This window comes from Calonectris borealis, chromosome W (assembly GCF_964195595.1).
Source record: "Calonectris borealis chromosome W, bCalBor7.hap1.2, whole genome shotgun sequence".
NCBI classification, from domain to species: domain Eukaryota; kingdom Metazoa; phylum Chordata; class Aves; order Procellariiformes; family Procellariidae; genus Calonectris; species Calonectris borealis.
Window position 1 is genome coordinate 38,082,655 of NC_134351.1, and position 72,089 is coordinate 38,154,743.

The 72,089-nt window shown below is 39.9% G+C and overlaps 2 protein-coding genes and 1 non-coding gene across 6 annotated transcripts in view; 1 reads left to right on the forward strand and 2 right to left on the reverse strand.

Moving 5' to 3' along the window:
• Positions 1 to 4,755: 4,755 nt before the first annotated feature.
• Positions 4,756 to 55,530, reverse strand: LOC142075049 (zinc finger RNA-binding protein-like). Of its 3 annotated transcripts, none has more exons than XM_075136043.1 (20): positions 55,304 to 55,530; positions 54,937 to 55,021; positions 37,797 to 38,079; positions 35,204 to 35,348; positions 34,190 to 34,408; positions 30,529 to 30,776; positions 29,333 to 29,524; positions 26,868 to 27,156; positions 25,746 to 25,939; positions 23,762 to 23,881; positions 22,636 to 22,781; positions 22,079 to 22,241; positions 20,193 to 20,398; positions 19,795 to 19,945; positions 18,131 to 18,272; positions 12,957 to 13,054; positions 12,042 to 12,137; positions 8,898 to 9,002; positions 8,682 to 8,786; positions 4,756 to 7,952 (listed from the first exon to the last, which is right to left on the reverse strand). In XM_075136043.1, the coding sequence occupies exons 1-20, from the start codon at positions 55,527 to 55,529 to the stop codon at positions 7,773 to 7,775; spliced, it is 3,393 nt and encodes a 1,130-aa protein (XP_074992144.1). In that variant the 5' UTR covers position 55,530; the 3' UTR covers positions 4,756 to 7,772. The 3 variants fall into 3 exon arrangements, with proteins under 3 accessions (XP_074992144.1, XP_074992142.1, XP_074992143.1); XM_075136041.1 differs by having other exon boundaries at positions 26,856 to 27,156; XM_075136042.1 differs by lacking the exons at positions 4,756 to 7,952; positions 8,682 to 8,786; positions 8,898 to 9,002; positions 12,957 to 13,054 and having other exon boundaries at positions 12,049 to 12,137; positions 26,856 to 27,156.
• On the reverse strand, positions 40,353 to 40,489 carry LOC142075140 (small nucleolar RNA SNORA66). The gene has a single exon (XR_012670798.1). It is a non-coding gene; the product is annotated as a small nucleolar RNA SNORA66 (small nucleolar RNA).
• An 8,022-nt stretch (positions 55,531 to 63,552) lies between the features above and the next one.
• Positions 63,553 to 72,089, forward strand: part of LOC142074662 (activated RNA polymerase II transcriptional coactivator p15-like) — a 24,632-nt gene continuing 16,095 nt past the window's right edge. For both annotated transcript variants that reach the window (XR_012670662.1, XM_075135433.1), the window contains exons 1-3: positions 63,553 to 63,617; positions 65,532 to 65,604; positions 67,335 to 67,454. Coding sequence is in view for 1 of the 2 variants with exons in the window: in XM_075135433.1 (XP_074991534.1) it covers positions 65,533 to 65,604; positions 67,335 to 67,454 (192 nt within the window). In the remaining variant the exon portion in view is untranslated. The remainder of the gene's footprint in view (positions 63,618 to 65,531; positions 65,605 to 67,334; positions 67,455 to 72,089) is intronic.

A 72,089-nucleotide genomic window follows, 5' to 3' on the forward strand; every position in this document is an offset into this window, starting at 1 on the left:
CCTTTGGCGGCAGAGTGCAGGCCACAGTTTGCTTTTACTTGGAGGGGCGTCCAGTACACCTGGAACCGACTGCCCCAGGGGTGGAAACACAGCCCTACCATTTGCCATGGACTGATCCACACTGCACTGGAACAGGGTGAGGCTCTGGAACACCTGCAATACATTGATGACATCATTGTATGGGGCAACACAGCAGAAGTAGTTTTTGACAAAGGGGAGAGAATAGTCCAAATCCTTCTGAAGGCCGGCTTTGCCATAAAACAAAGTAAGGTCAAGGGACCTGCACAGGAGATCCAGTTTTTAGGAATAAAGTGGCAAGATGGACGTCGTCAGATCCCAACGGATGTGATCAACAAAATAACAGCCATGGCCTCACCAACTAGCAAATAGGAAACACAAGCTTTCTTAGGCGTTGTGGGTTTTTGGAGAATGCATATTCCAGATTACAGCCTGATTATAAGCCCTCTCTATCAAGTGACCAGGAAGAAAAACGATTTCAAATGGGGCCCTGAGCAACAACAAGCCTTTGAACAAATTAAACGGGAGATAGTTCAGGCAGTAGCCCTTGGGCCAGTCCGGGCGGGACAAGATGTGAAGAATGTGGTCTACACCGCAGCCGGGGAGAATGGCCCTACCTGGAGCCTCTGGCAGAAAGCACCAGGGGAGACTCGAGGTCGACCCTTAGGGTTCTGGAGTCGGGGATACAGAGGATCCGAGGCCCGCTACACTCCAACTGAGAAGGAGATATTGGCAGCATATGAAGGGGTTCAAGCTGCTTCGGAAGTGGTTGGCACTGAAGCACAGCTCCTCCTGGCACCCCGACTGCCGGTGCTGGGCTGGATGTTCAAAGGGAGGGTCCCCTCTACACATCATGCAACCGATGCTACGTGGAGTAAGTGGGTCGCACTGATCAAACAACGGGCCTGAATAGGAAACCCCAGTCGCCCAGGAATCTTGGAGGTGATCATGAACTGGCCAGAAGGCAAAGATTTTGGAATATCCCCAGAGGAGGAGGTGACGCGTGCTGAAAGAGGCCCCATTGTATAACAAACTACCAGAAAACGAGAAGCAATATGCCCTGTTCACTGATGGGTCCTGTCGTCTTGTGGGGAAACATCGGAGATGGAAATCTGCGGTATGGAGTCCTATACGCCAAGTCGCAGAAACTGCTGAAGGAGAAGGTGAATCGAGTCAGTTTGCAGAGGTGAAAGCCATCCAGCTGGCCTTGGACATTGCCGAACGAGAAAAATGGCCAGTACTTTATCTCTATACTGACTCATGGATGGTGGCAAATGCCCTGTGGGGGTGGCTGCAGCAGTGGAAGCAGAACAACTGGCAGCGCAGAGGTAAACCCATCTGGGCTGCCGCACTGTGGCAAGATATTGCTGCCCGAGTAGAGAACCTGGCTGTAAAAGTACGTCACGTAGATGCTCACGTACCCAAGAGTCGGGCCACTGAAGAACACCAAAACAACCAGCAGGTGGACCAGGCTGCTAAGATTGAAGTGGCTCAGGTGGATCTGGACTGGTAACATAAAGGTGAATTATTTATAGCTTGGTGGGCCCATGACACCTCGGGCCATGAAGGAAGAGATGCAACATCTAGATGGGCTCATGATCGAGGGGTGGACTTAACCATGGACACTATTGCACAGGTTATCCATGAATGTGAAACATGCGCTGCAATCAAACAAGCCAAGCGAGTAAAGCCTCTTTGGTATGGAGGATGATGGTTGAAGTATAAATATGGGGAGGCCTGGCAGATTGATTATATCACACTCCCACAAACCCGCCAAGGCAAGCGCTATGGGCTCACCATGGTGGAAGCAACCACAGGATGGCTGGAAACATATCCTGTGCCCCATGCCACTGCCCGGAACACCATCCTGGGCCTTGAAAAGCAAGTCCTATGGCTACATGGCACCCCAGGAAGAATTGAGTCAGACAACAGGACTCATTTCCGAAACACCCTCATAGACACCTGGGCCAACGAGCATGGCATTGAGTGGGTCTATCACATCCCCTACCATGCACCAGCCTCCGGAAAAATTGAACGATACAACTGACTGCTAAAGACAACACTGAGGGCAATGGGTGGTGGGACATTCAAGCATTGGGAGACACATTTAGCAAAGGCCACCTGGTTAGTCAACACTAGGGGATCTGTCACTCGAGCTGGCCCTGCCCAATCCAAACCCTTACGTACTGTAGAGGGGGATAAAGTCCCTGTCGTGCATACGAGAAATATGCTGGGGAACAGTCTGGGTTACTCCTGCCTCTGGCAAGGGAAAACCCATCCGTGGGATTGCTTTTGCTCAAGGACCTGGGTGCACTTGGTGGGTGATGCGAAAGGATGGGGAGGTCCGGTGTGTACCTCAAGGGGATTTGATTTTGGGTGAAAATAGCCAATGAACTGGATTGTGTGATGGTAGTTACTATATAATACTGTATGTCATCACTTCTATGGTTACTATATGCCATATTAACAGTATTACAGTAAGAATCACCCAGATTAATGTAGGATGAACTCCGATGAAACTGAGCAAGGTGCAACAATGATAGAATCAGACAAGCGCCCATAACTGGCCTCAGCATGCAAGAAACCAACACCACAGACCACCTCTCCTGCCCTGAAAGACTGTTATGACAGATGGAGCCCAAAGTCATGGACTAAATGAACTCAACGGCCATTTTAGAGGGATGGCCCATGGACTAAGGGAACGAGATCTCTGTGTGCGTATATATCAAAAGGCAGGAAAAGTGGTGATGACTAGTTGGAACGTATTGGAAAATGTGAGACCTGGGCATGATGTAGATGGTATGGTATAAGGGGTGGATACTGTCCTGGTTCCGGCTGGGACAGAGTTAACTGTCTTCCCAGTAGCTTGGGGGGTGTACTGTGTTTTGGGTTCGGTGTGAAAGGAGCGTTGATGGCCCATTGATGCTTTGGTTGTTGGGGGGTGGTGCTTGCACCAGGGGGAGCACAGCCAGGGTGGTGGACTCCGTTGGCCAATGGGGTATTCTATACCATGTGACATCATGCTCAGTATAAAATCCAGGGGTGGGGGGGGGGGGGCTCGCCCCCTGTTCGTGACACACGGTCAGCAGTGGGTGAGCAGTTGCATTGTGTATCATCTGCTTTGTGTATTCTGTTATTGTTCTTGTTCTCGTTGTTATTTTTACTGTTCTACTTCGTTTTATTTCAATTATTACACTGTTTTTCTCTCACCCCGATTCTCTCCCCTATCCCACCGCAGCGAGCAGCTGCGTGGGGTTTATTTGCTAGCTGTGGTTAAACCACGACACTTGTATTACCAGCAAATTACTGACAAATCTAAATGTATGCCATAAGTTAAATCTGTGATAAGGGTGTCTTACATATTCTGGACAGAACTTTTCCTAATCATATGCATACATATACGCATACAATTACTACGAACATGATGCAGCATGCAGAAAAGGAAAGAAAAAAGCTTACGTAAGGAGCAAGGTTTGTGATTCTCATGTAGAGGCTTTTTGTCTCCCTTTTAATGATTAAGTAACCTTTTACTGTAGTAAGTGTGATTTATTTTCTGTTGGTCAGCTATTCCATTCTGAAATCTTAGATTTTTAAATATAGGAAAGTTCAAAAATCCATAGAGGTTTCTTGATATCATTCTGTGTTTCTTTGGATTTAGGATATCAACCTGAAATAGGATTGATGTAGAATATATGCGAAAGTATTTAAGCTAGGCTGAGCCTCTAAAAGCTGATAGGCTTTAAACTATCCTGCAATAAACAAATCACTGGCTTCAGAATAAATATTAACAGCCTTGGCTTTGCAAAATAGTTTAAGGAAACACATGTATTAAAGACAATGACCCTTAATGAGGGCCCTTGCTAATGCAGATATGTTAAGGCTACATTAAGTGGGAAAGTGCGCACTGTGAAGGATAAAAATCCCCAGCAATAACTGCCAACCAGGTATCCATGAAAAACAATGAACTTTACCCTGTTTGGAACTTTACACTTGCCACATATTATTAGGGCAGCATTTCTTAAAATGCAAACTCTAAAACATCAGAAAGCAGTCCAATAACTATAAATTTTCTCAGTACTAGGAAAAAAAAAATATATATACACACACTTGCACATTTTCATAAATCCAAATGAGAAAGTGGAACAAAATGGGAGGAAGTGGAACAAAATGGGAGGAAGTGGAACAAAATGGGAGGAAGTGGAACAAAATGGGAGAATACAAATTAACAGATATTAACAGAATTAAGCCTGATTTTTATTTGGATGTAAATCAAAACCATTGTGATAACACTGTAGATGACACTCCTTGGATTTTTTTTCCTCCCCAAAAGACTAGGTGTCTGTTTCATTTTAAAAAGGCTGAGAAATACCACACTGCAGGAAAAGAGAACTCTTGAGAAGATTTATAAAAGAATCTCTCAGAAGAAATTTAATTTGCTAGCCTTTTTGGCTAGGAAAGCTCTTTGGTTTACAGCTTTCAGAGAAGAAAAAAACAACAAAAACAAAAAACCCACACCAGAAGGAAAACAGATGTTTTGGTTGAATCCATCACTGTACTTTGTAAACCTACAATGTAAGTGGGAAAAAAACAGATTGCAAATTATGCCTCCTAATTTCTTTTTTTTTTCCTATTACTAGTGCTATGCTGAGAGCATCTATTTGGGTAGTCCAAACAAGTCTTAATTGTTTAATAAAGAATACTTAACAGACTAATCATCGTCAGATATTCAACAAGCAACAAGAATGTTAAATATGCATACACATTGTTGTAGGAATATTTAAAGTTGATTCCAACTCTCAGAAAGTTGCTAGGTACAGTAATTTGAAGTACTATTAAATCACTTCTGAGTAGTGAAATAGGTCTAAAAAATAGAAGCAGCAAATGAACCCATCACATTCAACAGCTCTAAGATTAACAGTTCATATAGAATTTTATAATAGGGCAAGAAGTTGATGGACTGTGTCCAACAGACTTGCATTTCTACCAATGCCTCTATACAGGAACCCATGTGAAAACACACTGCTCACAGACAGGACATACTTAAAAACTAGGCAGACAAGTCAAAGCTTGAAAAAGCTTCAAAACAGAACAGCTCTCATTTTACCAAATTGTTCCTCTAAAGTGAGCACTGAGGGGAAGATTCTTGCTGTGTACATTTCTCTTTTGTGTATTATGACTATAGCGTCTGGCACTTTGAGATTTAACACACAGCATTGCTGAATAAAAAAGGCAAACACTGCTTATTAGTAAACCGCTAGCATTATCAAAACATAGGATATTAAAATGATTACTTGTTTGTAAATTGATTACTTGGTCTTAGTTTTGTCTTCCTAAGCACACAATGTAATATTTAAAATCAAAGCTAGCTCTGTACTTTTTAAAACCTTGTTTTTCCATTCTTCTTAGCTTAACAAGAGTCAGAAGTTACGTAGTTAAAATAGCCCATTAAAATGGGCAGGAAAAACAGAAACAAACTGCAAATTCACTCTTCATCACACAGCGCAAAAATCATGGTCACAGCTTCACATTTAATGTGGAATCACTTTAAGTATACAGTAGTTCAAAAGATCCAGAAACTGGTTAAGATTTAAGAGCCAGTAGAACAAAAATACAGAAAATCCAAAATACATCTTTGACCTTTTTAATCCTAAATTTTAAGGTCACATGCCTGAATAGACAAGTTTGCTTTATGAGGAAAGAAACTTTGGTATGGAGTTGAACTAGCCACATGAATAGCACCTGTAGCTTTCAAAATAAATAGTAATGGCTAACTAGACACCATGGCAGCAAGATATCCTCTTAAAAAAAAAGACTAAGAACAAGCACATGCTTGGAGCTACACATCAAGGCTGGACAACAGAAACTAGTGAAATTTTTTTTAAATTAATTTTAAAGCACATGTTAATTATTGTATTTCTGATGCTGAAATTGGTAAGAAATCTTTCCTACAATGAGAAAGCTTTCCTTTTATTTGCTAACCACTAATAACCGCTCCTTTTAAAATTGCACTCTGATGCTTGAAGAACACTGTATTAAAATTTTTCTTTAAGACTCCCTCTATTTTTCTAAAATACTGTATTTTTATTTCACAGGCCCATGCTGTTAGCAGTAGGTGTTGCAAACAAAAACATCCCCCTACTCCAAGAGCTATTTATTAAAAAGGTCAAAGATAAATTCGACCTCAAAATGGAACAAAAGGGTTTTATTAATAAATTGTACCAGAAATAATAAATGATCTTTGTAATGTGTGATACTCTCCTACAGCCATCGATAAAGTAGTTACCAGAATGTTAGTCTATGTTAATATGTGCGTTTTATGGGTTTGCAACAAAGCAGAATACACATTGAACAGAATGAGTGAAACTTCAGTTTCCAGTGTATAATGAATTTTAGTCATTTAATACATTTTAGTTTTTATTTGCATATTCCACTGTAGTGCTGTGACAACAAATCACACCTATGTACCAGAGCATACATCAACAGTATGATGTAACTTTACTACACTACTGCTATATTTAGCTTTTTGAAAGAGACATAAGCATACACTATGGCCACATCAAATAATTTTCTGGGTTTTTTGTGGGTTTTTTTTGTTTGGTTTTGGTGGGGTTTTTTTTTGTTTGTTTGTTTTCTTTCTTTGATAACCTTCACTTTTTCAGTAATACTTCACTTTTTAAAATTTGAATTATTGAAAAAAATCACAGAAAGTTTATACAGGAATAACCTCACAGGCACTGATATGACAAACATTTATTTTAAGGGCTGAGAGGCATTAATATCATATCGACAAAGTTGACTGAAAAGAATGACTAACTTTGTCTAAATGGGAAATGCCCGCTTCTGCTTGTACGTTGAGAAAAGAAATTCAGAAAGTTATTTTTTGGCCTTGCTATGTCACAAAGTCAATCATACAAAGACCTACGCATTTAACCTAAAATGATAGTTTTAAAAGCCCTTCTGTTAAAAACATCATGCAAAACTTTGATGAATTACGCAGCTGCTTTAAAACTGTTTCAAGACCATACTGTATATATTAGCTTTTATACTGCTAATGCACAACAAACAGCAAAATTGATTAGATTAACACAAATTTGTCTTAATTACACTGTTATTATCACACTAAAGAGACAAATGCCACAAGATTGGCAAAAACATTTAATTCTGAGCACTCAAATGGCACGATAATTGTGTTGTAACCCCTTCACATTTAGAAAAAAAAAACCACACAACATAATCCTGCAGTCTCACTTTACAAAATAAAGTTCTGTAAAATATTAATTGGGAGGGGAACAGTTTATACTATCTAACAAAGTAACTTATACAACTAGTGTCAAAGGCAAACAAAAAAACTTCTAAATAAAAAGTCAAAATACACATAGCAACAGAAGCACAAATGCTGCATTAAATACAGTCAAGATAAGATGACAATGCACTTGTTAATAAAAAAGACAAAAAAAAAGACAAAAAAAGAAGAACAGTTACTAAAGTTAGCAACACATTTAAAGAAAATGCAATGAGGAAAAAACCTCAACTATTTTTTCCAATGACAACAGTTTCCATTTGCAGTCTTTCCATCCATAATTTGTCTGATACAGTACATCCATTAAAATATTCAGAATCTCACAGAAGAGCTAGGTTGTTCTCTTCCAAATCGAATTACCAAGTTGGTTTTGGATGTTTTAAACAGACATTATTATGTCTGTTTAAATGCAAGGCAACAAACGGACTTTTTAATCACCTTCGATCAAACATTTTTAAAAGTTATCATAATCTTTTTTGTCTTTTTTTCCCTCTGCTTCAAATCCATCAACCCCATCACTGTCCCTTCTCCTTTTACGATTATTATGGATGTTGAAGCGTTGATTCATCTGTGGTAACGGATCCATTCCTAAAACTTTGTGTATTTGACGGAATGCAAGGAGTCTCAGTGCAAACTAGAAAAAGGGTAGAAAGAAGATATTTCTGTTAGAAAAAAATATCAATTTCAAGTACTTTGTCGAACAATTAATAAAGAACATTAGTGGTGTATGATATTACCCTTAGCTCTTATTATCCCCTCTTCCTTCCCCCAAAGTCAACACAATAAAATGTATATGTCACATTTGCTGCTTTTGTACATGTGTTTTAGCTGCTGGACTTGCACTGAAGCAGCCAAGGCTTGTTACGTGTCCCATTACACATTAGTAATCTTTAGCAAGAGGATCAAATGAAGAGGTAGGGGCAGTAACCTCTTAAGCTGCAAGCATGAATGGTCAATAGTGTAAGTGGATACAATAAATATTAAAAATTAAACTTACACAGATTTATTTATAAAATATTAAATGCCAATGTAATTTTAAATCTAATAACATACTGCTGTAGAGCGAGCATCTTTATGGAGAGAGAGAGAGAGAGAGAGAGAGAGATGGGAGGGCTTCAAACTTTTCAGGAAAACATGTTAATTTTAGTGCAAAAATGAACACTATTATGCATCCTCTGTTGTGATTTTCATTGCCTAGCTTAAGACTGATTATCTGAAAGAACAGACTATATTCTAAGAAAGGAAAATTCATGTCCACCATATAGCTCCATTTAAAAAAAACAACAACAAAAAACACCCCAAAACAACCCCACCCAAAAAAACAGCCATCAAATTTAGTTACTTCACACATACTTTTCCTTACCTGCGCACTCGAAGTAATATCCTCTCGCTGCTGTTCCGTCATTACAGCAAGTGTATCAAAAGGATCTTTCTCACAAGGGTCCAGAAGGCCAGGACCACCTACAACGTTTAGGCCTAATTAGTAGCACATCTCTACTTTATTTCAACCAAGATTACAGATTTTACATTAGTTAAGCATAAGTATACAGACACTGATCAAATGCAACTTGCCTTTAAGGATGATTCCTGAAGATATACACTCAAAAACTCTTCTCAGTGCATCCCCAGGACTCTGTGGTCCAGTAGCACTGCTAATTGCTTTTTCCACAAGCAACTCCATAGCCTAGACCAACAATAAGAAAATCCATCCAATTTAGAAGATTGATTAAAATAGAAAAAAGCTACTACTGTTGTTCAATACAGAACTTTTGATACTGGAAATTTGAAGAACATTACACATCACAGAACGCTTTCAGTTAAAATGGAAAAAAATCAGATATTTTATAAAGATGAATAAACAGAAAGCTGCTGCAAGATTAACATTGAGTACTGATACTGATATGCTGCTTCTCATCACAAGTTGTCCAAAAGTTTTGTAGAAATTTATACAGTAGTAGCCTACATATGCAGGTAGACAATTTGTCCAGACATGTTTTGAGAGAGCATGAAATATGGTGGGTCACCGGAATCTGTCAGACACATGAATAAACAGCACACAGTATGAAATGATGGATTTGATTCATCTAATGAAATTAACAGAATGCTACAGAGAAATTATTTTTTTCTACAAGAATACAGAAACTTAAAGCATTAAAAATGTAATGACTTAACGTTTAAGTGGTTACTAGTTCTTCAGTTTAGCAAAACTGAAGTTCATAGCAAGTTTTTTCCTGGATATAGGCTAACACTAACTCAGATGTTAAACAAGTGTAAAAAAACCTTGATGATAAACAGGTTTTCTAAAATTTACACATTATTTGAGAATAGTTAAAATGGTTTAAATTATTAGCTGTATTTTAAATAGTTTTTTCTGTGAATATTTCCATTGTTTACTTTTATTAGACTTTTTTTTTCCAGAAAAACCTATAAAAGATACTTGCAAAAGTAAAGAATAGCTTTCCTTAGCTTTTTCAGCATTAAATAGATGTTTCAATACCACCTCTTTGGCAAGTTTCATTTTCAAACAACGTGTCTCTCTTGTTTTTTGGTTCCTCTCTCGAGTTTACAGTTGTTCAAATGTTGCCTTTTATTTTCCAAGAGTAAATGCCTATTCTAATGCATGCAAGTAACTACAGGCAGTGTTGATTACAATCCTTCACTAAGGGTGCCCATTCCTTTCCATTTTAGCTCAATTTAACTGACAAATTTCAATTCTTGAGTATGGTATTTCCATACTCCCACTGTATCACTCAGGATGAAGCTTTTGAGTTTTAGCAACAGTAATTTAGTTGTTTTCAAGTATGAAGCAAAATACAGGAGGAAAGAAAAAAAGCAGATCATATTATTGCATTTATTCAAGTCTAGTTCTTTTGGATCCTCATACAATACACTAAAGTCCACAACTTAATCCTAGGAAAATGTGAATTACGTTGCCTTATGTTTATGTGCATGAAAGGCTAGATTTCAAGTTGGGGGGTGGGGGGAATCAACCTTGAATATTGGTTCCTTTTAACTTGTAGGAACTTGACAAAATTATTCTAATTTAGTTTTTATTTTAGGTATATAAAGAGGCTGATACTAATGTCTGTGTTTAGACTTCCTAATATTTTCTATTACAACTACTTAGGCTCTTTTTGAAAAGCTCTGGCATCTTTTTGGCTTGTAACAGGCTTCTAGCATACGGGTCAGGAGAAGTTCTGTATCCAGAAAAATATATTTCTTAGATCTACGAAATTTCATCTGTGACTGTCAGAAATTACATATATTTAAAATCACCATTTTTATTTTGTCATTGTTTTTGTCAGTAAGACTTTGCCAACAGGCCAAAAGAACAACTGACTACACAGACTTCAATGTTGATTTATGTCACTGGCAATGCATCAGGTACCAGGAGCAAGCCAGGAAGCACTTTTGGAGAGAACTGAGACACAGCTAGGCCTGACACACTGCTTCATACCTCTCTTCCCTTCTGGTTGTGCCTTAGAACAGATATTATGAGAAATAAGAAACAACATTCCTTGTTCTTCATCTATGTGCCTGCTGTGTGTTGCAATAGTTCTAAGGATGCTTTTCTAAAAGTATGCCAGGGTTTATTCTTTGGCGACTCTGTATCATAGTGATAGAGGGCACTTACATACTTCTTAGCTTCTTTTAAGCTATATTTGTACAGTATATCTTTCATGAAGTGTAGCATGGAAACTGGAACTTTTTTTTTTTTTTACTTTAAATATTTAAAAAACAGAAATAACTGCTCCACATTTTTCCAGAAGCAATAAATATTATCAGAAGTAATTTAATAAAATTGTCTGCAAGCTTAGTACAGTTGTAAAACATTTCTCATTGAAATAATGCCAACTAACTGTAACTGTCTTGACAATGTTAGCGCTCTTCCTGCCAAAACTGAAAAGTCTACATTAGGAAGCAGCACAGTGCAACAGGATTTGGTCTATGAAACAAAACAGTCAGAGCTGAGTTTACCTCCACATATACACGTTTCAGAGATTTTGTTTCAGACTAACTTTGTCCAGCCCACAGATTGAACATCTGTTAATATTTGGAGCACAAGTTTCACTCCTGGAGAGCATCATTTAAGATAGTCAATGTAAAAGGAATGCTCCAAGAACACTCGGCTGCAAGAACTGAGAGGGGTAACTGGGTACAACCTAGAGATCTGTTTCTAAGTGGCACTGATTAAAATGCTAATGGTGACACATCCACAGACTAGTACTGTGGTATTTCATCTTGCAGAAAGGATATATTAATGATCGCAGGAATTACTGTGATTTATTCTTTCAAGTAGCCTTTCTGTTATCACAGAGCTATCTGGGCATAGCTGACATTATTTTCAATCAGTTTCAGTAAAGCCCAAGCAATTCAAAATAGGTGGTTAGAAAAAAAAAATATTCTTTTATACAAAGTAAAGGAAAAAATGCTAAAATCTAGAATGAGAATGCTACCCACAAAGAATTCAAAAGAACAAGAAAATTCCTTTTGAAAAAAAATTCCAGCTCCAAATGACAAAACCTCAGAAAATTAAATTTTTAGAGGGAATCTGGATCATTTGTTGGGGGAAGAAAACCTCAAAAAACAAGAAACCCAAACAAAACCCTACATTACTCCTTGAAAAAGTCTACATTTTAAAACCGTAGTAACGCTTTCCTATGCTTTACTTACAGTACCATGTGCATTAAAAAAAAGACTCATTCAAAAGAACATTACTCACCCAGCTTGGAAAATCAGACCAAGTTGGAACCCGTTGACAGAGGTCACGAAGAATACGTATGATAACCACACAGGACTGCAGACCATTAGCTCTAGCCTTGAGAGCAATACAAAATCAAATTAATTAATCCCAGCACCTACAGCAAATAGGACTTGTTGAAAGACTAAAACACCACTGTTCAATGGAAGCTCAGATACAAGATTGAAACAAATCATTCTACAACTTTATTCCATGAGCTGCCATTTACAGCAGTATTTTATACAGGGTTAGTAATTTAAGGTGGTAGAAGTCAAAGTGCACAGGTTATACAAGAATAATATTTCTTGATCCCCTGTACAATTTGACCTATGTTCATTTGTAACAATAAACACAGTATCTTTCTATATTAGAAATAAAAAGGATAAAGTAAATGTCTAAGAAATAGGTATAGAGACTGAAAGGTCAAGGGAATCTGTTTGGTTTCTTTTTTGTGCCTTTGCCAGAATGCAAAGTCACTAAACCAAACAGTTGCTTCTCGCCTTTCATTCCCTACACTTAATACACTTAAAGAAATAGGAAAAAAAGTCTTAAATCTAAACACACAGCTTTAAACACATATTCCATTATTTAAAGCAAAGTTACTCTGCAGCCTTATGGAATATATCACAAATATACAACATATGATCACCCCAAGCGAGTCAAGCTTTCAACATCGCCTTCTCAATGACCAGAAAAAAAATCATGTTAAATGAGCAATAACTGCATAAAGCAGTTCCTCCATACTCAACCTTCTACATTTAAATTTAGGGACCAGAAAAATATTAAGTATTATTAGCATGAACAACGCTGAGTGTTTTCACACAGTTAAACATTTATATTGCAACTGAACTAATCTCTCATAAGGCTACAAGAAGAAAGTAAAATGATGTTCCGAACCTGGAACCACTTAGCGTGGCGTAGAGCAGCCAGAGCGTCAAGGCATTTTTGCCTGTCCAAGACGTCCGGTGGGTCTTTCACCATACCCGAGGTTACATCTAAAATGGATTGAATTGGCAAAATGCAGTGAGGAATGGGTGTTTGACCAGGTGAGCAAGACACTTCCTTAAAGTAGCTTCAATGTCACACATGCCATTTAAAGTTTAAACACTTGAACAACAAATATAAATGTTCAATAAAAGCCATTCAATTAGGATTAGGGCATCAACCCAGTATGAAGATCAAGAGCATATTATACTTTAGCTCTCAGGTTATTTTTGAATGCATTGCAGATTATGCAATGCGTAGTACTTCTTTATTTAAGCTAACACTGGAAAAACACATATCCCCTAAAATTAAATACTGAAGGAAGGATGGTTGGACACAGTGCACCAGCACAGAGAACACAAGACAGAAGGAACACAAAAATCCACTTTAACCAAGTAGAAACATTCAAACTTAAGTTTCTTGTAAATTTTAATGGTCATGTGTTATTTGGGACCTACTCTTTAAAAGAACAACTAATTATATTAAAAAAAAAAAAAAAATCTTAAAATCACTAGGTGTTTAGTAATGATGTTATTTTTATCATACCTTAAACTTAAAATGGAAATGATTTTGCTTTAAAAAACCTGACTAAAGGAATGTGAAATGCTCTTCAGTATTACAGAGTTCAATTGCTTTCTAGTACCCCCTCTCTTACTCATATAAATAAATTCCTCAGCCCATGATATACGTGCTCCAATATCATTTAGGATGCAAGGAAGGATCTGAAAAGGGACTGCTTTACTTAAGATTCAGCATGAAAAAGAAAAGCAAGGAATAATTTAAAAAACAAAGCAGAATGTCTGCAAGATAAAGAAAATATAGTAGATCTTGTATATTTAAATGTTCAGAAAAAGATTAATGAAATTACCAAGCTGATTGCTTTGTTACCAAAAAGGAGACGACCACAAGGCCCTTTTGGAAGTGGTTTAATCAATGAAACTGGAACCACTGAACAATATGAAATGGTATCTTCGGGTTACTTAAGAATTGTAGGGATATAATGCAATGATCAGCTTTAAAAGTTCTTTGTTTTACTAATTATGAAAATGGCTATTGTGACTAGTGACAAAGTATATTGGTAGCATAACTGGTGACACACCAGATAAGATGAAAGAAAAAGCCCTCACTTCACAGGAGCTGGCTGTATGGAACAATATTGTTTACTCCAGCAATATATAAATTTAGGTAAGTCTGAGAATAAAATCTTTTTTTATATATATATATATATATTTTTTTTTTTTTTTTTTTTTTTTTTTTTTGAGTCTCACGAAACATGCCAGCAAGGAGAAGCTTCTAGGGATGCTGCAGAGAGACAGCTCTGAAACCACCTATTTATACACAAATGTAAAATAAATAGTAGGATACTTTACTATACAGAGAACTAAAAAGCCATGAATGAACATGGTGCTACAACTTTGCAATATAATCATTAATCTAAAGTACTACATTCAGATTTGGGCATTTTTTAAATAGGATAGTCCTATTGCTCTGCACAGGGCTAAAAGGGGGAGGAGGATTTCAAAATAAGAACGAAGCTGAGAAGAACATAGGTATCTTCTCACACAGATATTCAAACTTATGGACTATATGTTAAAGTGGAAAGAAGAAAAACTGCACTAACAAGGCATTTACAGAGCAAATGAAGACATTTAAAGCGGTATTTCATTTAAAACAAACAAAAAAAAAAAAAAACAAAAAACCCCCAAACCTATACAAGAGAGGTGCCAGGTAAGATAACTGATGAAACGAGTACAACTTGGATATAAAAGACAAGGAGTACATTTAGAGAAAACCCACAGCAGGGAAAAAAAGAGGCAAAGTAAGGTTGAGAAATTAAAAATAAAAATATGGGTCTGTTGGGTGTAGTAGCCTAATCAGTCAGTTATTTACATTCTTCTAAAACTAATATGCAAATAGGTGACACTGTGCAAACTTTTATCACAATAATTCACTACATAATTTGAAACTCCAATTACTTCTAGCTCTGAAAAACTTCAATTTGGAAAATAATTTTACTAAAAAGAATTACAGTTTAAGTGCACAGAAAAGAATCTTACTCAGTGCTGGAAATGTCGATCTAAAATGTGCTACTAATAGATATCATATGAATACCCTTGAAACTTAAAAAGACTAAGTCAGAAGTTGCAAGGCACCTATTGCACTGAGAATACATTGACTGAAAAATGTATCAAGGAAACTCTCGTAATACTTAATCTGTGGATTTTTGCATCTGTTTCACATTACAGGATTAACCCCTTAAAGACTATTTAACTAAATTCAGATGCCCAATCTACCACCCTGTTAAGCTAAGACAAAACACTGAATTAATTTACAAAACACAAGCACAAATTCTTACCCTATATAACTTAATTTATTACTAACCTAAATATAAGGGGTTAATCTTCAGTTAGACATGCTGTGTCCACACTACCTCTTCATTAAAAGTTAACAGGTATATCAATTTTGGTAAGTTTTATTATGTGAAATACATTTTACCCAGTCAACTATTTCAAGACTAGTGTGAACACTGCTTAATTCTAGGAGAGACACAAAAAGAAAAAAAAAAAAAACACACAAAGTAACAGTAGATGCTAGGACTATGCATCCAAATCCCCTCCTTTGTAAAGCATGGCAGGTGTGACACTGAGCTTTAGAAAACCTTGGTCAAAAATCCTTCCGATGTCTTTGGCAGCAACCCCTGACAGGAATCAAGTCCCTCTGCTAGAAGGCTTTGGATCGGGGTTGTTAGCTAAGGATAAAAAAAAAAAGACACATGCGCACACATATACGCGTTTATAAGTATGTACACTTTTTTTGCTGAAGGAAAGATTCCACAGCAGGGGTTAGAGCACTTTGAATATATCAGATTCGGTAAACTGTCAAACGCACAATACTGTAAGGAACAGTAGCTATGCGGTTAACAATTTTATTTCACACTGTATTTTTTTTAGCCTTTTATCATGTAATGGGATTATTACACATCAAACATGATTCTACTCCACGTGCAAGTCTCAGTCTCATCTTTACTCAAACTGGTTCTTCTGGTAAAGCCTTCCTTATCACCTGAACTAGCTCCCCAAGCAGGCTAAAAAAAAAACATAATGAAAACTTTAAACCGTTGTAAGACACAGAGCATGAGAAGCTGCAGTAAGAAAAAACACAAACACATACTATTACTCTGCAGCAAATAAGCAGCGGTCTTCATAATAAGGCCTTCTTTGCTGCAATAATTTGCAATTCAGTCTTCTATTCGCTCTAGTTTCAAAAGTGAACTTTTCTGCACATCCATTTTATACTGCTCAGTGTCTTGAAGAGAAATCTAACTTGATTTTGCTTGCCTAGAGGCAGTACTGCATTCAGCAGTGAATAAACTCACAGTGACCATTTTAACTCAAGTGTGGGTCAGACAAAAATACAGATTTGTTTCCTTTAGGTGGCATAAATTAAGGGATTGATGATAGTAATTTGAAATTTATTTTCTTTTTAGTCTACATCACAGAATTTTAGGCCAGAAAATTGAAATTGAGTATTGTGGCAAGAATCAATATTGCACTTTTGCACAGTACATTAAGAAATAAACATGGTGTTTAAGGTTAACTTCATTTAACGGTTAACGTAATTTAATAATCAAATCTTTTAAGTTAAAGTATTCTTTATGAACTTAATATGTGAAGTCTGATTCAGCACAGACAAACCAAGAGTCATGTTACACTTAGATTGTCAAAAAACAAGTAGAATTGGTTGGGTGTGACAGTACATGTACACAGCCTTTATAGCTAGGAATAATATGCACAGCTTAAAAATCATGTACAAAGCACTCTTAAAGACTCTTCAGAAGTCATCCAAACTAGAGAATGTATCTTGAAATTTTTCTTTCTGATTACATAGGATGACTTTGTTAACATAGCTTGCTTACAATGCACTAGTCATAGCTACAGAACATTTACTAATGCAATATAAAAACTTCAAATATTTTAGAGGACATGTAATGATGAGATGAAATAAAAAAGCCTCTGTGGCTTATATAAATACGTATATACACAAGCACATGTATACATACACACATACAATTTTTTCAACCTGCACATGAGAAGTGTTAAGATAGCCTCAGATTTCCTATCTGCAGGTTCACTGTCAAACACCAGAACCCTGTTTGCCATGATCTCTTTCAATTATGAAAATACAGGATTAAAAGGAAACAAAAGTTAATTTTATCTGACCCGTAAACAAAAAGAACCAATGTACTGCAGACATTAATCATGCTTGTTGGCTTAAAAGCTTTTGGAGCTTTGAAAGCGTTACAGAACAGACCCTAAAGCAACACTGCTGGCACCAGAGAAACTGTGAACTTCAGAAACATAATTTGATTTACAAGCTCCACCTTCTGCTTCAGCTCAACGACAAAGCCATTTCTTATTGTACTAGTCTGGGTTTGCCAGTTGGATAGAAGACTGATTGTAATACCAGGAGCCTAAATATACTCAAAAAGCACTCCAGACCAAAAAGCAACCTCAGAGAGCTGGAAAAAAATCACATCGTCTTTTAAAGTTAAAAGCACTGTTACCATCAAAAGTATTATAAAAGTGCATTTTAAGTGGCACTGCTATTTGGAATGTGTAAGTTATGGTAATACTGATCCAGTTTAAACCCAAAAACCTGTGATTTTTCTAAAACCATACAATCTTTCTCTTAGGGCAAGACTGCTCTAGAAAGCCAGTTTATAGCCACTTGTTATAAAATACTTAGTTTTGCTATAAAATACTTAGTTTTCCATGTAATTTTATGGGGGGGGGGGGGGGGGGGGGGGGGGGGGGGGTGTGTGTCAAGAGTCAAGTTTGTACCTTTTCCAGAAAGCTGAGGTTGGACATAAAGTTAGAATTTTAAAAAATTAAACAAACACATCATATAAGCATTTATTTTAACCAACTGTTCTCTACCGAGATTGGTTGTTGAAAAACAAGGTTTCGATCAAATATATTAGTTGTGCCAGCATGTTGCCTTCTAGGACCTTAATGCCATCTTAAGCAGAATAGATAAACATATAAAAACAGGTGAGAAAGAAGTAACATCTTTAACAACTTCCCAACCTCCATCCCTCATGTTCTCCTCCCGAATGACTGGAGATGTCAGTGTGATAGTAACTTGCATTTTGGGTTCCACACATGAATTTAAAATTATTGCTGCTTCTGGGACTGCACACTTGATATCGTATTTCTCAGGACTTATCACCTAAATATCGAGAAACAGAAATTTCTATCAGCATGTGGCCAAGAAAAGTATGGGGAAGAAAACGGATTTCAACATAGTCTTTTTAATAGAAAGACAGAAACACAATATAAATATATGAAGCAGATACATCCGTATTCAAAGAAACAACAGTATACACAATTAAGAGATATATATATGGACTTGCATACTGTTTCCAAATCATTAATGAAAATACACAGCAGTCACCAAGCATACAAAAGAAAAAAACTACCCATAAAGGAAATTCATATACTATGTAAATTACATAACAAGAATCTTGACAGTGTTTGAGATAAAGAAAAGCTTCGGTGCCACTCAAAATGCCAGTTGGATATGTTTCTCATTGGAACATAGGAGCCTTTAAAAAGCACAAAAATGCAGCGGTGGTTCTTCGAGCTCGCAGTTACAGGATGGGTACTGCTAGGCACATTCTATACTTGGCTGTCACAACAACCTCTGATGAGAGCAAAGGGCAAGATAAACACCAGGGAAGAAAAAAAAAAAAAAGTAAGAGTAACAAGGTGGTTATTCAGAATTGCTTCTTGCAACTAGATTTAATAATTCTAAATACCCCCAAAAGGAAGCTACAGGCACCTCTATGATCTTCTTCCACAAACTAGAGGGACAAGTGACTTCTCCACAAAGCCAGACCAAGATGCGTAGTTTTTAAATTTTCTTCTGTTCTGTTATTTCAAACAAGAGCAAACCCAAGATTTGATTAATCTGATCCTGCTAATGCTTCTACCATGCCACTGATCCTGCTGAGCATTTTACCAGACTGCATTGAAATACTAATGCTGTGACAAGCATTCTATAATGATGGTGGACAGACTTTGTTCAGTAGAGAGCACTGAAGCTAAAGACTTTATTCTGTACTTTCATTTCTTGTAGAAATACAGCAAATGGTTTATATGAATTCCGCTGAATGGTCTAAGACTGCATGTACTTTTTACTTTTGGTGGGGTTTTTTGGGGTGTTGGGTTTTTTTGGATGTGGTGGTTTTTTTTTTTTTTTTAAAGTGCCAAATTAAAAAAAAAACCACAAGACTGACTTAGTTAACTAATTGTGGGACTACAAAGCACTGACACATACAAATTGGAAACAAGACATAAGTACAAACAGACTGGCATTAATGGAGAACTTTGACCTTCAGGCAGCACAAGCTTCCTGTAACACTGCACAAATTACCTCTATTGCTGCTGGTAACTGGATAATAGTCTTTCTTCTGCTCATTTCTATTTCCCAGTTAAATGAAATCTATTAAAATGATGATTGATACTACACCGCTAGCATAAACACCTAGACACTTGTATGAACACAATATACAGAAAGCAAAACATGCAGCATAGTCCCTGAATTCAGACAGAAACACTCAGAAAATGAAAAGAAACTGAACCTAAGTTATGAAATGCAGCACAGTCAGCCCTGCAGACATTTGACTCGAGGACAGTTTTTTACAGTATCTTTACAAAAACTCAAATCCAAAAATCTAAATTCTACTTACTGCAAGTTGTTTGGGAAGACTTTCAGCAATACGACTGAGTAACATCTTTGAAGGCTTCTCAGCACATAACAAAACAAGATTGACGTTTCGGTCTCCACGGAGTAGCAAACCTTTAGCCAAAACGCCTACCCGTAAAACTCCTTTCAAAGCTCTGTGAATTATAGTTAAAAATTGCATTTAAAATAATATAAAAACCATAAAACTAATCCTGAAGATAGAAAAGTGAAATAAAATAGGAGTATTCCATATAGTCTTGAGGCCATAATGACATATGCCGTATCAAAACCCAAAGAGAACAGAATCCCTGGAAGCACTGATAACAGTGCAAGGAAAAACATAAAATGACTTCAGAAACAAGTGATGAAATTCTTAAAAAAAAAAAAAAATTTTAAAAATACCTGTCTTTACTGCCGTCTTTTTTGTCATCTCCCTCTTTGCTCTTGCTTTTTTCATGGTCAGTCATATTGTCAGAAACAAGTTTCAAAGCACGCTCAGTAATAGAAACAATTTTTTGGACTGCTTGAAGTTCCTCCTCTGTTGGATATATAGCTGCATGTTTGGTCATCACATAGCGGTCATCAGAGGAGTCAGGGCGGCGTAGAGGCTAAACAGACAAAAAAGCACATTTCTGAAATTTGGGTACACTTTCAAGTTCACAGATGATATGTGACCAAAATCCAAACATGTGGCTAAACAACAGAATATTCAAACCTCAAATCATTGAAATGTAACAAAACATGAACTGAAGTGTCCTTAACAACTTACACTGGTCACAATCAATCATGTCTGAAAAAACATGAAATATATCAAAAATAAACAAATTATGAAATCCCAGGATCAAAAGTACCTCTCCAACATAAATATCTATTGTCTTTCTGTTAACTGGGAAATACTTGCATACTGCTGCAAAATAAAGTATCCATGATTGTTTTCATAGAATCACAGAAGAATTCAAATAGGAAGGGACCTCAGGAGGTCCTCTAGAGTCCAACCTCCTGGGCAAACCATGGTCAGCTATAAGACCATATCATGTTGCTCAGGGCTTTATCCAGCCGGTTCTTGAAAACCACCAAAAGATGGAAGCTGCACAACATCTGTGTGAAGAAGAAAAAAAAAAAATTTCCCGTATTCAGTCTGAACCTCTCTTGTCTCAGCTTAAGCTGGTTGTATCACGCCCCCTCACGACTGTAAAGAGCATGGCTACATTGTCTTTATAATGCACAGGTATTAGAAGGCTATTATGTCCCACTGAAGCTCTCTCTTCTCCAGGCTGAACAAGCCCAGATCCCTCAAGTCTCTCCTCACAGGGCACACACTCCAGACCCCGACCATCCCGGTAGCCCCACACTGAACCTGCTATGGTTTATCAGTATCTTTCTTGTACTGGAAAGCCCAAAACTGAATACAGTATTGCAGTTTGGGTCTAATGAAAGCTGATCACTTTCCTTTATCTGCTGATTATGCTCCTGTTAATATCACCCAGGATGCTGTTGGCCTTCCTTGCTGCCAGGGCACACAGTTGGCTCATGTTCAGCTTGCTATCTGCCAAGAACCCCAGGTCCCTTTCAGCAGGGCTGCTACCCAGTCTGTCACTCCCCAGCCCCTCAGTGCAAGGGGTTATACCTTCTTAAGTGCAGCATTAGGCATTTGTCCTTGCAGAATTCCATAAAGTTCCTGTTGGTCCATTCCTCCAGTCTGCCTAGGTCCCTCTGGATGGCAGCCCTGCCCTCAAAGGTATCAACTGTTCTCCCCACCCGGAGCCGATTCAGTTTTGTGTCAGATGCAAACCTGATGAGTGTGCACTCACTCCATCACCTTTCAAATCATTGATAAGGTGCTAATGAGACAAATCCCAGGATAAACCCATGTGGTACTGCACTTGTTACTGACCTCCAGGTAAAGTACGACCCACCACTAACCATTATCCTCTGGGACTGATGATCCAACCACTTTTTATCATGGATTTGTCCACAATTAGATAAATAAAATATAATGCAATTAAATAAAATTAAAAGTAGTACACAAATCCAGAGTGACTTGTATATTTCAGAATAAACAATATTTGTCTTCAAGGCATCCTTTCGTCATATAAGCGGACTTATTTTGGAAGACAGGTCCATCTACACAGTTTCATTAGTATATAATTTTTTCTTCACTTTTCCAAATCCTTTATTAAGAAACACTGGAGACAGCTGAAGTAGCACTGAATAATTTATAGTTCTTAACTGTGCCTCCTGGTAAGTATGATTTCTTTTTTTTTTTTCTCTCAAGTTAAGAGACTCACAGCTGGTCCTTGGGGCTGAGGAGGCATTCCTGGTCTAACTCCCAGCAGGCCTAGAGGTCCCGGAGGACCATGAGGATATCCTCCATCTGGTATTCTGCGACGGTCATCCCAGTGATGCTGCTCTTCCTCCATTCTCCTCCAGTACATGTCCTCTTCATATCGCCTGAAGTGCATCAATCAAAGTGTTCTCTTCATATAGCAGTTAATACTTCCAACCATTCTAAATAAATTCTTGGATGTTCTCACTAACTCATTTCTAGTATTCATGAGCAAATACCAGTGAACTCCAGACAGTAACTAAAACGAATGGTTATTTTGAAAGTGGGCCTGAATTTATAGCAAATAATTCTAGTAAGTCTACATTCCTCAGAGGGATTGAACACTAACAAACAAAACCAAATAAAAAACCCAGAGGGATAGTGACAACTTAATTTAAAAAAAGACAGTACAGAGTTCCCAAAACAAGTATTCAAAATAAGTAACTACAGAAGCAGAGTTAGTTTTAGATAATCTGACTGCAGCTTTGTCTCATTCATTGATAAAACAGAATGCATTACCTCATTTCCATCCTCCAGCGTTCTTCCTCTTCTCGCCTTCTCCAGTATTCTTCTTTCTGCATCTGTTTCCTCATCTTCTCTTCTTGAATTTTTCTTGCTCGAATACTGGGCTTTACTTCTACTTGTAAGTCTGGGTTTACTTTTTTCTAGTTCAGAAAAATAACGAATGAAATGTTGGTTTGCCTCTTGTCATCTCAAGGTTACAGAGTTCTTCTGACATGTTTAACACATGCTACTGGTCTACAATAAAATCAAGGGGAGTAAAATGCAGTTTTAGAACTGCACCGAATGAATAGTTGAAGAAGAAAAATCTGCATCCAGTATTTTAAAGGAAAGAAATAGCAACATATTACAAATAGCATTAATTCCCTCTTCAACTATATGAGAAAAAAGCAATTTAAGTATTTCGTGTAACATTTTAATCTAAGTAATTTGCTGTTCATTCTGTAGCAGGATGACTACTCTACAGCCTGAAAAAAAAACATTTCATCTTAACTACAGTGTGCTTCCTGATGCCCTGTTCCTAAAGGGTCCCCTCATACAGGGACATAATCATGAGTTACTAAATACATTTTTCTGGCAATTTTTTATCTTCTTTCATCCCTTTCATGATTATGCAGGCCCACTGTATCTCCTGTGACCACAGTAGATTTTTCCTATATAATCTTATAACAATCAAAACGCACACCATATGTCAGTATAGGTGTGTCTCCATTCGTGACTAAAAGTCTGCAACGCTTGTTTCTCAAATGTCTCCACAAAGGGTTTATGTGGTTTATCCTGCCAAAAACATTGAGCACTACTATTTTACACTATTTGAAATTCATGGTAAATGGCATAAAGCACCTACTGTTGCTTGCATATGTTGTACAATATTTTAATGTTGCAGAGGTTGCCTGAAAGCAATGTTCAAAATGTTTTAAAAAAACCCAAACCAAAAAGCAGTTTCACAGTCTGCATTACTACTTTAAAGACTATACTCCTTAAGAAATATATTTCTCTAGCTTTTTTATATGCTGTTTACTCAGAGTACCTACTTTTGACTAGTCTTTAAATGTAAGAACATGTAATCAGTCAGCTGAAATCTGGTGGATTTTCAGATAGAAGCATTCGCATTTCTACTAACCTTATACTGAAGTCTGTGCCGCCTCCCTTTTAAGTGCATCTCCTTGGCATTAGGATCATTAAAACTGCATTCACAAAGTTTACAGTGAAAGCGGATCACCTTTCCTTCATCATTTCTTACCTGGAAAATAAAGTTATAACACATTTGGCTTTTTTTTTTTTAAAAAAAAAAAAAACAAAGCTGATGTAAAAATTAATCTAATTCAGTGATACTGGATAATGTCTACCCATCTCAAAACATGCCAAGAAGCTCACACAGTAACTGAAAGAAGGCAAAATAGAACTTTCAATTCTGACAGTGTGTTTGATAATGAACAAAGAACAAAGTTCTTCCATTCCAAAGAGTACACAGCTTTAAACTCGAGCCTGAACATATTGAGTTGAATAATTACAAACCTGCAAATGATGAAAAATTTACACCAGACTTCATCCACATATCTCATGCCACCCACATGAAGAATGCCCCACTGAGCATAAAAGAAACATGCACAATACAAAAACATAAACATATGCACAAGCCTTTGCAGGTTCAACGCCTTGTCACTCTTATCTTCAAGGAGGACCCAGGGAACTACAGGCCAGTCAGCCTCACCTCGATCCCTGGGAAGGTGATGGAGCAGCTAATCCTGGAAACCATTTCCAGGCACATTAAGGACAAGAAAATAATCATCAGTAGTCAGCATGGCTTCACCAAGGGGAAGTCATGCTTGATCAACTTGATAAACTTCTGCAATGAAATGACTGGCCTGGTAGATGAGGGGAGAGCAGTTGATATTGTCTACCTGGACTTCAGGAAGGCCTTTGACACATATCCTCAAAGACAAGCTGTTGATGTATGGGCTGGATAAGCATACAATGAAGTGGACTGAAAGCTGGCTGAATGGCAAGGCCCAGAGGGTGGTGATCAGTAGAACGAAACCTAGTTGGAGGCTAGTAACTAGCAGTGTACCCCAGGGGACAATACTGGGTCCAGTCCTGTTTAACATCTTCATTAATGATCTGGATGATGGGGCAGAGTGTACCCTCAGCAAGTTTGCTGATGACACAAAACTGGGAGCAGTGGCTGATGTGCCAGAGGGTTGCGCTGCCATCCAGAGAGATCTCATTGGGCTGGAGAAATGGGCTGACAGGAACCTCGTGAAGTTCAACAGGGGGAAGTGCAAAGTCCAGCACCTGGGGAGGAACAACCCCACGCACCAATATATGCTGGGGGCCACCCAGCTGGAAAGCAGCTTGGCAGAAAAGGACCTGGGGGGTCCTGGCGAACACCAAGTTGAACTTGAGCCTACAACGTGCCCTTGCAGCAAAGAAGGCAAATGGCATCCTGGGCTGCGTTAGACAAAGTATTGCCAGCAGGCCGAGGGAGCTGATCCTTCCTCTCTAACCCAGCACTGGTGAGGCCACACCTGGAGTCCTGTGTCCAGTTCTGGGCTCCCCAGTGCAAGAGAGACATGGACATACTGGAGAGAGTCCAATGAAAGGCCGCAAAGATGATGGAAGGACTGGAGCCTTCTCCTATGAGGAAAGGCTGAGAGAGCTGGGACTGTTTAGCCTAGAGATGAGAAGGCTCAGGGGGGATCTTATTAATGTATATAAATCCCTGAAGGAAGGGTGCAGAGAGGACAGAGCCAGGCTCTTTTCAGTGGTGCCCAGTGACAGGACCAGAGGCAATGGGCACAAACCGAAACACAGGAGGTTCCCTCTGAACATCAGGAAACTTTTTTTTTTTTTTTTTTACTGTGAGGGTGACTGAGCACTGGCACAGGTTGTCCAGGGAACTTGTGGAGTCTCCCTCCTTGAGATATTCAAAAGCTGTCTGGACATGGTCCTGGGCAGCCTGCTCTAGGTGGCCCTGCTTGAGCGGGATTGGACCCCCAGATGACCTCCAGAGGTCCCTTCCAACCTCAGCCATTCTGTGATTGTTTCATGTTGAATAAATTTTCACTAAAATAGTTAAAAAATAATCCACATTTTCATATCAATACCTCCTCCACATAGTCATGGCCCACTGGCTGGACATCACTTTGCAAGGCAGCAAGAGTCGTAGGAGTCACTGGTTCAGCTGCTGTGTCTGGTTTTACTTCCTGTGTTTGCACTGTAGCAGCAGTTGTTGTTTTAACACTTTCAGCTGATTTCATTTCTTCCAGTTTACTTCCTGTTGTCTGAAGCTTATTACCACCTACAAATCAAGAAAGTTAAATCGTTAACTTTCATAAAATGAGAATACAATTACACATGATGTGCAAACTGAAGACTTTATTTGCAAGTATCAATGTTCTGGCCAAAGCATTATCAGTCTTTTAAAATTAGTTAAAACTTAAACATATTTTAAATACAATTAAAGTTTTTTTAAAAATGTTTAACAACAAGTTATTTAAACACTTAGTTTTTTATTTTAGCAAGAAAAACTTTTGCTTTATATAGTTGCAATTTTCATCATTCATTTTCATGCTTTTTCAAAAGAGATAGGACCTAATGGGAACAACTCAGCAAATATATTTTAATCATCTCTTTTTGTTTTTATCATCAGATTTTTTTTTTGTAAATGGATCCAAAAAAGTACTTCAAAACCTTATAATGTTTGTACTAACAAAGGTAGTATACTCTCAGTGTTGCAACTGCATAGGTCTTTCCTTCAAGAGCAGGATAGTTTATTGTTGAACAACTGCTTCCTATCTCTAAATATGTCATGCTTATTTCAAAAGTTTCCACTGTTACAAGGATGTTTCAATTGCCCAGTTATCAACTGCCAACCTACTGCAGGTTGCCTTAACAGCCCAGGCTGTAAACTGAAATTAGGACCAACTGGACTATAAACTGCAATACTCCAACAGCTACTACATAAGAAACTAAAGGTGGGAGGCTTCTTATGAAGGTGGGAGAAGCCTCCAAGAGAGGTCAGGTGGAGACAACAGGGCAGAAAACACCATAAATTGTGAAGCAAAACTTTTATATACATTCTTATTTTCACCTATCAGTAATTCTCTTAAACACAACAGTTACTCATGCATAAAGTTAACTAAATACATTTGTATTTGTTGTACTAAGTTCTTTAAAAAATATAGAATAGGTTAGGTTTCAAAATAAAGACTGACTTCTGTACTTGCCAACAAAGTTTATTTTCGGTGTAGATATTTTCTTTACAGCTATATTAGCAGTGGTTGAAGATGTTTTGTTGTTGGACACCATGTTAAGTGGTGCGTTTGCCGTGGGAGTAAGAATTTTCACTGCAGAGGATGCAACAGAGGAGTTCACAGAACTGCTGCTAGTTGCTATAGTTGAAGCAGAGACAGTTGGTTTGGAAGCAGATGTGGATGTTGAGGAAGTAGCTTGGGTAACCACATTTGGTTCAGTTGAAGGAATGGGTTTGCCAAGTTTTGTGTGCAACTTTACTACCTATAAGAATAAAGAGAAATTCATAATATGATCTCCCTGGGATAACTATAAAAAAGTGAACTTGTTATAGGTTATGGAAGCTTTAACAGAAACATCAATATCACCAAAAAAAAAAAAAAAAATCAATATAACTAAAAAGTTATTGCTTCTTTACAAAAAGTGATCTCAGGAAAAGAAAAAAGGACATGTAAAAGTTCTTGTCATCTGTTAATAGTTATCTCAGATTTCTTATTTCCATTAGAAATTCAGATGTTTACTCCAAAAGCTGTGTAGATGAGAACAGAAAGCCAATAAACTCACAAGCCAGTAAAACTCAAGGAAACATTTTGCTCAAACTGTTTCAATGTGACTGTTTTGTTGCATGGTTGCTTTTTATTCTCCCTCCAAAAATTGTAGTACATTGAACTATTTTGGTTCCAAATAACATTTGTAAATAAGAGTTATTTAATTCAGATTCAACAACACTGTCTCTTTTGATCACTACATTTTAAGAGTATTTATATTGAAAGACTTTCCAGGTTACCTAGCAAAACTGAAGATATTCCTTAGACAAAGGTTTTGTGTGTTTTATTTTTTTTTTTTTTAAGCACATCTGCAGAGACAGTTAAGGAGGATGCAAGAGGCATATTTCAGAGCTCTCTAGTATCTCATAGAAAGTGAAGAAGTACATGCGTTTTCTTAGATGTAATAAGCAGAGGCCTTTTCACAACATGCTTGAGATAGAATAATACTTCTTTTTGGTGACAGCTGACCATCACCTGAAAAAGCAATGCATGTAGTCCATAAGAACAAAACATGCAAAATGAAAACTGAAGACTGGGTTTGAAAGTAGCAGTAAAAAAAATACAGATCTGCTAGACATGCCTTTAATGCAAACACATATACACAATCATATGCACGCAACTGTATACATACACTTCTTAGGTTTTTTTTCTTATTTTTTAAGCATGTTCCCCATCAAAATACAGACATATTAATGTCACATAATACTATAAATTTAAGTTCAAGCAACTCTTCAAAATTACTTTTTTCCAGTAGAATGCACAAGATTCTCCGGTGTACCAAAGAAATAGAGTCCTTTGAGATTTCATTTTTACACTGATGACAACCTAAATTAGCATTAGTTAGCGACTATCTATGAGGAAGAGAAAGCAACATCCAAATATATAAAGATAATATATACCATACTCCATATACCTATGGAGTTACTGGGCACAACCCAAAAATTTAATGGCTCAACTTATTAATGAAAGAAAGAACACTAGGCAAGTCTATCTAAATTATAATTTTTGTTCTTGTACTAACAAAAAATAATACTGGGAAAATTGTTTTAAATTTGCTATGAGATTTATTTATTTTAATAGGAATTACGTTACTGATGCCACTTTGTACAGTGCTCTGAGATACAAAGAGCTATAAAAGCTGAATATTAATACTGTATCTGTTACTGTCATTAATCTTTCCAGAGTTATGAGGAAAAATCTGTAATATCTAAACACACATTCTACACTGCCATTCCATTTACTATTGTATGGCCAAATTTAAAACACAGGTCACAGGGGTTCACAGTGCAGCCCGCAGTCTTTATTCCACAATGCCCACCTAACTGCACCCAGACAGTAGGGAAAGCATGCTTACCAAAACTCTTCCAAACATACTCATTATAGAGTCTACTACAAGACATTGCTCCTTGCTCCCATATGCCAATTTTCTTTGCAAGAAATACCAAAAAGCAATGCATAATAGTCCCGTCCCTTGGCACTGACTCAGCTTACAGCGTTTCAAAGCACACCGAGAGCTTCACAGCGCCAGACAAATAATAAGAATGTCAAGAAAAGTCTTGAAGAGTTAGGGGGCACAAGCATGCTACTGCATGTCCTCATTGATGCTTTTCCCCATCTTACTCTACACCTTCTTCCTACTATTTACATACTTTCCCCAATACATCCTCTTCTCATTGATGCCGTGGCAATATTTTTCCCCCTTTCTCCCAACAAGGCCCTTCTAATAGTGAGCTTAAAGATAAGTTTGAAACAAAAAGCAGAACTAAACGTCTTTAAACAAAATAATTCTAATTATATTGTTTCTGCGTATTTTCTCCTCTCTAATATGAGAAAAAATGATGGGAACAAATATACGACTGACTTGTATAATAAGGACAAGAGAAAGTTCTTACTTTCTGATGCTTGGCTCCACGGATATGGGCAGCATAAGCATCTGCTCCTGTACAAGACACATCACAAAGCTCACAGCGCAACTGATTCTGAGTTCCACGAGCAGAAGTGCTGCTGTTATTGGTGTTCTGGGAAGCTTTTAATGCTGCTTCTTTCTTTTTGTGTTTCTGGCCTTCTAAGTGTTCTTTATAAGTCTGTTTAAATAAACAATACACACACAATAAGCTGTCTTTGTACTGCTCATTCATCATTCATGTGAATACATGTAATATAGAACATAGCATAAAACACATGCTTTGTATGAGAAATACTTCCTACACTGAACATTTCTTCCATATGACATGCTCTAAGGCATAAGCAGGCCACTTCTAAGACCAAGAAATTTTCTTCACCACCAGGATTCCACTTTTAAGTAATACAATATGGTCTTTTCTCCTCTACCTTCTCACTTCCTCAATCAAGTACTGATCAACAGATATTACCACTGAAAGCTTGATAAGATCAGAAAACTGCATCTCGGTTGCAGTTTCCTGCATTGCACTGAATTATTCTTGATTTTGAATTTTCCTCAAACTGCAAGACCACAGTTATTAAATGTATCCAGAGAACTAAAAAAATAAATTCAAAAGAAGGTAGCACGTAAATAAAGCTGTGCTGAAAATGAAATGCAGAAGTTGATATTTGTTCCTATACCAACACTGGCAATCTATAGAGCAGACAGGGTGGGAAATAATGACAAATTTACCTAAAGATTAAGAACTGTTTTGCCAAACACACACACAAACACCCTGCATGAACTGATGCCTACTTTTTATGCACTTGTACCCACTGTGAAACTAAACTGGGATGCTGGAATACAATGAAGAATAAATTTTCAGGCTTAGCATTCACAAAGTTTTGAAAAAAGTATTTTCTAAGAAGTTTGCTATGCTAAAAAAGCAAATCAAATTCAAAGTTTAGAATACTTCTGGAGTCCAAAGCACAGCTGAAGCTTCTCTGTACAAGCTAAGGGGATGCATCTTTTTGTCTTCTCATAGGACCTCTTTCTATAATAGCACACATTTTCATTTAATTATTCCTTTAGTAAAAGTAAAAAATCAGGTCTTTAAAAATTAACAAATATTCTTAAAGGGGACATTTTTTTAGTTGAAAAAATTATGACTAAAGCATATAGCAGAATATTACATAATACAGGTACCTGTGGTCCAGCACAGCTGATCTTACAAACATCACAGTAGTGGATCTGGGGCGGTTTGGGAGGTTGCTTTGGTTTCAGTTGCTTATTTTGGAATGGTGCCTTTTTAGTAAAGGTGGTCCCTGTCCAAGCAGCTGTTGCAGCAGCAGCAGCAGCTGCTGCCGCTGCCTGTTTCTGCTGCTGCTGCTGCTGCTGGTAATAGGACGATGCAGCCGAATACACTGCAGCTTCATAGCCGGAATAAGAGGTACCTCAAAGATCAAAATAAAATAAATGTTACATCACCGTACATCATGTATCAATTACATAATACACTAATACCAAGCATGTTGCATAATGGGGGGGGGGGAGGGGGCAGGGCAGGATATAAACGATTTATTGAGATCTTGTTAGGCAGTCTGATTTTTTCTTAATGTTTCACAGTACACAAATACATAGCGTACCACTTGTATCAGGAATATATTTGATTTTGGACAAATCTTTGCAGACACGCAGTTATGTTAGATATATCAAAGCATCCCTAAAGAACATGTGAAATTTCCTAGTACATCTGGTAAGACAGAGTATGATGTAACAAGAAATTTAATAAAAGATTTATCAAAGGCCACTTGAAGTAACCAGTCTTCCAGAACCAGATTTACTGTTCAAGTTCCAAAATGAAAAGGAGGACAGATATTATGTAGAGGAAGGGGAAAAAAACCCCATGAAGATAAAAGACAGAAAGGCTAGTGCTATTACATTCTATTTCGCTGATTTAAATTGTTTTAGTGCAGAGAAGCTGCTTGCTTGCTAAAACCTCTGCAGCACACCCTGTCTACACACTCCTTGATTTCTAGTATCAAAGTTGAATAAATCAAGGAAACTGGGCTTTCATACCTTTGAGCCAGTTTTCCCATAAACTTTCTACATTTACTGGTTCAACTATTTTAATCCTCTGATTATTTTAATCCTCTGCCTCTCGCAGAGGCGATGAGCTCAGGTGCAGGCACTTCCCTCAGCTGCGGATCACAAGTACAGGGGGGTTTCCTGAGCCAGGGAAACCCCAGGGGAGCGGAGAGACCCACTGGGAGCCGGCAGCTCTCACAAGGGCAGCTGATGAGGTGTGGGCGGGACCAGGAGTAACAGCGGCCACCCCTCACTCCCACTAAAGGCAGCCCCAGGGAGCACTAGCGACCAGGAACACTGCCAACAGGACAGGCAAACAGAGCGGGGCGTGTCAGTTTGCACTGGAAGGCACCTCTTCGAAGGAGGGACATTCCACGGGCCAAGTGGGAGACTTGGCATACACATAACCCAGCAACCGGGCACTGTTCTGTGACCATCTGCACAGGTCAAGGGCACTCATCCTACCTGACCCTCAAGACAGAATGGTGGGCACTCATCTGAAAGCAAAGGCCGCGGCCCCGGCTTTGGGGTCTGCACCATCTACCCCAGCAGTGGCCGATGCCTCCACACAGGCGGAGCTGCTGAAGGGAGAGGCTGCAGTGCAGACCTCAGACTGCAGGAAGTGCCTAGACCTCTCTCCTGGGGCAGGGACAGGTGGCAGACCAGCCTGCAAAAGGTGTGCCCAGGTGGAGGACCTCCTGCAGCAGGTGGCTGAGCTGCAGGAGGTGGTGAGAAGGCTGTGTAACATCAGGGAGGCTGAGGAGTTAGCTAGCTGGTTCCAAGCGCAGTCTGCAGTGGACCCGCAGCCCATGGCCAAAGAGCCAAAAACTCCCCCACCGGCACACACAGAAGAGAGGGGGGCCAGTAATGCAGAAGAATGGACGGTTGCAACAGCAAGGACCAGCAGGAGGAAGACACTTCCCCTGAAGCCTGAGGTGCCCTTGCAGAACCGCTTCACCACTCTGCAGGCTGAAGAAGAAAGTCCCGTCACACCAGGAGAGGCACTGGAGCTGAGTAAGGCAGCCCGACCTGCCCCCCGTATAACAACCAGCGCAACTAAGAAAAGGCGACGGGTGATAGTAGTAGGTGACTCTCTTCTGAGAGGTATGGAGGCACCCATTTGCCGACCGGACGCACTCTCTAGAGAGGTGTGCTGCTTACCGGGGGCTCGTATCAGGGATGTCACCGAGAGATTACCAAGCCTTGTACAATCTGGGGACCGGTACTGTTTAATATCTTCATCAAGGACACAGACAGCAGGATCGAATGCACCCTCAGCAAGTTTGCAGATGACACCAAGCTGAGTGGTGCGGTCAACATGCCTGAGGGACGGGATGCCATCCAGAGGGACCTGGACAAGCTCGAGAAGCGAGCCCGTGTGAACCTCATGAGGTTCAACAAGGCCAAGTGCAGGGTCCTGCACCCAGGTCGGGGCAACCCCCGGTATCAATACAGGCTGGGGGATGAAGGGATTGAGAGCAGCCCTGCCGAGAAGGACTTGGGGGTACTGGTGGACGAAAAGCTGGACATGAGCCGACAATGGGCACTCGCAGCCCAGAAGGCCAACCGTATCCTGGGCCGCATCAAGAGAAGCGTGGCCAGCAGGTCGAGGGAGGTGATTCTGCCCCTCTACTCTGCTCTGGTGAGACCCCACCTGGAGTACTGCGTCCAGCTCTGGGGCCCTCAGCACAGGAAAGACATGGACCTGTTGGAGCGGGTCCAGAGGAGGGCCACAAAAATGATCAGGGGGATGGAACGCCTCTCCTATGAAGAAAGGCTGAGAGAGTTGGGGTTATTCAGCCTGGAGAAGAGAAGGCTTCGGGGAGACCTTATTGCAGCCTTTCAGTACTTAAAGGGGGCTTATAAGAAAGATGGGGACAGACTTTTTAGCAGGGCCTGTAGCGACAGGACAAGGGGGAATGGTTTTAAACTAAAAGAGGGTAGATTTAGACTAGGTATAAGGAAGAAATTTTTTACAATGAGGGTGGTGAAACACTGGAACAGGTTGCCCAGAGAGGTGGTAGATGCCCCATCCCTGGAAACATTCAAGGTCAGGTTGGATGGGGCTCTGTGCAACCTGATCTAGTTGGAGATGTCCCTGCTCATGGCAGGGGGGTTGGACTAGATGACCTTTAAAGGTCCCTTCCAACCCAAACTATTCTATGATCAGGCTCTGTTTCAAGGAAGTCTTAAAATCCCTTTTTAAACAGAAAACAAAACAAAAAGTTCAAGGTAGCTATAATATGCCAGTTGATTACCATCTGGCCATAAAGTTAACATCTTTTAATCTTTAACTACTTTTTGGATTTCTAATGTTTTAAGTAAAGTCTTTTTTTTAGCACCCATTCTCCTCCCATTTTGGGTCAAGACAACCCAAACTTACAAGATTTTTATTGGACTGCTCCTCCCTGTCTCTGTAACTGCTGTTTGATGGCAGCATGCTCCCAATTTCCCTGGGTTATATTTGTGTGCATGTGTTTCCTTATTTTTTCTATCCCCCATCTTTTCTCTCCAAACCTTACAGTAAGTAATAAAACACCGTGCATGTAGCAATGCCAATGCTTTGTATATTCTCACATGTAACAAAATAGGCACATACAAACATCAAACCTCTTTTAAAGATACATCAAAATATTTTGCCATTATTGTTATTTAACTGGTTGATACTTCTCAGTAGACCATGATGTAATTGAACACAAACTGCTAAAATTCCGAGTATTTAAATCCTCTCCTGTAACAATTGCAAAAATCCCAGCAACATAATATGCAAAATTCTTACCAGAGTAAGTAACCGCTGTTGTACTGTACGTTGCACTTTGAGTATAGGATGGAACAACAGTAGCTGCAGCTGCTACTGGCTGCACAGTAGAGGATACCGGATATATAGAAAACGTAGTTGTTGCTGGACTTGGGGTTGCAGGTTTTATAGCTGTCACTTGTCGTGTTTGCTGGGCTTGGGTATACTGAGTTGCCCCTTGGCTATATCCTGCTTTTGGAGCTAATTAGGATAGAAAATAGAAGTGTACAAACATTGATATGTTTTAGTTGAATGAAATGCAAACTATATTAAGTGATACTTAATGATATGCTGGGGAATAAACACATAAGTGTTTTCTGTTTTAATTTGGTTGTTTTTTGTGCTTTTGTTTGGTTTTTTTTACAGGTTTTTTAATGGTTATGCATTGCCTACCATATATCACACAGCTGTTTAATTGTGTCACAGCTCACACTAGTAAGCCTCAGATTTATTTATGCATTTTTAACTGTGCTGCCACGTTTTTAAACAACCTTCTCGTTCAATGGTTTTACTAGAGTCCACTAAACCAAAGTACATCTAAACTTTCCTATTATTCCTAATTAAAGTAAAAAAAGTAAATAGGATTTATGCTTTGTAGCATTCATGATACCAATAATTAAAGAACTACATACATTAAGTAACTAAAGAATTAAAAGAAAAAAAGTCTTTCTAACCAAGTTAGCATCTGAAACCACCATTGACTTTGAACCTACTTCAGCAAAAGTTTGCCTAGAACTACGTTTTGAGTGTATTTAATAACAATCCAAACCTCAAAGGTAGTTACTTATGGCAATGTCACAATAATGTTCAAGTTCTAGGTGCAGCAAATTTTTCTACACATTGACAGGGATTACATGTCAAAACTAAAAAAAAAAAACCTAAAAAAAAAAAAAGAAAGAATCTGGATAACGTGAAATATTCAAAGACATATTTTTAAGGTATTAAAGTAGTACACAGACTGTGTATAATGACAGAAGTTTGAATCATGCCACCCACCTGTCTGGTAGTATGATTCAGCTACTGAAGGTTGAGGCTGGGCAGCAGCAGCCACAGCCGCAGCAGTTGCTGTTGGTTGTTGATAGTATTGTTTGCTGTCATAAGCTACAGCTGGGGCAGTAGATCGAACATAAGAATAGGAATCCTAAAAATTCAAAAAAGAAAAACCAGCAAATTTCTCCTTAAGTATATATCTGGAGTAACAAAAATCATTAGCAGAGTCAAAGAATTTTCTTCTATTCTACTAAAGTAGATTTAAAAAAATATTTACAGATACAGTATATACTAATATATGCATTAAAGAAATTAAATTTATGTTTACAGATACTTCAGGCCTGAAGAAAACCCTGATGGTCTTTTTCAGACTTTATATAGGAATTAACCTCACGCTATTAAATCACTTTCCCTTCCAAATTATTTTTGTTACCAAAAATCAACTATTCTCACTAGTTTTTCATAATGACTGTACCAGATTACATTCCTGTAAAATATGAAGGAAAAAACCACCACAGGTCTCCACAAACCACAATAAATTCACAAGTTTACAAACATGACCCTTTATTGGCTTTAAAAATCCTGTCATCAACAAGACTTTTCTTGGTTATATTTTTTAGAGTATGAAAGTGATACTTTTAAAGCCTTCTTTACTTTTTGGTGTATCAACTATTCCATTGGGGAACCATATCTAGTTTACAAGGGCAAGGCAAGTAGCCCATTCAACACCTCCAGAACTCAGGAGATGGTTTGTAAGCTTAGAAGGGGAGGGCTTGGAAGACACTATATGCATGTACATATATTCTCCCATCCTCATCATATTTATGGTAAAGCTTAAAGAGTTGATCAACTGAGGGGTAGCAAGGCATGAACTACATTAGTTGAAATGTACTAATGTATAAAATTTCTTTTTATTTCAAAGAAATATAACAATAAAATCTCTTTTTCCATCCAACCTTTGTAAAGTAGAATTATTTTTCTTTAGTTTAGGGGACTCTCTTCTGTATGAATGCATCTAATAACTGACTAGTTTAATGACCTAATAATTATGAGTAAACATGCTACTGGAAAGACTCCTACGTTTCGATTCATTACCGTATGTAACAAGCTGTACGAAGGAATTTATAACATACAGCAACAGTATAGTCCTTTTAAACAAAAAAAAACACTAATTAGAATCTAGATAATGCCTTGATAAGTTTAGGACTAAAAAGTTAAAGAATTGTTACAAAGGACATACTATTTCAATGTCCTCTGTCTCATAGTAAATGCACATTTTAACTATGAGCCACACCATAACAGTTTGATAACTCTTGTGCATAAACACACCAGCCTAGAAATATCCACTGAAGACTGACTAACAAATGTTTATGTAGCAAAAAAGCTGATAAAAATACAAATAAAGCTTACATTTCCAATGGGAAACTACCTGGCCATGTAAAACCCCTCATCTTTCCGCATCTAAGCTGTCTGATTGAAACCAATGGGCTAGGGTTACTGATGTGCATATACGCTTGCATTGGTGAATCTAGACAGACAGGAAAAACTGCAACTTTTCCTCTTCAGTTTTTAAGAAAGAGTGAGTAAACACTTATGTTAGATAAATCCCAAGATAACCTCTACAGATGGAAATCTTCCAACTGCAAAAACTGATGCAGCACTCTGATTTGTACTGCTAAGTTTCTTTATTCCTGAACTGAAGAGGAATACAAGTCACTGACAGGATGTTGTTTCATATAACATTTAAGCCAGCATAAGAATGGGAAGTTGTCTGAGGTACCATCACATCTCTCCTCACAGCCCTACATGATCCCACCTTCATCTCTTGCATTGGCATCACAACTGTGCAGAACCAAGGAAATACTGCAGAAGCCTGTCAATCCTGTGGAAAGCTGCTACTCCTTTTTTGGTTGGTTAGTTTTCTGTGGGATCCTTATCCTGAACTGACCCACCCAAATGCTGACAACTGCTAGATTCAATGCAAGGAAGTGTCAGCAAAGGTCAGGGCAAGATGAAAACAGACAACAGTTCCCTTTTGTAGAAGCCTGTAGCCACGCAAGGTTAGGCAGTGGTCTCACAAAGGGTACTCAAAACCTACCCAAAGGGTAGTTCCTCTCCTAGGGTACTCTTCTATCCTCTTACGTTTGGTACTAGAGCTCCTGTGGCACCCAGGAATCTGACAAGGGAACTATTTTTATCTCCCACTGAAAATTCTTATTGGAACAGTTTTTTCATCTAAATCAGTTCCATGTCCCAGTTTACCGCATGCCACTTGAGCATTTAGGCTAGCGGAGACAAGTATTTCAGCAGTAGTTCACAAAATCATTTGGAGATAAATGTCAATTTATTGCCTATTGTGTGAATGTCTAAATCTTAGCTCCTGCAGTACTACTGCTGATAATCCTCTATACACGCCATATGAGACTGCAGTCACTTCACATTCTATCAGTTTTAGCTACTAAGTAATTTGAGTTGCATTCAAACTGTGATTCATGGAAGAAAAAAAATATAAATATCATCACATTCTCTTATCCAAACAGGCCTCCTCCTTTTAACATATCATTTAAAAATCACACAAGTAATTTTTTTTTTCACACACCTGGTAATTCTGCGTAGTGACAGGAGGTGGTGGTGGTGGAGCTTCTTGTTGCCTCTGTGTATAACCATAATCTGTAGCTGTGTGCGCTGTAGGATAGCCTCCATAAGCAGCAGCTGTTGCAGCAGCTGCAACAGCTACTGGAGCAGGCCTGGCTACTGCAACTGTAGCTGCTGCTGGAGCATAGGCCGCAGTAACAGTGTGCGCGGCGACTGGTGCCTGGTGGACAGTGTAGCTAGCAACTGTAGTTGGATGGGAATAGGCTACACCCGAAGCTGGCTGCTGGCTATATTGGAAAAAGACAGTAAGTAAATAATTAGATTAATTCAACATACTAAGCTAATGCCTAAACATTTCAAAATCCCAGATTTGATTAATACTTGTCTGTTCTACAAACAGACCTGGAGCAGCTATCTATCTATGCATACACTTTAATGGCTTTTAATATCTCTCTTCCACCCCCATTAAAAAGGCTGTATCATTTTGAAGTTTCTGTGGATGCAGATATATCATGCAGGTGATGACTTTCTTCTTCGCAAGGGGGGGGGGAGGGGGTTGTTGTGTTCCACTGCTTGAAAAGAACTCAAGTCTTTCATTCAAAATAATACAGAAGTCTTACACTGTTATCTTTTCATGACCAATAAGTTTAAGTGTTTTAGTAGTTCTTCAATAAAACTGACATACCTGTCAAATTAAGAAAAATACTACTTTTCTGTGAGAGCTCATTACTGACCTACACTTGCATGATGTTTTTCAGTAAACCACATTAAAGTAATGAGATTTTGAAGACTTCCGTGAAAATTAGCTCAGAACTCTTAAATTTAAGGCAGAGACACTTTAAATACACACCTCTGATAAGGGACTTTTCCCACAAAAGTTTAGAATTATAAAAGCTGGCCCCACTCACTCATACAGAAGTCCACTGCCTCACAACATGAAGCATCAAAAGAACAGTCAGATCGAGCAAGACGACTGCTACCAGAGCTCTGGCAATCTTCCAGGCACATGCTGAGACTAATCTGCTTCTCTTAAATTTGCAGGTAGGATATTAATATGTGGCTATTTACTAAGAATGAGTAAATATTAACAGCAGAAATAAAAAGTGATGGCTTCAAAGGCTTAATTATTTGAACTGAAACTAATATTATTGTCCTATATTGATCTATAACTGTGCATTATGATTAAAAGCCTAGAACAGTTATTTTTATTTTTAAACAAATAAAGTGAACTGGGCAAAATATCACTATCTGGAACAATGATATGAAATGGGGATTGAGTGATTATTCTGAAGTTTTTAGTACACTTCCTGCACTGCTTTTCAATAATATTTAAGAATCTCTATAGGGTTTCACATCTCTGATTTTGTCATTTTAATTACAGCAGAACCCATTAACTTCAATATATATATTAAAAAAAAAAGCCATTCTTACAGCAGAAACACACAGAGAAAATGTTGTTGTTATTATTGGACTTACATGCCTGGACTCCACCTTCTTCCCATCTTAGGCCCTTGATTGCTTAAAAGACCACTTGCATTCCATCCAAATTTAATTCAGTTGTGAGTTGTACTCACAATTATGTTTCATTTTATTTTCAGCTTCTTAGCATAACAGTGGAAGGAAAAGACCTGAACCACTCTGGTGTAGCTCCTACCACTGCTTGAAACAATTCCTCCTACTTGATGTATATAGGCAGTTTCTCTGTTTTGTCAGTTTAAGGTGAGAAATCAGACTCCACCAGAAAATTCAGGAAGACTATTTTATGATGGTAAAAGTATATAACAATCTATAAAATTAAGCTGCATTATCTACATATCTAACAGTACAGAAATGTAAAATATTCAAAAGTTCTGAGGTAATTCACATTACCATATGTATCTACTAAAAATACATTAAATTGAGGAAACAGGCAGCAGACTATAACTCGGACTGTACTTGAACACATCAACAGTCTAATACTGCCAACAAGGAAAAGTCTTGCTCCATCCTATCCCCACTCTTATTCTTCCCTCCTCCCATATACCAAACCTGGCTATGCCATCCTATTCCATCCCTAGCGCTAGTTCTGCTACTTGTCAAGCTATTGAGTGCACTGATTTAACTCATTAATCTAGCAGAAAACTATGAGAATTTTTTTTTTTGCTGGGCTCATTTTCTAACATGGTAGAAACGTTAGAAACATTGGAGCTCACAAAACAGTCTGCTGAGTGCCAGAACCCACGTAAGTTATACGTATGGAAGCAGAGGAAAAAAATGGGAGGGGGAGAAAGAACAGGGACCTGTCCAGGAAGCATTAATTTGGCTCTTCAAGTTTCATGAAACCATGCTTAAGTTACTATTACAAAATACAATACAGTGTTCACAACACACTATGAAGTAACAGTATCAGTCAGTTTATCAAAGAAAATGCTTTTGTTCTCAGAATATATATGATTAAAGCTGCCTGACAGTTTTCAGTATTTAATATTGTGAAGAGATTGTGATCATTATGAGCAGGACTATTAACAAGATTCTGCTACAGACAGTTTCATTTCTTCTGTGCTATTTTTGTATCAAACTTCCTTATCATGGTATAGAATTAACAGCCCCAATCATTTGATTTCTAAGGCTAATATAGTTCTATGACCATGTTTACTTTAGCAAACCTGTTCCCCTTGCTTCTGCAACATCATGCAGAGCTAGTGATCAAGTTTGCAAGACTACATGAAAAATATTCTAGAATTGACTGCTTCTTCCTTTTTAAAAGTCATGTTACACTATGTTACAGAAATTCACGGCGACATCTTTTCTAAGTTTATGATGTTTCTTTTTCTCCCCATGGTCTTACTGAGAACCTTTTAACATTAAGATGACCAGACACTTTCATGTAATTAATTTATATCAAAAGATTTCTGTGCCAACTTCATTTAACTTATAAGAGTTTTTAATCCTTGTTTGGTGATTAGTGCCTCATCACATTTGCCGAGATGAACTTACCTCCTCCCAGACTATTTTGCCAGACTCCCTATTCCACTGATCTTTCTTGCAGTTGTTCTTTGCACCTATCCTAGTATTATCTACTCTTCTTTCTTGACTACAGATGGCAAGAACTGTGTGCATCATTTCAGATGAAGTTTCAGCTGTGCTACCCACTCTGCTCCAGACTGTTTTCTTTCCAAACAGTCTAGCTTCCTCAAAGCAGCTTCTTGTGAAGTTACCTGTGTATTGACAATATTTCCCTTGCATCAAATATCATGACACACCATACTAATAAATACTAAGAAAGACTCAAGACCAATCCCTAGGGTACTCCACTGCAATTATTCCTATGATCACTCTTCTAATTCTACTAACCACCTCTACCAGCTCCTTCTCTACAATTCTTTTACTAATCTCTACCTTAAGTAATAATTGTCCATACTGCACCACATCAAGTATTTCAACTCAGTCCCAATAAATAAGACTCCAAAAGACTTAGGCACCTGATCGAGTTATTAGTGCAACAATGAAATACAGTATGTCAGCTGAGCTATGGTAACAAGCTACATGTGTGTTCTTCACCACAACAAAGAAAGTAATTCAGTTTAGCTTAATCCCCCAACACAGTGGGGAAAAAGTTGAACCAAATTACAAGCAGACAGAGAAGCTAACTGATTGACCTGGTAACTTGGTGAGTTTTCTTTGTAGGTCAATTCTTCTCTTCCCCAAAATAAATTCTAATATCCTTATTAGCATCTTCGAGTTCAAGGAATTCTAGCGCTCTTCACATGAAAAGATACGCAGTCCAACTGGCTTTACTAAATAGGCGGAGCTTAAAAAAAAAATATCACAGAATAATTTAGGCTGAAACAAAGATTTGGAAGTCATCTGTTCTAACCCTGTGCTCAAAGCACAGCTAATTTCGAAGTTACATTAGGTTTCCCAGGGCTTTGTGTCCAGTCAGGTTCCAATCATCTCCAAGAATGGAGATTGCAAGACTGCTCTAGACAACCTGTTCCAGTGTCTGAGCACCCTCACTGTCAAGAATTTTTTCCTTAGTTTATAAAAGATTCAGTTTCAAAAGCAAATGAGTTCTAGACCAACATTTACTTAAAGCAAACCCAGTTTATGAACATTCAGTTCAAAGTATCTTCATATTACAATTCTTACAGTGTTTTAACTTACTATCAAAATAAACAACATTCTTTGATTTAAGAAGTTACAGGCAAAGGACTTGGCAACTTCAAATCTTACTCTGCTGTATTGCTCTAATAACACCTCTTCTGCCAGAGATTTTCATTCAAAAAGAATATATTTTATTCATACCACACCTATTTCTTTAGCTGATCATAATAGTAACAGTGCTTCCCCACCAAGCTCACTTTAATTTCTGTTTTCTAGGAACAACACACATTCTTCAATACTCATCTTCCAGCTCGGATTTCTATTTCACTGTGTTTTCACTATCCCAGCCACAGCCAGTTTACAGTCTACATGTTGCACTCAATTGTTCTGCTCCAGGTTCTGTAGATATATGTTTCAGTCAACTACAGAAGGTCATTTTCCAGCACCTTACCTAATGCTTTTTGTCTCTCCCTATCTGCCCTAAACTGCTACATGCATATCCCTATTTCCCCATGCTCTTTGCTTCCTCCTCCCAAATAAGCTTGCTTCTATTCAGAAGTTTTACACTCCAGTGTATACCTAGCTTGCTCTCATTTTCCACATCTTACCTAAGGAACCTCAAGATCAAGAGAATTAATTCTTTACACACAATTATTGTACTACAGTGCATGAGAAAAATACTTTTTGTAAAATACTTTTGATTCAAATCTTTGAACAACTATACTAATTTCTACTGACATTAATGATGGAAAATACTAATCTTTCTGATGCATTAGTATCAGAAAAAGTGCCACATATTATGAAATACCACTATGATATTAAGCGTCCTAGATAAGACTGACTGCAGTGAGCTGTGACCGTGTATCTTTCTCCACACTAATCTCCAATTCCATGTCAATCTGATTTTCTGGGGAGTAAAGGGCCACACTAGCTCACAGTCTTGCAGAATTCATCCCAGAGCAAAGGCCACAGCAAAAATTAGCCTTGTCCATGTTGCTGTCTGGTGTACGAAACTCCTTTCACCAAGTGAAATGAAGTTTTCCCAAGACAGGTGCATGTTTTGCTTTGATACTTTGCAAGCTGGACATAAGACTAACACTGCAGCTACTTTCATGGCATCAACATTTAATATTGCTGTGTACATTCAGAACTGTGTTTCTGAAACAGTATAACGTAAAAATCTTTTTCCCCATTTGCAAATTCTAAGTCCCCATTCCAAAACACTAAGGCATCAAAGAGTTAAGATCTCCCTGCCCAATTCTACACCACAAATTAAGCTATAATATAGCTTATAAAATCAATTAAACTATAGTATAGCTTTAAAAAAAAAGTATAATTCTAGGTAGATATTTAACCTGGAAAAGTCCAGCCTAAACACTTACATTTGGCTAAGTTGTATTAAAAAACCAGCAACAAGAAGTCCACACCCTGAGAACAAGCTCTCAAAAAGGTGTTAGCCATCACTACTCCATATTAGTTATTAAAATAACTAGATTAATTATTTCATATTTGTTAGTAATTTTTATTCCCCTTTTCAAAAAAACCAAATATTCAAGAAGCAATTAAAAATCTTTTCTGAACTGCACAAAGATATTCAACAAGGAAACTGTAGCAGTGTTTTTTATATAGAAAAAGAAATATGGACTTCCAAAGTGAAAAAAGATGGCAGCACACATAAAATGATTTTAAGTGAGAAGCTGGCTAGGAGGCAGAAAGTGCTGATCAATAGCAATTAATGAAGTATTGGTGTCCACTTAGCAAAACATTGTTCTCCGGTTCCAAAAACACACAGGTTTGTCTAATTTAAATAGCTATTTAATATAGGTTTGCAAATGAGCAACATTCTTCCACAAAAAAAAAAAAAAAAAACACACACAAAAAAACCCCACAAAAACCCCCACCAACAACCAACCTTAGATGAGAACTTGTATTATAATTAGTTCTAAAATAGCAGAATCCTCACTTGTTAGTTACTTTTATATAGCAACACTGATAGAAGGTCTGGATTTCCTGTGATTTATCAGCCCAAGAATGACAGAGAATTAGGAGCATTTAAATTTAAGAAACAAATACTAAATTATCTTCTGGAGAACACTTTGCTCTTGTCCTTTTTTCATTTCCAGCTATTGGCCTTTTCTAATAAAAAAAGTGTTGAGGTTTTTTTTGTAAAAAAATAAATTGAAGGTAGAAAGCTTTATTTATTTATTACACATTAACAATATCAAGAAAATGCAACACTTTGTTATAATGCTATCTATTTTGCCAGGTAATAACTTCAGGTGACTTAAGATCGTAAGTTATTTTATTTTCCACATTAGGATATTTGTGGAGTAAGTCATGCGTTAAGAAACTTAATAAGATATCTGTAGCAATTATTGTCAGAGGAATACACTTTCAGAAAAACGCAGCCTATTTCCATATAAGATATATAGCACGTAAAAGGTATATACAGAGGAAAGCACATAAAAGATTCCCTATAAGCCTTGCTTTTCATCACACTGACTGATTTAATTTAAAAACAAAAATGAATTGTAATTCATGTGCACATAAGCCGAAGGAATACAAAAATGCTGATCTCCAGTGCATCTCCATACTAACAACCAACACACACATTAACACTGCTGCTATTCCAGCTCCGTTTAGGGCGATGAACACTGAAAACTCTTCCTAGAGGCAAAGGACATTTAATTTTCTTTAGTTTTCTGAAGAGTGCTATTTTGATATAGAGTTACGATCAGGACTAAAACCAATTTTGTCTCTACCCAAACTACCAGCTTCCTCAGAAATGACAACTTCTAAAACATATTTCTTGCAGGTTTTTTTTGCATGCAAATGCAGAAGTGATTTTCAGGCTAGCTTAGCACAACACTTAAGCTACTCTTAAAAATAACTTTTAAAATACAAATATCTTGAACTAAAAAAAAAAACACCCCAAAAACCAACCAACAAACAAAAAAACCCCACACTAATTAAGCCTTATTTCTCGAATTCTAACTTTTAGGAATATTTGAACGTTTTAGCATTAAGGAAACCATATTTGTTGAGACCTAACTGCCAGATTTCTCAAAGTTTCATATACTACTCTTAGTATCAGAATAGCAAAAAATACAATTTTGCAGTTTTTCTTTCAGGGATATGAAGACTGAAACAAGTATGACCTAACTCTCCAAAAACTGAAAGCAGCACTACAATCTGCTGCTTCTTCAGTTTCTAACCTAGGAAGAGGCACTACTGAGTAACTGGTCAGATAAAGTTTCAGGTGTGTTAAGGGAACCTGGGCAGAGTAAAGTAAAAAACAAAATAATAATATTTTTTAAAAAAAATAATAAAATGAGCTTTTTTCTCCTAAACACACTTGACAATAAACAGCATAAAATGGTGAAATGAAATATCACACTACAGTAAGTTGTATTTTAGAAGAGACTTCTGTTTTTCTAGAGTCTGTCACTCAGCATAGGCATAAAAATTTAAAGACTGAATTAATAATTTTCATTAAAGTTCTAAAAAGATAATTTCCTATTATTACCACTTTATGAACAGAACATTGTTTGTAATGCAATTCACTAGGCCTGAAGGCATGCACATGTGCAATGCTCTCTTGAATTCTGTTAAATTTTAGCAGTTCCTAGTAACATATTCTATGGTTTAACTATACACGGCTTAAAAAAGACAGTTCTCTGTAGTAATTTTGAGTTTCCCTTCCTCTTCCTTGTTTCTAAAAACATCCTTGCGTCATTCCATTACAAACGAAAAATACCAGTTGCTAATGGATAGCTAAACCATATACTATCAATAACTCATCTCAAAGATGAATATCCTAATGTTTTCAATACACCCTTACTGCTTTGTTCATCTTCACATTTAGTCACAATACCTGATTGAAATCCAATCAAATTCTGCAATGTTTTCCTCTCTGTACATCACAACATAACTGCAAGTGTCTGTAACAGCGATGCAAATATATGCTCTGTACCTACCTCTCTTTACTCAGTTGCACACAATGGACAGCTCAATGCCTATACTGCTTCCTTCATTATCAAAACATTGATTTTGTTCAAGTCTAGTTAACAGCCACGTTCACAATGATAACGCAAGACAAAAAGAACTGAGCTTGAGATGTTACGTCTGCCTGAAAAAGTACCAACTACTAGCATTTTCCATGTCAAAATCACAGAATCACAGAATGGCTGAGGTTGGAAGGGACCTCTGGAGGTCATCTGGGGGTCCAATCCCGCTCAAGCAGGGCCACCTAGAGCAGGCTGCCCAGGACCATGTCCAGACAGCTTTTGAATATCTCAAGGAGGGAGACTCCACAAGTTCCCTGGACAACCTGTGCCAGTGCTCAGTCACCCTCACAGTAAAAAAAAAAAAAAAAGTTTCCTGATGTTCAGAGGGAACCTCCTGTGTTTCGGTTTGTGCCCATTGCCTCTGGTCCTGTCACTGGGCACCACTGAAAAGAGCCTGGCTCTGTCCTCTCTGCACCCTTCCTTCAGGGATTTATATACATTAATAAGATCCCCCCTGAGCCTTCTCATCTCTAGGCTAAACAGTCCCAGCTCTCTCAGCCTTTCCTCATAGGAGAAGGCTCCAGTCCTTCCATCATCTTTGCGGCCTTTCATTGGACTCTCTCCAGTATGTCCATGTCTCTCTTGCACTGGGGAGCCCAGAACTGGACACAGGACTCCAGGTGTGGCCTCACCAGTGCTGGGTTAGAGAGGAAGGATCAGCTCCCTCGGCCTGCTGGCAATACTTTGTCTAACGCAGCCCAGGATGCCATTTGCCTTCTTTGCTGCAAGGGCACGTTGTAGGCTCAAGTTCAACTTGGTGTTCGCCAGGACCCCCCAGGTCCTTTTCTGCCAAGCTGCTTTCCAGCTGGGTGGCCCCCAGCATATATTGGTGCGTGGGGTTGTTCCTCCCCAGGTGCTGGACTTTGCACTTCCCCCTGTTGAACTTCACGAGGTTCCTGTCAGCCCATTTCTCCAGCCCAATGAGATCTCTCTGGATGGCAGCGCAACCCTCTGGCACATCAGCCACTGCTCCCAGTTTTGTGTCATCAGCAAACTTGCTGAGGGTACACTCTGCCCCATCATCCAGATCATTAATGAAGATGTTAAACAGAAAAAAAAATGCTAAAATTGGCAAGTTCTCTATAAAAGGAAAGAAACTTCACTAGTATGGAAAATTGTATTCAATTCTTAAAACATTCTATATTTCCTTCCTTAAGCTACTATTTTGCTTTTCTAAGTACCAACAACGCAACTACACTTTAACCTACCATTGTTGCATTTAAGTAGCAGACAAAATTTTACACGTAATTTAACACCCCAGAGTTAAGCCTACACCCATCAATCCTTTTTGAGGTTATAACTACAAAGGACGTAACTATACCATTAACAGAAAAGCTTCCCCAAGTGCTCGGTTCCTAAAGACATGAGCCTGTTGCAAATTCAAACTAGTTGGCAGACTTCCGTCCTAAAAATGACAAAGGCTCCTCTGATTAGTGAGGCACCTTTCCTCCCCAATTACCACCACCTCCTCTGTCTCCCCATCATTAGTCAACTGCAATACTGGCATACAGCCCATGTTAACAAACCCAGAGCCCCTTATTGCCTTTCTAATGTTGACATATCTCCTTTGAGAGTGGGACCTCACTGATTTGAAAATAAGTCTATCAAAATCTTTTTATAAACAGCAGTAACTTACTGGAGGCTTCCTGTGTACATTAAATAAGCTAGAACAGCATATTTCTAAGGAACCTGAAGGTGCACAAGTCCATGGGACCCGATGAGATCCATCCGCGGGTCCTGAGGGAACTGGCGGACGCAGTTGCTAAGCCACTATCCATCGTATTTGAGAAGTCGTGGCAGTCCAGTGAAGTTCCTGCTGACTGGAAAAGGGGAAACATAACCCCCATTTTTAAAAAGGGAAAAAAGGAAGACCCGGGGAACTACAGGCCAGTCAGTCTCACCTCTGTGCCTGGGAAGATCATGGAACAGATCCTCCTGGAAGCTATGCTAAGGCACATGGAGGACAGGGAGGTGATTCGAGACAGCCAGCATGGCTTCACCAAGGGCAAGTCTTGCCTGGCCAACCTAGTGGCCTTCTATGATGGAGTGACTACATCAGTGGACATGGGAAGGGCTACCGATGTCATGGGAAGGGCTACCGATGTCATCTATCTGGGCCTCTGTAAGGCCTTTGACACGGTCCCCCACAACATCCTTCTCTCCAAACTGGAGAGGTATGGATTTGACGGGTGGACTGTCCGGTGGGTGAGGAATTGGCTGGATGGTCGCATCCAGAGGGTAGTGGTCAACGGCTCCATGTCCAGATGGAGATCGGTGACGAGTGGTGTCCCGCAGGGGTCCATACTGGGACCAGTACTGTTTAATATCTTCATCAAGGACACAGACAGCGGGATCGAATGCACCCTCAGCAAGTTTGCAGATGACACCAAGCTGAGTGGTGCGGTCGACACGCCTGAGGGACGGGATGCCATCCAGAGGGACCTGGACAAGCTCAAGAAGTGGGCCCGTGTGAACCTCATGAGGTTCAACAAGGCCAAGTGCAGGGTCCTGCACCCAGGTCGGGGCAACCCCCGGTATCAATACAGGCTGGGGGATGAAGGGATTGAGAGCAGCCCTGCCGAGAAGGACTTGGGGGTACTGGTGGACGAAAAGCTGGACATGAGCCGACAATGGGCGCTCGCAGCCCAGAAGGCCAACCGTATCCTGGGCCGCATCAAGAGAAGCGTGGCCAGCAGGTCGAGGGAGGTGATTCTGCCCCTCTACCCTGCTCTGCTGAGACCCCACCTGGAGTACTGCGTCCAGCTCTGGAGCCCTCAGCACAGGACAGACATGGACCTGTTGGAGCGGGTCCAGAGGAGGGCCACAAAAATGATCAGGGGGATGGAACGCCTCTCCTATGAAGAAAGGCTGAGAGAGTTGGGGTTATTCAGCCTGGAGAAGAGAAGGCTTCGGGGAGACCTTATTGCAGCCTTTCAGTACTTAAAGGGGGCTTATAAGAAAGATGGGGACAGACTTTTTAGCAGGGCCTGTTGCGACAGGACAAGGGGGATTGGTTTTAAACTAAAAGAGGGTAGATTTAGACTAGGTATAAGGAAGAAATTTTTTACAATGAGGGTGGTGAAACACTGGAACAGGTTGCCCAGAGAGGTGGTAGATGCCCCATCCCTGGAAACATTCAAGGTCAGGTTGGACGGGGCTCTGAGCAACCTGATCCAGTTGAAGGTGTCCCTGCTCCTTGCTGGGGGGTTTAGACTAGGTGACCTTTAAAGGTCCTTTCCAACCCAAAGTATTCTATGATTCTATGATTTAATATAGCACTTAAGACTAACTTAGATTGAACAAAGGAGAATCAGCACCATGCAGCTCAATCATATTCAGTGAAGTCCCTTTTGCTAAAAATGCATATCCTTTAAGATACAATGCAACTCAAGATAGCATGGGCATAAAATTCACAGAAAGCAAGCATTTGGAGTTTTTACACTATGATATATGTACATCCATCCTATGATAAAACTATTATTACTTTCATTCCCCATGCATTTTAGAATGGGGTGCGTATAACACAATACTGTAAGATGAATAAATGTTTTTCTTAACATAAGTTTAAGTCTAGTGGTACGTTTTCACTTCAGAATAAGCCTTAAGTCCTACTCAGTATTGTTCCTATCTTCCTGTTGTCCACCAGTACAAGTCTGAATTTTGTTTAGCGATACTTTAAGCTTGAGCTAGTAGGCCTGTGTGGATTACAGCCCTAACATCTCTGAAAGACTGAATACTTTTGAAACCAGTATCTAGTTGAAGAAGAGGTAACTGGGGCAGACACTGAAGACCAAAGTAAAGTTAATTAAAAGTACTAGCAAATGTGAAAGAACACTCCACCCCCAAACAATTCTCAGTAGCCAACTTATCCATCCACAGCATTTCACCTTCCTTTGCTGTTCTGCACCAGTCTCTAATATGCTGTAACATCGCGCACTGCACTTGAATGCCAAACTAGCTATAATTGCAAGAGTTCACTTCCATATAGCTGCCTAGAAGGCTGCATCTTAACCTAAACTCACAGGCACTGTGATTGGCTCTGGACCCTAACTGCTACAATTGCGTTTATCTGTGAAGGCTCACCACACTTAGTAATATTCACACTACTTGATAGCAATTCAAATCGCTCCTAACTATCCAAGAATCTCCCATCTGTGACCTGTCTCATTAGAGCAGGGACACAGTATGAACATCACTAAGATGAAACTCAGATACTCAAAGATTCTTTATCTTCTTAACAGAAACCAAAATCTTAACACAAGGTTAATTAAATGAGACCACCACATTTGCACACTTCTCTGTCCAAACATTTCTCAACGTCCCTATCTCTCCATCAGCATCCCCACATTTCAGTCAGCCAACTTTAAAATAAAAGCATAACTATGCCTCTTCTGCAGCACTGAATCAAGAATGCTAATATTTTTACACATGAAAGACAAGCCAATATTAGGTTGTTCATTTCAAAAGGAATAGACACAGTGGTTCAGGTGGCCTACAGAGCGCACACACGCACACAAAGTAAAGAGGACTAGTATCACCAAATTGTACATTTATTTCAGGCTCCTAAATAGATGGATTAATACAGTTACTTATTTAAGTAACAGATGAGTTTTGCATTGCACGCAGGTTTATAACCTTAGGCCCCAATACCACCACTAGCAGAAAGTACAAATGTATTGCAACATTCAGAGAAATTTCCTGTATCCGTATTTGCATAATCTAATGCTTCTCTCATTAAGTCATGATGTTATTACTGGGTAGTGCACACAAAGAATTTTGAATGAGCAGGGCAGCAGGAAATTTTATGCAGTGACAACACTGAAAGGAACAAGAATGCTTCTAATCCATTATTTACAGGTTTAAAGGGCACTTAGCTCTTTTGCTGCCTTTGATTAAATATGAAACGAGTTAAGATTTCAAATGTGCTTTATGAAAACTAGTATTTATGAACTAATAAAAACAGACATCTATTCCCTTTCGTCTAGTCAATTCAGGGAACTATACTGCTTACAATGTTACAACAGTAAATACGTTATCAACTCCTGCACACAGTACTCATGAATTTCCCAAATCCAAGATCTAACATCTGAGCAGGTACCAATCTGGCCTTTATAACTGCTTCAGATATCAGTATTTAATGTTAAGACTATATGCCTTGGACAAATTTTAATTTATCCTTCATGTGAAGGATGAGGGAGTATTTAAACAATCCACCACGGCCACACATAAACTAGAATCACAGGAAGACACAGTGATTTCTATGCCAATAATAGCTTCATCATCTTTTCAATTGTTGATTTTAAGAAGCTATTTTCTTGAACCCAATAGTTCTAATATGTTATCCCTTCACTACTATTAATGCAAATTAGAATATTGTCATTTTGAGAAACTGGAATTCCAACAGGGTTTATACTGGTCTACAACAAGTCTAGAATTAAATACAGAAAACCTTTACTACAAGCACCTTTCAAATATCATTCAGTTAGCATAGCAGATTTTTCTCCTTTGAAATTATTTATCAGAAACTATTTAGACTCTCTTCTTTCTGATGCAAAGTTGGTTTTGGTTTTTTTTCTTCCGCATGTCTCCAGCTGAAGATTTAACAGTTTCATACTTTGAGATATTCCAAGAAAGGCTTATATCCTAAAAAGAATTGCACAGACTTTTTGCACTTAGCTGAACTAAGTGCTGAAATCAACAGGATTCTATATATTATCATTAGGGAGCACTGACCGAGATTCCTTTAAAGTTGCAGCCTAAAGTTCTCCCAGCAAATCAGAATTTTTGACAGCCATTTTGTCAAGAGAGAACCCAAAAAAACATGACTAATAATGTGTTTATTATGAAAGTTTCTATTACTTGCTATAAAAACTATAGCACTAGGACTTCTAAATGGCGTATATCAAAAAACGTCTTCAGTTTCAAGTGTCTGATTTGCCCTACTAAAACAACTTGCTATTTTGAGCAACTTTTTTAAAATCCATGGATTAGTCCTGTGGCCAGAATTTTTTTTTTTTTTTGTAGATTTATGAGACTCACCTATGTATTAACTATGCAGATAAACATCCATTTGTATTCTCTATTATCCTAGTTTCTAATGACACATAAACTGTTACTTTGAATACTGGCAACAATCTTAGAGGACTTGTTGCAATATTAAATCTTTTATTATCTTCCCCTACCACCACCATCTCTTTCTCAAATATACTGGAGAGGAATATACATTTTGTAGCACTCTGTAAACAAGCTACTAAGGACCTGCCAAATCTGCTTCATGAAGGTAAGCTCCCTTTTTAGACATTTTAAGCGACTCCTGTGTTTTCTGCTCAAAATATTAAATTCATTCTTATGAAAGGACTGCTTTAACACTGATCGCTGTGTCTCTTCACTTTCAGATGTGGTAAATATACAAACCACTTATAGGATGCAAAGTCTTTTACCGAGACGCAAATGGAAAAATATCTTGTGATAGCAAAGGAAAAATCATAGAATCATTAAGGTTGGAAAAGACCTCCAAGATCATCGTGTCCAACCGTCAACCCAACACACCATGCCCACTACACCATGTCCCTAAGGGCCTCATCTACACGTCTTTTAAATACTTCCAGGGATGGTGACCACCACTTCCCTGGGCAGCCTGTTCCAAGGCCTGATCACTCTTTCAGTAAAGAAATTTCTCCTAATGTCCAGTCTAAACCTCCCTTGGCGCAACTTGAGGCCATTTCCTCTCGTCCTATCGCTAGTTACTTGGGAGAAGAGACCAACACCCACCTCGCTACAACCTCCTTCCAGGTAGTTGTAGAGCGCGATGAGGTCTCCCCTGAGCCTCCTCTTCTCCAGACTAAACAGTCCCAGTTCCCTCAGCCGCTCCTCATAAGGCTTGTGCTCCAGGCCCTTCACCAGCTTCGTTGCCCTCCTCTGGACACGCTCCAGCACCTCCATGTCCTTCTTGTAGTGAGGGGCCCAAAACGGAACACAGTATTCGAGGTGCGGCCTCACCAGTGCTGAGTACAGGGGCACGATCACCTCCCTAGTCCTGCTGGCCACACTATTTCTGATACAGGCCAGGATGCCATTGGCCTTCTTGGCCACCTGAGCACACTGCCGGCTCATGTTCAGCCGGCTGTCAATCAGCACCCCCAGATCCTTTTCCTCCGGGCAGCTTTCCAGCTACTCTTCCCCAAGCCTGTAGCGTTGCCTGGGGTTGTTGTGGCCGAAGTGCAGGACCCGGCACTTGGCCTTGTTGAACCTCATACAGTTGGCCTCGGCCCATCGATCCAGCCTGTCCAGCTCCCTCTGCAGAGCCTTCCTACCCTCGAGCAGATCAAAAAGCTTCTTTCAATCAGTTTTTCCATTTTCTCAAGAACACATTTAGGATTAAATATGAAAACAGTTTTGAACTTGAACTTTATTCCAATTACACGTTTTTATATCGCAATTCAAAAGGAAATTTCAAATGAGTTGGTTCAGGTTAAGTCTATAGACCACCTCAGCTCCACCATAAAAGGAATAATATTTTTAAAAAATTAATCTCCACTTCAAAACTGCAGATATATGGTTCTCAGTTTATTATTCACTTAAAGATTGTTTATTTACTTACAAAAAAAAAATATTCCTCTATGCTATTTAGAAACTCCTTCATACCCCATGACAACCCAGTTTCAAATTTCACTATAACTGTCAAGTAAAACATAAACATACTGTGTGCACTTAATCTTAAAAGAACTAGAAGACGAGCTAAGTTTAATCCTCTCCTTTAAACTATTAATTTTCATTTACTCCAATGTATAATGTACTTTATGTCCATTTCCAGGAAAGAATAGATAGAAAGAATAGATTGGGAATCATTCCAAGACCCCCATAAAACTGTATATTCCTGAAACTATGTCAGGTATGCAATTTTGATTAGCTAGTTAACAGTAGCACACATCTGCATTCATTTGTTAATAACCCCTCATATATTTGCTTTATTCTTCTGTTTTTCCCATTAACCAAGACTTAGGAGTCAAGGAAGGTCTTTATTACAGATTTATGAAACGAATAATGTAGATTCAAATGTGGACTTCAAGGTGCTACTCCAATACAAGCCAAAAATGTGAAGATGTTCCTGATTGTATCTAGTTTTTGCCAAATTAAGTAATTTGATTTCAGAAAAAGTGATATAATAGATGCTACCAATTACTTTTTAACACTCTGATACACAATTTGGATGCACAAAGAGTACAAAGATACAAAGATTTAAGGCAGTATGTCTATACAAGATGTACAGTTACAGGTCCCTGAGCTCCACTATAAGACCTGCTCCTGGTCTTAGATATCCAAGTAGGAAATCTTTTAAAAAGGTGCCTGGCCCCAAAAGTATCTTCTCTACTTTCTGAGAGACATTAATTATAACATTGCTTCAGTGGAATGAGACAGTCCCCTGTATTTTCTGGTGCTTCAGCTCTTCCCTTATCCATCCAGTCTCCCATAGGTTGGGTTGGTGTAATTTTAATCTATGTTAAAAAGGATTCCATCCTCCCACATTGACATAGGCAAAGACTTGGGGAGCAAGCCCCATCTTCCCTGAAGCTGAAGGAGAAAGGCCCGGGGGCGGCAGACAGTAACTCGCTGGTGTTGACTGCAAGTGGCCATTTTAATTTAAGGGCCTTGGGACCTGATGCTGCCGCTGATTCTCCTCCTTCTTCATGGTGCCCGGCTCCACCTCCCCACCCTCACACCACTGGGGATACAGGGAGGCCCTTACCAGGAGGATAAGAACACACACCCGCGGGCGGAGCAGACAAGCAGAAGGGTCCCAAGCACAACCATCCCGGAGGAGCGGGGTGCAGAAGAGGCCCCCACACGGGCCGGGGAATGGGAGCAGTCCCAAGCACTCACCCCCGAGGAGGCGGGGAGATCTCGGTCAGGGACAAGGGACCGGAGGCAAAGAGGGGAGAGAGGTGGCTCCGGGCCCGGACAGAGGGAGGGGCAGGGCGGGGTCGCGGCGGTTACCTATACTGGGCAGCAGCCCCGCTATGGGTGAAACCAAAGTAGTTGCCGGTGGCCATTTTGGCATCTTCTCCCAGCCGGCTGGGCACTGTGTCGACGATAACCAAGAGGCGGCGGCAGCGGCGGCGGCGGTCGGGGCCATGACAGGAGGCCCGGCAGGAGGAGGAGGGAGAAGGCGGCGGTGGCGTGGGGTGGGGGGAAGAGAAGGGGACAGGCAGACAAGAGACAGAAAGAGCGCGCGAGCGCCAGGTCAGACACAGCGCCTCAGGACCCCCCTCCCCGTTCCCCCGCCCCGCGCGCGGGCCGCATCCCCTCACCGCCGCCCCCTCGCGCGCACAGACACAAATAAACACCGAGCGCCGTTACTTACCATAGGTGAACGAAACTACCGGGCATATAGGAATCATGAGTCCAAACTGGCAGCGACAACGGCGGCTGAACTCCCAACTCTCACCCCCTCCTCCCCCCTCCTCACCGCCGCGCTTGCTCCCTTCCCCCCACACACCTACGGCGACAACGGTGGAGTGCGGCCGGGCCAGAACCGTGCGCACGCGCGAGATGTGTGAAGGGCCGCTGGGAGTTGTAGTTCGGCCCATGACTGCGCCCCCTCCCCCCCGCCCGCAGAAGAGCGCGCTTGGTGCCGCGGAGCCGCCGCCGCGCTTGAGGCGCAAATCCTCATGTGCGCATGCGCGGGATGTGCAAAAGCTCTTGGGGGCTGTAGTCCCCCTCCCTGAGGCCCAGGCACGAGGGAGAGCTGCTCTCAGAGGAGCGCTGCACGTACCGTCCACCTGCCCCCTTCCTCCCTCCGTTATCCTGTGTTCTGCACCCACAGTCACACCGCACTCACCCGTGGACTCATATTGCAAAGATAGGGTCGGTTTCTCATTCTTGCCTGCAAAGGCACAACACACTGCAGTAGGTAGCTCAAGTAACAGAAATCTAGGTGAAATGGGTCACCACCATCCTTGCCACATACTGGTGTTTATCCCCACACACGTACTGCATGTGTCAGTATTTACCAGCTTTCCCACACAAGCACATTGTCAGCTGAAGACTGACATACACAGCAGGTGCCTAGTTAGTACTCTTGCAAGGCCATGGAGCTAGAAGGCAGCACCTGCAGCTAGTGCACATGTGCAGAGTTCACAGCAAGACCTAGGACTTGTCTAACCTTGCAACAAGTTTTAGATTCACCTAGGCCCCAGGGTGCACCACCACAATCACACATGTGAATAGCAACATAGCTGTCATCCAGCTAAAGCCACGTGCAAATTGTCTGACCTGTCCCCAAGGTGCCACAGCTGACACACATCCACAAATTAATTGTGCAATAGTTCCCATGTGCTTATTGTACATGTGAGGTAAGCCTCACCCATACAGGGCTCATTTATCTGAAGTTTCTAGGAACCAGCAGTCCATCAGATTGCTCCTAAAAACTGTTGGGCAGTATATTACAGTCAGTGGAGTAACCTCCTGTTCAAAGTGACTGAATTTGCATCTGTTCCCCATGACCCTGTTCCACTTTCCCTCTGAGCAGCGGATGCTTCTCAAACCTCTGAACAAAGCAAAACTTAAATCCTTAAATACTTGCATCTCATTTGTGTACTTTGTCCTCGCTATGATGTGCGCTTTTCTAATCATCTAAACTAATCAAGACTCATAAAACACTCGCTTCTGGATTAATTCAAAAGTGATCTTTTTAGAAGTATTTGTTTTCCATAAGCCACACCTATTCAAAACATCCCTGCTCGGGATCTCCCACAGTCCTCACAAAAGCATGGGTTTCTCTTATCCCACAGTACCAGCAATCATCTTAGGCAGTAAGACTTCAACAAAGATATTTTTGTTCATAAAACAAACAAGAAGAGGAAAGTTATTTATCATCTAAAGCTTACATTATTGCAGCTTGTATTGGGTTTGTGTGGCAGGGTTTTGGTAGCAGGGGGGCTACAGGGGTGGCTTCTGTGAGAAGATGCCAGAAGCTGCCCCCATGTCCGACAGAGACAGTGCCAGCTGGCTCCAAGATGGACCCGCTGCTGGCCAAGGCTGAGCCAGTCAGCAACGGTGGTAGCACCTCTGTGATAACATATTTAAGAAGGGGAAAAAACTGTTGTGCAACAGCAGTAGGAAGAGAGGAGTGAGAATATGTGAGAGAAACAACTCTGCAGACACCAAGGTCAGGGAAGAAGGAGGGGGAGGAGGTGCTCCAGGCACCGGAGTAGAGATTCCCCTGCAGCCTGTGGTGAAGACCATGGTGAGGCAGGCTGTCCCCCTGCAGCCCATGGAGGTCCATGGTGGAGCAGATATCCACCTGCAGCCTGTGGAGGACCCCACGCCAGAGCAGGTGGATGCGCCCGAAGGACCTGTAGCCCCGTGGAGAGCCCACGCTGGAGCAGTTCATGAAGAACTGTCTCCCATGGGAGGGACCCCACGCTGGAGCAGGGGAAGAGTGTGAGGAGGAAGGAGCAGCAGAGACAATGTGTGATGAACTGATCTCAACCCCCATTCCCCATCCCCCTGCACCACTCAGGGGGAGGAGGTAGAGAAATCAGGAGTGAAGTTGAGCTCAGGAAGAAGGGAGGGGTGGGGGGAAGGTGTTTTAAGATTTGGTTTTATTTCTCATTACCCTACTCTGTTGTTAATTGGTAATAAATTAATTTAATTTCTCTGAGTTGAGTCTGTTTTGCCCGTGACAGTAACTGCTTAGTCATCTCCCTGTCCCTATCTCAACCCATGAGCCTTTTGTTATATTTTCTCTCCCCTGTCCAGTTGAGGAGGGGGAGTGATAGAGTGGCTTGGTGGGCACCTGGCGGCCAGCCAAGGTCAAACCCACCACACAGCTGCATATGAAGTATAGCAACTTAAGATGCCAAACATCCTTGCCAATTCACTGAACATAATTTACTGGTCATTATTATTAGCTTTGCATAGAAACTTAGTACTGTACCTCTTGTTCTTATCCTAATCAAGCACAATAAGAAAAGGATCCTGCACGGGAAAAGGAATAAGTTTCCAACTTCTGTGGTGCACTTTCAGTCAAAGTGCTTTTCTGTGAAGAAAGCAGCTACTGGGCGAAGACATTTAATTGCTATTACTTAGAAAAACAAAAACCCTAATCCGGAAGCTATATACAAGAGTACTTCAGGAGAGGGCTCTACACAAATCTTCTATAGAAGAACTTACAGGGCATGACCTCTGCCCCGAGAACCTCAGTGGACTCGGGATACATAAATGAGAGCTCTCCTCTTCTTGTTTTTATGAAAAATTGTTCACAATTGGACCACTGGATCATAGTACTTGGACAAAAAGGAAATGGAAGTTTTCTTTGTTCCACTGTCTTTCAAGTTTTTTCAGTTATAAACCTTCCAATATACTGATAAATATACATATTCAATACACATTTCATTAAAAATATAAGCATCTATATACACACACAGACATTCACACACCTTTTAACACTGTACCACTAAAGTTATATTTTGCAAGTGAGTAGGCCTGCAATTGCCTGTTCCTTCTGGATTTATGAGGTGAATTTGGAATATTTACCCTCTTTTCAATCTTTGGCTCCAAAAGCTGAGGAAAAAAAAAAGCAGCTTTCTTTTTCACAATACAGATTTCTGTCTTAGGTTTCTAGTCATTCTAATTCAAATATTCCACCCTATATCTTGTGATTTCAGCCCTGCATATGTCTGTGCATAAGCTCCTGTTTGGCAGCCCAATTCAGATGCAATTTCAGCAGAAGTTTCAGATTACTTTTCCAGTTGAATTCTGCATATCGAATCTTCAGTGCATATATCACTTTAAAAAGATTACAACATACTTTATGAGAAGTCACACTTACTAAGTGTAACAAAAAAAAATTTAAGGTTTCCCATTTTCTTGGACACCACCACCCCCCCCCCCGCAAGTGGTATTATGCAAGTCTTTCTGTCAGCAGTTTCCTAATAAGAACCTGATGCTTCCTGGTGACTTTGTGAACCATTACATAACATCTATTTACGTTACTACTAGCTCACAGGATCAGATTCATAGTCTATACTTAAAAAAACGTCAGTGGGTTATAAAACAAGATTGCATCTCTGTAAGATGTATCAGATTTGCTTCAAAATGAAACCATAATAAATTCAGATTAGATCCTTTAGGGCATTTTGAACTTTACCTATTTCTGTACCCATAACTGGAAGGAAAATAAATGGAGTGATAAAGTGCAAATCATGTGGCAGAGAGAGAAAGGCAGAAAAGCTTTAGTGAAATGTTCAAAAGATTTTTTTTTAAAGAGGAAAAAATACTTCTCCATCTCTGTTCCTATTAAGATTACAGAAGAATAGCCAAGAATTTCCAGAATGAAAACATACACCGGAACGCAAAACTTGAATTTGGGATTAAATAGTACAACTACTCTATTTGTCCAAAGTTCAATGCATCTAAAAATTATCACAGACAAAAGTGGCAAGCTAGCATTCAGAAAAAACAAATATTTGACCTTCATTTCACCTGTATGAAAGGAGATCTCCAAAATATGGTGAGAAGAAGAAAGCACCAAATAACATGCAGCGTCATCAATCCTACTAGTTTAGTTTAATGTCCAAGACGCATGTCTCAGCTGCTACCACAGGACTGCAAGACTGTAGTTGAAACACGAGGAAAACTCTAAAAACTCTAAATCTTTTGTACCTTCTCTGTAAACCACTAAAACTGAGCAAACATAGATTTTTTTTTTTTTTTTTTTTTTGATAGCAGATGTAGGTAAGATTTCTTAGAGGCAACCTTTCAGTTTATTTAAAAACCAGACTCTCAACTGGCCTTTGTGTGACCACCAGAGGGCAGGGCAGATGCAGCAGAAGATTAAAGCTTTCCTACACAGTAAGTACAGAATATGTTAACAAAAGCTGCACTTTTTTTTCCCTGAAAAGGTAATCTAATACTTAGTGCTCTCTTTGTAAAAGCCCTAAATAGGAGGAGTTTTTTAAATCAGTATAAGGAGTCCAATGCTATCTTCTCACCTGGAAATTATTTCACATAGCTGCACAGAGACAAGACATTCATCAGCTTATCAACCTTCTTTTAAAGTGAAATTATGTTTTTTTAAGCAGTGAAGACAAAGACCAGATGTTTTCACCAAGGTTTTAAGTGATTAAAGAAAAAAAAGTGTTACCTTTTAACAACAGGGTTTAGACATTGAACAGTGACCATATCAACAGAAGTATCAATAAAATAAAGTAATTTATTAAATCATACATGGAAGTTATCAGTGTTTATAATACCAAATTGCAACAGGAAGAAAAAAAAAACACAACAAAAAAACCAACAAAACCCCAAAACCCAACGTCCCAACACTCAAGCATAATACAAAATTATGCAAGTGTTAATGCAAACTCAAATTACACATCACATGCACACAGTAAATGAACCAGTTACAGTACACAAGCAAAAATACTGCCTAGCAATATCCCTTACACTTTCTTTCCTGACACTTTAATAAAATTAGTGTCTGTATTATAGGCTAACCTTCCCTTGCTCAGCCGATTTCTTCACCCACCTTTTAAACTAGTAAGCAGTGAATACTAAAACTTTATCTTAAAGAGCTGTTCCTCATTCTGCCTGCCCCAAAATGTGTTTCCTACCAGCTCTACTATTTGTAACAAGAGGAGTCAACAACTGCACTTAATAATTGCTATGTGATCAGAAGCATGAGCTTGTATTTTTCAGCATTCCCATTCAAATCTGCATGCTAAAATTTTGAAGAAAAAGCTAATACTTCAACATTCTTCTCAGCCAAAGATGTGTGATATGAAATGAGACAATCAGGCTATAACTAGAAAAATTTAAGTCCTTTTAAGGCAGCTACAGAAGGAAAGTATCTGATGAGGGAACAAACCCATTACAAAAATCTATTTTAATAGCTCAGAAAGTGAACTATAACCCTTGGGTGGATAGATAACTCACTCAGAAGGTAACAGAAGAAATTTACCTTGGAAAATGAAGCCTCCTTCCCCACTTTTCTAAAGCCAGCATCTTTTCTTAGTATCTTCTTTCTTCTTTTTAAACAGAATAAAATATAGTAAGGGTAATTTACCAAAAAGCTCAAACTGCCACTAAACTCAACTACCAGAATAATTCTTAAAAGAAACCCATCATTACAGAAAAACATAACATGAAATCCCCCATCCTAACAAACACTCCCTTCCCTCACTGACCTGTTATTTGGGAATTCAGCTGTAAAAATAAACTCGGTGCTTGCTTTGGAGGAAACATTGCAGGTGGGAGAGATTAACTCATTAAGGTCCAGCAGAAAAATCTGTTTCTTTTAGTCATTTTAATTTATTTCAAGGCTGAAGAACTTGATTAAAAATGCATAAAGAATTGTTGATTTGAATGTGATGCTCCTAAAACCTTAGCATTCTTTGTGTACCAGGTATTGACCTATAAGAAAGCAAAGCAGATAGGGATTACAAAGACCTGAACTGCCATTACTATTCTAATATGAAAAGTTAGTAAAAGCCTTGAAAAGAATAGCTATGTTTTTTCAAATTAATATTCCATATGTGGAGACTATCTTGTGTGGAATAGGTTTGTTTGGTGGTGTTTTTTTTTTGGAGTTAAGCATTAAGTATTAAAAGATCATCTGTTCATCTTCCACAATTGTGTGTCTTGACAAGCTTGATATTTGCACAGTGCTGATAATTACTATATTTACATACATATGATTTACTGTGCTTTGATTCTATGTAAACAACCATAGTTTTATTTTCCAAAGGCCAGGCATGTAGTAAGAACTGTATAATATTTTTCTATTTTTCTTTTTGTTTTGCAAGATATATAATAACATTATGAAACAGCCAATTTCCAAGAATTAGTTAAAAGAGTGCACTTTTAATTTCTGGTATTAACTTCCTGTTTTCCTGCTACTAAAGTGAAAAAGGGTCATACTGAGAGTCAGTTTACCTCAATTCATAGTGAGGACTGTGCAGATCTCATGGATCCCTTCTAAAAACCTCTTCTCCCACCTCCCATAAGTATTTTTTCCAGAAACTGCTTAGGACTGCTCATGCTGACTTTTGGGGATTATCCCCACTTCAAACATGATGTTTATCTTCCTGGCCCATGTTAATGAACAGGGATCTTTGGAATTTAGAAAGCCCAAGACTTTTGATTTTAAACACTTTATTAAGAGGTGTTTGTTCTTGGAACTACAGAGGCTGATCACTCACCACCCCACTACCATCTGTACCAACAATAGCTTTATCTGGAAGCTAGGATTGGGACTAGAGTCCACTTCCTATTTCTGATAGTTTGTTTACACTTTTTACAAAAAGCTTGCATTGTCATGGTAGCAAAAGCACAGGTCTAGAGGTAATAACAATGAGAAAAGGACTAAACTAAACTGATAATGGGTATCTGAAGCACTTGCATCCTGCCACGCTTACAGCACAACTACATGACCTATTGGTGCAGTGATAAGCAAACAATGACAGGCTGCGTTAGTTTTGTGTGAAGTTGTATTGACTACGATATTTTAATGTTAATAAATCTCATAATAAACAGAAAGTACAGGCTCAAATATGTAACACGGGAAGACAGAACATGAAACCACTCATGCTCCAACAGCATGCTTGTTTGGCCTATTGCAATTTGTAAAGGCTGCTAAAAGTCTTCTCCTTTCACAAAGATGGGGGCAAGGGGACCCTTTCCCCACCTCCCCTCCAAAGAGTTGTGATTTTGGTTTATCTCAGAAGCTGTTGCATCCTTGTTTAGATGAACTAAACTTACTGCCCTTCTTCAAATCCTGACACAGGAAACAGCATCAGCAGGGCACTTATGATGCAGTGTTCTCGTGTAAACATGCTACAGAAATAGGCAAGATTGTCAGATTATATTTTCAAGGGTTTTTTGCGTGGAGGGCTTTTAAAAAGTGTTTAGAACAGAAGCTGAGATTATTTTTTTTTAACCTTCTGTCCCCAGCGCTTCAGACCTGCACTTGACCCAAGGTGACTGTCAAGATGGGAGCCATAAGGCTCACCCACCCCCCAACCGCAAAGCCCATCAGGAAGAAAACAAAACGCAAGTCACCCGGTGAAAGAAAGGGGAACCGGCACTTTCCTGAACAGCGCCTCAGGTGCCGCGGTTTTAGTATGCAAAGTCAACGCAGCTACACCACCTCACAGCGTTTCCTCTCATTCCCTCGGGCACGGCGGCTCTAAACGAGATCAAGGAACCGCTGCAGCGTGCAAAAGAAAACAACGATTTACAGAATTTTTTTTTTTAAGTGTTCCTTTTAGGTATTACGGGCCCTCCTCCCGGACCCCTCTCACAGCCCCTCAGCGGAGGGCAGGCAGCTGGTGAAGGCCCGGCCTCGTCGGCGCCTCCCCTCAGCAGGGCCGCAGCCCCGACGGGGCCTGGCTCCAGGCTGGGCTGCGGGGGCGGGCAGGGCCCTGCCATCAGCCCCACAAGCCGCCCTCAATAGGCATAAAGCGGCGGATGCAGGGACTAGCCCCATAGAAGATATTTTTTTTGCTCCTGCTCTAGCTGAAGATGGGGGAGGTGGGAACGAGTAACAAAGGGACGCGTCCCCTTTAATCACCTCCCCCCGCCCCTCCCACGTGGTGTAGGACAAGGGCGGGGATTCCACAATGCGTCACTTCCGTTTCTGTCGTGGCGTAGAGGAGCTGTGCGTGGAGTAGGATGTGAGTCTTGGGGTTCCCTCTCATGCTCAGTTGGGGCTGCCGCCATTTTCTCTATTCCCCACCCCTAGCTGCTGGGGGCTCAGTACCTCCCGGCCGGTGCAGGAAAGGCGCGCTGGGTAACCGTGTAGCGAGGCTTCCCCTTTTCTTCGAGTGCCCACTGTGTCCTGCGGGAGGAATGCCCCGCCGTGGAGCGGGCCTGGGGCGGGAGGAGGAGCCGCTGTTGGGAGGGCAAAGAGGATTTGAGTGAGGGAGAAAATGGGGCAGTGGGGAACCGCCCGGCTCCGTTACCCCCGCGACGGGATCTGACCCTGCCCACTGACGACCCCCGACCCTTTTTTTTTGTGTTGCCTTTTCTATCCTTCGCCGCCGGTAACCTGCACCCCTCTTGCTGCCACCCTGTCCTGGGAGGACCTGGGCGTCCTTGCCTGCGCCCCCATATCGGGCCCTCGCTCCTTTCTCCTGGGGGTGTGGGGGGGTGTAACATAAGCCGTAGAAAAGAGGAAGAGGGGAAGAAAATGGCGGCTGGGATCCGCCTACCTGGTGTTCCTAGCTCGTACTCGCTTATCTTTCTCATTTTCCTTTCCCTCGTCATCGCTTGGCCCGTCTCGTTCCACCCTCGCTCTCCCCGGTGCTTCGGTGTCTCCTCACGCTCTACCTGCCAGCTTCTCCCGAGGGGCACCCACCCCCACGCTTCTTTTTCCTCCAGTTTCTGCCCCCACCTTCCTCCATATTGTTACTCCTTCATCCTGATGCGGTCTCTGGGGTTATCCTCTGCTGGTGCCCTCGCCCCCCGCGTATCAGGCTTTTCTTGTTCGGCGTCCCGTTTTCATGTCATCGCTGTGCTTATTTTTGCATTGTCCCATTCCAGCTCTCTGCCTCCATCCTGCAGCGTGGCTTATGTGTGCTTCCCATACCCTGTTTCATTTTCAGTGCTACAGCTTCCATCGTTGTGCTTCAAACTATTACAACAGAATTTGCCCTACTTTAGAACCACATTGATCCATTAGCATTATTCAGAGACTGTTTTTTCCTTTGTACATGGTTTATTTCATTGCCAGTTTAAAAACACTCCTATTCCTTTTTCTTTTCTGAGATATGCTTCTTTAATCTTTTATTAGCTTTTCCTAGCTGTAGTTTATTTTATACAGTTTCTCCCTGTGATGCTTATTTTTATTCTGAAAGAACAAATGAGCTATTTATTTGTTACAAAGAGTTTCTAGTAGCAGGCAAGATGTTCAACTGCTATATCTAACCACATGTTTGCATACTAGAGAGATGTAGAAGCACACCTGGCAGCATGCATTCAAGGAAAAGTGAATGTCTGCTTGTCTGGCAAATGAATAGACTCTAGTGACTGATGTGGTAAAGCTGCAATGGAAATATTAATTGCAATACTGTAGTTCATTGTAACTAAGATGTTTTTTCAGACTTTTGTATTATTGATGGGAACTTTAGCTTAATGTATGATGATTATGCAGCTGTTGCTTGCAAATTCAACTAGGCGAAATGCCCATGTAAGAATATAGATAACGCTGGGGCCTTAATAATTTATATTTATGAATGTAATATTAAGAATTCAAATGGAGGACAGTATTGTATTGTATTTTTTACATTATGGTTTCTACCATACCCAGGGGTATATAAAACTGGTGAAAAATTGTCCCTTTGTAAACAGTTCAGAATCTAAAACACTGCATTTAAGGCAGTTGCAGCAAAAAGGGGAAGAGATATAAGAGGGAAGGGTGTTTGAGATCACATCTATAACATGTATTAAAGCTTATATGAAAAGGCAGGAAAGTCTTCAGGAGGGTTTTGAATAAGATTAGCCTTTACAAACAGGTTTGAAGATGGCTTTCTAGCCATAATGGGATGTATTCATTGTATAGTGTTCTCATATTATCTTTCTCTTCCTAGAATGCCTAAGTCAAAGGAACTTGTGTCTTCAAGCTCATCTGCCAGTGATTCAGATAGTGAAGTTGACAAAAAGGTGAACATTATATGCAGTTTATAACTACTGTATTAACTCTTATATTTCAGGCTGGGGTTAAGGAACTAGGTGAGCATTGTGTCACAAAATGCATGTTATTCCATATGATTTATCAGACACTTAAAAAAAAAACCCAAAACACCCCTCCCAACCCCAAAACAACAACAACAAAACCCAACAAAACAAAACCCACCCCCCAAACCCCCCAAGATTAGGGTTTGGGAGGATGCTTTTTGCTTTGCAGTAAACTTTTTCTCTTAAGTTGCATTTTGCTTTCTTCAGGATTTTCCGTAGGGTATATCTAGCCACAAGCTTCCTGGAATTCTTTGCTGCTTTGTGGCAAGTGATGGAAGGCTTCTATATAAGCTGCCCCTGGTGGCAAGAATTTGGACTAATTTTGAGAACACCCCCCACACCCCCCTTCATTTTGGTATCTGGATTACTTGCAAGTCCAAACCAAAAACCTCCACTTGCCCTGTCATCCGTGTGCCACTTGCTTATCTTGTTTGCATGTTCTTTTTCTCTGTTTCATATTCTTACATTTACTGTAATATAATCTCCTAGTTTCTCATTTAAAAGTTGAGCCAACCTGAATGTCTTTGAGTTGATAATTTTAACGTTAACTGTTTTAAATGTATAAATTTAGTGTTCTCATTTATTTTTAATAGTTATTTAATTTTTAAGTTTGTATAGATGTACCAGTCATTACGAACAAAAACTGAATACAATAGTGAATTTATCTTTTTAAGAAATGCTAGTGGTAATGCAGACATCGAGTCTTTCTTCGCATACTGCGCTAAGACTCGTTCTGCTTTACTGAATTGGTTCAAATGTGACTTGGTTGCACTTAGCAAATTAGATGTTTTGTCAAATCTTAATATAAGAGAAAATGGTCAGGTGATTTTTTTGTTGTTGTTAGGGAAATGTATTTCTGAAAAGATATAGTCTAACAGTCCGCTTCGGTGGGCAGTAAGGTGTGTTTTTTTTTTTTCTATGACAACCTCCCATATTTGTTGGAACTTTGTCTTTAAAAGAGATTATCTACAATATGATTCTAGCAGGTGAGACTAATTTTTGGCATCTTTGTATTACTCTTTCCTTGGGGCAGGCACGATTACTATATAACCATTAGTAGGAATAGTAACTTTGTAGCATCTGCTAGCAAAGTAATCTGATTTACAGGTGATGTTGTCTGAATGTTTTAAAAACATGTTTAATTTATCATGCTATGGACAGAGATTGGACTCTGATTTAAAGAAAAAAAAAAAATTCCTCTGTTGGATTTGATTTCCAGATCCTTTCTGCATTATCTCATCTATTATTTTTTCTTTTTTTTAGAAGAGTTGTTAGCTGTCCTGCATTTTTCATTGCACTCAGGTGGAAAGGAAGGTGAAACTTCCATCAGACTTTAAAATTTTAATGAAAACTACCGAACTGACAATATTACTGCGCAAAAAGAATAGGCTTTTTGAAATGTATTTTGATCTAATTCAATTCTCTTTAAAGCCAAAGTATTATGGTAAACTACACTGGGAACAGAATTAGGCTCATTTGAAGATTTTTTTTTTTAAATTCCAGTCTAAATGTACAGTATTGGATTCCTGCCTTCACAGAAGGAAGGTGATAATGTGTATTGCATAGTAGTAGTTTGTGACCTCTAACAAACTTTTTTGTAACTTATAAAATGAGTTGTGGTTCATGCATTTCTCTTTTTTTATTCTTGCTCCAAGCCAAAGCGGAAAAAGCAAGCAGCTCCAGAAAAGCCTGTAAAGAAACAAAAGACTGGTGAAAGTTCAAAAGGTGCAGCTTCTTCTAAGCAAAGCAGTAACAGAGATGAGAATATGTTTCAGGTAAAATTGATGACTCTCTTAGAGCCTGGTTAAGGTAACCATTTACATCATATTCAGTATAAATTTTATGAGGCGATCTGAATATCTTGATAGCATAGTGCTTGGTCTCCTGAAGCCTTGGCCAAAGGGGATTACGATGCTAGCATGTAGATGAGATGCTCAGAAAAAGCATTGTCAGGTTTCAGCAGAGTAAAAGAATCTGAGTTGTGGCAATTGATTCTAACCCTCATGTCTTTGCCCATGGTAACTCTCTGGGTAGTCATTTTGTCTGTAAATACAGCACTGTTGTGGTTTAACCCCAGCCGGCCACTGAGCACCATGCAGCCGCTCGCTCACCCCCCCACCGGGTGGGATGGGGGAGAGAATCAGAAGGGTAAAAGTGAGAAAAACTCATGGGTTGAGATAAAGACAGTTTAATAGGAAAAGCAAAAAAGCCGCGCACGCAAGCAAAGCAAAACAAGGAATTCATTCCCTACTTCCCATCAGCAGGCAGGTGTTCAGCCATCTCCAGGAAAGCAGGGCTCCATCACGTGTAACAGTTACTTGGGAAGACAAACACCATCACTCCGAACGCCCCCCCTCCTTCTTCTTCCCCCAGCCTTATATGCTGAGCATGACGTCATATGGTATGGAATAGCCCATTGGCCAGCTGTGCCAGCCATCCTGGCCACGCTCCCTCCCAGCCCCCTGCACATCTGGCAGGGCATGGGAAGATGAAAAGTCCTTGACTAGCGTAAACAATACCTAGCAACAACCAAAACATCAGCGTGTCATCAACATTATTCTCACACTACATCCAAAACACAGCACTATACCAGTTAACAGGAGGAAAATCAACTCCATCCCAGCCAAAACCAGGACAGTATCCACCCCTTATTCCATACCATTTACATCATGCTCAGGTCCCACACTATCCAATACGTTCTCATTACCCACCATCCCCCTCCCCATCCTTTGATATAATACACAGATATCATTCCCTTAGTCTATGGGCCACCCCTGTGAAATGTCCATAAAATATCCATAAATGTCCACAAAATGTCCACTGCGTTCATTTAGTCCATGACTTTGGGCTCCATCTGTTATGGTGGTCACTCAGGACAGGAGAGGTGGTGTGTTGCATGGAGTTACTGGGCACCAAAGTGAGCTCAGGTCGGGTCACTGCTGCACTTGCGCTGCTTCTTGTAAAGTTTGTCCTCCATTGGTTCAGGTGGTTCCTGCTATAGTAATTCCTATAACATGCAACTCAAATCATGGGTTACAACAATTTAAAGGTATATCCATTACAATCTCCACCCCTGGTCCCTTTGGGCCAGACCATAGGGTTTAACATTGCAATGAACTCCTCCCCTTGCCCCTGCTCCGGCTTGGATTTATCCACAGACTGCAGTCCCTTAGGGGTGTACCTGATCCAAGCGGAGCCTTATCTATGAGCCACAGTCTCTCCAGGGGTATACCTGCTGCGGCACAGGCTTATCTACGGCCACAGTCGTTTCAAGGTGCACCGGTTCCAGCGTGGCCTTACCCACAGCCACAGTCCCTTCACAAGTAAACCTGCTCCAACATGGCCTTACCCATGGCTACAATCTCTCCAGGGGTGTACCTCCCCTGTCATGGGCTTATCCACGGCCACATGCTTTGAGGTGTTCCAGCATGACCTCATGCACAGCCACTGACACTTCAAGGTGTACCTGCTGCAGCATGGACTTATCCACAGCCACAGATGCTTCGAGGTGTACCTTCTCCAGTGTGGACTTATCCTTGGGCCACAATCCCTTCAGAGGTATACCTGCTGCGGCACGGACATAATCACGGCCACAGATGCTCCGAGATGTACCTGCTTGGGCATGGGCTTATCCTCGGTCACAGATGCCTCGGGGTGTCCTGCTCCCGCATTGACTCATCCACAGGTCACAGTCCCTTCGACTCGAGTTCACACCGGAGTTCCAGCCTGTCCAGTGCAGCAGCACAGAAACAGCAGCGATGCCCTGGCCATCTGCCAGCCCAGGTTCATCCCCATTGCTGTTATCAAAATGTTCCCAGGCACAGCACAGTAAGACAATAAGCAGTGCAGCAGTACAGTAAGCAGCGAGAGCAAAAAAGCAGCCACTAACGAGCACAAGACTCTAATACACATTAAGGCAAGCAAGCCCCATGGCAAGCACAAGAGCCTGCAAATTAATAGCTAAACAGCAGTAACAGCTATAAATTTGATCTAGCACATTCCAATCAAACCTGTCGTTATCTCGAACCCTTCGAGCCCCATGTTGGGCGCCAAAAAGGACTGTCGTGGTTTAACCCCAGCCGGCCACTGAGCACCATGCAGCCGCTTGCTCACCCCCCCACCGGGTGGGGATGGGGGAGAGAATCAGAAGGGTAAAAGTGAGAAAAACTCGCGGGTTGAGATAAAGACAGTTTAATAGGGAAAGCAAAAAAGCCGCGCACGCAAGCAAAGCAAAACAAGGAATTCATTCACCACTTCCCATCAGCAGGCAGGTGTTCAGCCATCTCCAGGAAAGCAGGGCTCCATCATGCGTAACAGTTACTTGGGAAGACAAACGTCATCACTCCGAACGCCCCCCCTCCTTCTTCCCCCAGCCTTATATGCTGAGCGTGATGTCATATGGTATGGAATAGCCCATTGGCCAGCTGTGCCAGCCGTCCTGGCCACGCTCCCTCCCAGCCCCCTGCACGTCTGGCAGGGCATGGGAAGATGAAAAGTCCTTGACTAGCGTAAACAATACCTAGCAACAACCAAAACATCAGTGTGTCATCAACATTATTCTCATACTACATCCAAAACACAGCACTATACCAGTTAATAGGAGGAAAATCAACTCCATCCCAGCCAAAACCAGGACAAGCACTTACAGTAGACTGTAAATATTAGATCAGGACAGTTTCTACATGGAAATGTTTTTTAATCAGGGATCTTGAAAGAAAGGTTTTTGGAAACCTTATGGACTCTTCATTATTATTTAACTAGGTCAAGGGCAACTTGGCTTCTGTCTTATAAGACAGTGTCTTGGAATAGGTTTTGCTTGTTCCTTTATGATGCAGGTTTTTCTCACTGAACATCCAAAAAGACTGTAATTTTTGACATTGTCCTTATTTTTAAGATGGGATGAATGTACATTTTTCAGTAGGAAGAAGCATTTGTGAATTCAGGGTATTGCAGTTCCTGGGGTTAGCCGAGGCAGTAGCAATGTGTGCTGAAAGCTGTGCAAGAATATACGTAGCTCAGAATTACCTGTGGTGTGGATCAAGACTTATTAAATGTCTGTGACTAGCTGGCTTGAAAGGGGCAGGGGATAGGAAAGGAACTTAAAATTCTTAGAGACTTTGATTCTTAAGTTTGTGAAAGGGTATGGGAGAGGTGCTTTAATAAGATGGTCCCAACACGGAGTAAGGCAAAAGAAATGGTTTTGGGCTGTAGCTGTGCAAAGTAATATGGCAAAAAATCTTTTCTAGAGAGAAGACCTGCTTAACTGATACTGTAATACAGGGCAGTTATTTTTAATGTATCAATTCTCACTTTCCTCTTCATGTATAATTGGAGGGAGAGCTTCAATTTAAGACACTGAGCATCAATGCCTGGACTTCCCCATTGAAGGAAGAATATAATATTTTTAGTTCTGTTGGGGCATGCTTTGATCCATGTAGGAAAAATGAGATAGTATCTTCTACACCTAATGAGATGAACTGCAGTTAGAACTCAAAAAAACTACATATAGGCTTTATGCTGTGTTTGTAATAGCTTCAGAAATTCCAGCCTTGAGGAAAACAGTTAAAACTTTTAATGCTCTCCTGATTAAAAAAACAACCAACCAACCAAAAAAACACACCCAAAAAACCCCTTTCAAATAAAAGCAAAAGTATTTGTGTGCTCTGATTTCTTTCAACCTTTTTGACCTAAGATAATAAAAAGTTACTAAAAACAGACAGTAGAGGACTCATATTAGTCTGATAAGAGCAGGATTCTTCCAGTGTTGAGTAAAATACAGAAAAAAAATTTCGATATCACCTTGACCTAAACCATCAGTCTTTGCCTGCTTTTTAGTTACTCGACAACAAAAGTTTTTTAGATTGCTTATTGTGTTATGTGAAGCATTGTGGTTTTTTCATGCTACATCAGCTTATGTGCATTAACTAAGATGCAACTGTTTCAGTGTAGAAATAGCACTGTAGGTCTGAGGATACTTCTTCTCCCCTACCCAGGAGAGCATGCTTAGAAGATCTAGTTGCGTGTTAATTTTTAGGTATGGTTTTGTTTGTTCTAGGACTATTAGTAATACTAGAAACTCTCCTTTCTGCTTCCCCATGGTAGTAAGATGATCTCTGTGCAAGTGACTCTGCAGTATAACTTACAAGTGTGGCTTCAATTGATGGAAATCAGGCTGAAAAGCATTCATAGGATAGTCAGAAGTTCTGTGGTGTCCATATTGTGTGTGGGAGTGGCAGCAAATTATGTGAAACTTGGTGGTTTGCTGTTCTATGCCTTCAGGCTATGTTCTTAAAGTATACAGCTTCCCTTAATATTGAGCTCATTGTGACTGCTGCATTCAGAAGATTCAGCATTTTCATAAAGATCTACATTTTATTATTTTTGTTTGAAACTAATGTTGGTGTAATGGT

Coding starts and splice junctions, on each gene's coding strand:
- LOC142075049 (XM_075136041.1), bottom strand. CDS start 55,529: ATGGGCCGAACTACAACTCCCAGCGGCCCTTCACACATCTCGCGCGTG. Junction 55,022..55,303: donor GGTAGTTTCGTTCACCTATG/GTAAGTAACGGC, acceptor TCGTCGACACAG/TGCCCAGCCGGCTGGGAGAA. Junction 13,055..18,130: donor GGAGAACATGAGGGATGGAG/GTTGGGAAGTTG, acceptor AATCCATTTTAG/ATGTAACCTCGGGTATGGTG.